Consider the following 72,089-nt stretch of genomic DNA (forward strand, 5'->3'; position numbering starts at 1 on the left):
AATATTCCACATTTTCCTGAATATGTCTCAGTAATCCATAAAAGTTTTCATCTGATACAATTTATTTTTCTTTGGGGTTCTTAATGTAGCTGTTGGGCAATAATAGCTTATGTTATCATTCCTTGGCACCTGGTAGTTTGGTTATTAATATCTTCTTTGTATTTCTTCTGGCCACAGTTGTTGAATTATTATCTTCATCACTGCTTCTATAATTAAACTCAGCTCATTTTCAATGGAGCACCTGATTTCTATTGAGACTAGAAAATTAACTGTCCCTTTCTTTAAAATCAGTTGTCATGTCCTTAGACCAGAATTCTCTCCCCTTTTGTTGATTCTCCCTGATCTTTCCCTTCTTCTCTGCCTTTCCAAAATCCAGACTGTTTCCTTTCCTTTTTCTACCCTCTGCTCTGCCCTTCTTTCTCTTCCTTTCCTCCTGTCTCTCATCTCCCCCTTCCCTATTTTCAAAGCTAAGATTCTGACCTGGAAGGGACTTCTGAGGTTATATGACCCTACACCCTATTTTATAGAGGAGAAAAATAAGACACAAGAATGAGAAGTGCTTGACCCTTCTTTTCTTTTACTCCAAATCTTTCATATTCCTTTCTGCCTTACTTTAATCTTTGGATTTTATTACCAGCTTGGATGGATCTTTGGATTCATCAAGGTATGAGTATTCCCTCCCCACTGAGGCTCACAAACTCTCCATGCACAAGGCTTTTTTGTTTTACCTTTTTCTTTTATCATCATCATCAAGTCTTGGTGGTGGTGGTAGTGGTAGTGGTAGTAGTAGGAGGAGGAGGAGTAGTTAATAGTGGCAGGAGGAGGAGGAGGAGTACGATTGGTAGTACTATTTAGTATGAATATTTGTATATAATAGTAGAAGTACAGTTGTATAGTTGTAATACTAATAGTAGTGGCAGTAGGAGGAGTAGCAGCCGAATTGAGCGCTTACCAATTCCAAATTCAATGGATTGCTGCACAAATTTGATTATAAATAACCAGTTATAGGATTAGATACAAGCAGCAGAATCTGAACTTAATCCACACCCGATCTTTAAGATCAGTTCTAGCCCAGTCTCTTCTCCTTTGTCTTTAACCCCTCCAACAGGAATTTTATTACAAGGGCAGATGCCTTCCTTATACACACAGAGTCAGAAATAACCTGATTGGAAAGTCCAGAAAGGAAGTGTCCCCTTCCCTTGGATCAAGTTCCCTTAGATTTGTTTTGTTAGAATTATATATTAAAAAACAGCTTTCCGGACTTGCATTAGATCCTTCCTTCCATTTGGGCTTACTACCTGGTTTCTAAACCAGCCCAATTCATTGGGAATCATATTGGATTGAAAACTAGAAGGTATGGGTTTAAATTTTGGCTCAACTACCTGAGTAACCTTGGGTAAGTCAAATCATTTGACCTGCTACCTGGACATCAGTTTCCTCATCTGTATGTAATGACCAATGAGAGCCCAGTCCTTTGTTACAAATAGAATGGAAGTGTTGGACTAGATGAACTCTAATAATGTCTTTTCCAGTTATAAATTATGTTAAGACCTCTTTTCTAGATTAATTATGCTTTCAGTTTAGAAAACATTTTTCAAATATTAACTTTTTTTTAAAAATCTATGTTCCTAGGCTACATGTCTCTTGAACTGTATAAGGTCCTTTAACCTGTTGACCTTTTAGTTTTTAATTTATGTCAGTCTTCATAGTTGTCTAATGTTGTTGTTCATCCTTCATTCTCAAAGAGGTCTGATGAAATCAAAAAGGTGATGCCTTGACTTGCAAATTAAGTGAATTTAAGTGAGGCAGTATTGGGTGTGCAAAGTCATCAATCTCACTCTCTTCTATAGTCACTGAGTCTAGTGCCAAGACATAGGTCAGGAAGAGTGGTGATGGTCCCAGAAGTAATGGGACATCTTGGTCTTTTTAAAGTAAGATCTTTTCCAGGTCTCAGCATCCATTCAATAATGAAAGGTTATTTAAGAATTGAAGTTTGTCTTCCCAAGTGGATAGAGGGTTGGCCCTGGAGTCAGAAAGACCTGATCTGACACTTACATAATCCTGAGCAAGTATCCTCTCCGTGTTCTGTACATTCTTTTCTTTATTTATATAATCCAATATTCTTGAGATAGTTTCTCTTGACACCACCACTCCTTTTGTGCCACCTTGCAATTCTATTGCTCTTTGAAGGTCCTACTTAAATGTCATCATTCTCAGAATGTCTTTCTTGATGCTCCATTCAGGAACTACCCTTTTTCCACCACTAGATTTCCCAAAACTCTTGGTGCATACCCTTCCTTTGTATGTGTAATTTTGTATTACAGTTATCTGAATATATCAAATCCCTCAATTAGATTCTGACCTCTAAGGAGACAATTTTATTTCATTCTTGTATATCCTCCAGTTATTAATACCTAGTTTCTCACTGAATGCTCGTGAGATTCAAAAGCAAATCCGAATATCTCTAGACCTTTGATCATATCAAGGCATTAATGAGAACCATCAGTGAGGGCAGAAGACAACAATGTAAGTGAACAGAACATTGGCTAGTTAGTGTTCAGAGGATATGCTTTTTGCACATTTTTTTACCCATAGCTTTCCAAAAGCTTACCAAAAGATTAGCTTAATTCAATTATTCTCCCTCTTTAACAAAGTTTGATTCTGAGAAACCAGGGTTTCACAGTAATTTGGTAGAGAGTAGGAGATACTCAGTTTTGTGAAGTTATGTCAAACTATAGTAGAAATCTCTGCCTGCTGAATATTGACATAGAAAGCCACAAATATTGTGTTTTATATTTTTATATTTTTAATTGTAAATCTAAATGTAATCTCAATTACATTTTAATCTGGCACAGACTTCAATAGTTTTAACACCTCTATTATGGAGGGAAGGGAGCCTAAACTGCTGTTCTAATTCCCTCCCTGCTACTAACTAGCTGCTTGGATCATTGGGTTACATCATCTCTTTGGTTGATATTAGTGGTAACATTCATTTTCTAAAGAAAAGCAACTGTCATATTTAAATATGTTTTTCTTTCTTCCTCCCTTTCATCTTCACCTCTCCCAGATGTGTAGACTAAGAAGACAGTGTGTAACTTTTCTCCATATCCCCCTGGACTCGATCCCTGAGTGTCAGTTGACATGACCAAGACAAATGATGACATAGAAATGAAGAGATCTAAAGAGGTGATAATAATTGTCAACAGTGCTGATTATTTTAGCCCCAGTTCATTATAAAATCAGCAGGACTCTTTCTCATTCATAAACCTCATCCTCTATCTTTAGTGATCAAAAAGATATATATGTAAATACCATATTAAGGAGGTGGGTTCTAACGCCTTATGTTGCGAAAAATTGGGAATACCTCACTTTGGAGAAAAGATATCTTAGGAATAGGTATGATTCTAGGCTCAAATTTGGAAAGGGTTGTTATAGTATCAATACTTTAGAGATGGAAAAGACCTCAGTGATTATTTGTATTGATCCCTTAATTTTTACAACTGAGGAAACCAAGGCCCAGGGTGGTTCAGTGACTTGCTTAAAAGTCACATAGGTGTTAAGTGGTAGAGCCAGGATATGGACCCTCATCCTCTGACTCCAGGGCCATTTCCCCTTTCCCTCAGTATGAATCATGGCATTGGACTGCTCTCTTTAATTCCACTGGACTGGAATTCTTCAAAGGTGAGTCTTGGTGCTGACTAGTTGGGGATTTTGTGAGAGGGATAGACAAAATGTCTAAGCTGCTTCCAATTTGGAGGGTTCTGATGAGCCTCAAACCTATATTAATTGAAGTGTGATCATGAAGGCAGTGGTAGATACAGAAGGTAGCTTCTAAAGCACAGTATGCTTAGTAAAGGGGTTTCCTATCTACATTATTTGTATCCATAAATAAACATAAATACAAATTTGAAATGTGTACTGCTTTGCACCATTAATTTTCTACCAACTAGAATCCCTTAAGCAAGACTGGAAGTTTGAAGAGTAGGAGGATAGATGGAGTTATATTTTTGACTCTGTTTATATTACAGAAAGCAGTGAAGAAACAAGCCTTGGGACATGAGGCGGACTTTAGGCCCTAGAAGTGGGTGACTTTGTCAGCTACCAGATTGGTATAGCTTTTCTCCTCAGGATTATAACCAGGGAGATGGTCCTGTCTTTCTTTGAGTCCATTCTGCAGAGCAGATTCAGTTCCTTGTTTCCAGGCAGTATCATTTTCAAGGTCGTCCTGAGGAAAATGAAAAAAAATTGTCTCAAGACTGATCATGGTTTCTCTCCCAGAAAATCCAGTAATTAGCCCTCTGGCACATAAAGAACACACTAATAGGAATCCAAGAGAAAGAGTTTGTACCGAAGGCTCCATAAACCTTGAGGATCATAGGACCCCCCAAAACTACAAAGATGTCATGGTAGACATCATCAGGTAAGGAATGGGAAATTTTTCCCTTGAAAATTTAGGAGTTTGATGATATAACAGAACCAATTAATTCTTGTTAAGGGCTATGGAATACACAGATAAAAGGAAAGGTTGGGGCAATTTTGGCACAAATTTGAACTGAAATCAACAAATAAATGTTCTACATTATTTCTAGAGTTAATATATTCCAATTAATGTATTACTCTCTCAAACTAAAATCACATTCTTATATTCTAGTCCTTCATTCACTTCTCTACCAGTATGGGATGAATTTTAACCTTTGTTCAACTATTTGTTGAAAATACACTTGGATTAGTTTTGATTTTCTCCTTCTCCTGGATTTCTTCTGATTCCACCAACCAAAATGACATCCTCTAGGTAAGTGTTAGACTTTAGAGTAGTGAAAAGTCAACTCACGAGAATTGTCTCATTGTCGTGTTGAACTCCACACCAGCATAATTTCTTGTATTTCTTAGACCAAAAGCAAAACAAGTTCCCAACTGGTCGAATCAATTGTGGTTGAACATCTTTGCCTTTTTCTGGACCTGTAAAATATTTCCTATTAGTATTTGTGGCCTGGCAAAAAGGATAGGAGACAAAGGTGTTATTTTCTACTCAATCACAAATGTAGTGGGTGACCTTGGACAAACGACTTCTTGTCTCTGGTACTCCTATTTCCTTCCTCTGAAAAAGAAATAGATAGATGCATCCAAAGGGTTTTTTCAGTTTGAGCATTATGATCCCAAACCAGGTATGCTTGAGAGGATCTTTGGTATAGGGAACAAAACAACAATCGACTATTTAAGACATAGGCCTTCTCCAAGCATGTTAGATATCAATCTGGATAAATCTGAATCAATAATTGATCAGACCCTAAATAGCCCCCATCAGTAAAAAATTAGCCAAATAGAAGTAACTTTGCCCAGAACCCTTAGTATGCTAAAAAGGGGCATGCTTCACAGAATCTCTCTCCTTTCAGCTTTTTTACTTTTTCTTTATCATGGTCTCTTTTGGTCCTCTGGTGAAGTCTGTGGACCCCTTTTTCTGAATATTGTTTTAGGTGTATAAAACATATAAGATTATAAATATATAAGATTATAAAGGAAATAAATTAAAAAGTTAAACAAAAATTAACAATATACTGAAAAAACAAGGCAAATAACCCCTGGTTTAAGAGATCCTTATTTTTCCAACTTCTCTCTCTCTCTTTTTTTTTTTTAGGGTTTTTTTTTTTTTTGCAAGGCAATGGGGTTAAGTGGCCACACAGCTAGGTAATTATTAAGTGTCTGAGTCTGGATTTGAACTCAGGTACTCCAGACTCCAGGGATGGTGCTCTATCCAATGGTGCCACCTAGTTGCCCCCCAACTTCTTATATCCTGAATGTTGGCATTACAGTCAGCTTTCAGGGTCAGATATTAGCAGAATGATAAATGTTGATGGTCTGGGTCACTTCCTCTGTTCTCTTTTCTCTGTATCTTCATGTTTTTCCTTTTCTGTATATATCAATCATCCCCAGTCATCCTGAATTTTGTCTTGCTACTACACTTACATGATTCTAGAAGAGAGAATGAGGCTAACAGCCTTGTACAAAGTGTCTTGCTTTAAATCTAATTTACTCAAAAATCAAGATATCACAATACGATGTCATTAGTTCTCTTTGAAATGAAGAACATATATCAATATATTAATCTAAGACTTTTCCCCTCCCTCTTTTTTTATGTTCAGTACTTTTGACCCTCATTCTGTATAGTCAAATCTACTTCTCATTCCTTTGGAATATGCAAGGCGATAATCACTAATTAAATCAAATGCAGTTGCTAATGGTTGATAAAACTACCATGGTGCAGTGGGGACAAGCCAGAGTCAAATACTAGCTCCTCTCCTGTACTACTACTCTGCTATCTTGGGCATGTCCCTTAACCTTTCCAGGCCTTAGTTTCTTCTTTTGTTAGGTTGGATAGGGTGACCTCTAAATTTCCCATCCAACTCTAAATCTATGGCCTTACCCAGATTATAATAGCTAACATTTATATTATGTTTCAAGACTGGTAATGGGCTTTACATGCATTAGCTTATTTGATTCTTGACCTCAGAGAAGGTGCTATTGCTATCCTCATTTGATAGATGAAGAAACTGAGTCTAATTTTAGGTGACTTGCCCATATATTAATTGGCAAGTACCTGAGTCATTTGAACCCAAATTTTTCTGTTTCCATGTCCAATATATTAAACCACCTAGGAAGGGACTTCAGTGCTATAACCCAAAGAGGGTAGGGTAGAATTTTCAGAGCTCACTAGAAAAGGGATATTTTGGACCATAGGGGATAACTGCTTGGCACCTTTTGATCCCTATTAAATTTCCACAAGGTCGGCTGTGCCGGAGAACTAGAATTAATTTTGACTGAGGCCTCAAACATTGAATTGACAGTACCAACCTGTCATATAGCTAATAAGGAGACCAGCAAGGAGACATCCCAGGCATCCCACAGCACTATAGTAAAGGTAGGAGATCGAGTACCAATTCTCAGCCAGGGCTGATCTGTAAAAATACAAATAGAAAGAAGTAATTGTTAATAATGCCTCAGCTTCTGTGCAGGTCATTGTAAGAAGAGCAGAGTCACTCAGATAAACTGAAACTTTAAGAACCCGGGCTCCAAGGAGTCTGCTGCTGGGTCCCAGGATATCTTAGTAACCAGGAAAGTTAAACATGGGGACCTCTGAATGGCATGCAATTGGGCAAATTATAAACTATGTGATGTCTTATATCATCTCCTGGCTAATTTGAGTGTGTCAATCTTAGTGCTCATTACTCTCTCATTTATGTACTTCTTACCACAAGCCCAAGAGTTAGATAGAACAGCTACTGTTACTCTCCCCATTTTACAGATAAGGAAACAATAACCCAGAAAGTATTACTAATAATAGGTGATTTGATATAATATTTCACAAACATGATCTCATGATGTCTAATAGTAATAGCTACAATTTATAATATTTTTTGAGCTTGCACTTTACATTTGATCATCACAATAACCCCTTGAAGTAGGTGATATTATTTTCATTTCATAGCTAAGTAAATGGAGATAAAGATTGAGTGCTTAGAATTATACAGCTAATAAGTATCTGAGAGGAGATGAATTTCCTGTTTCCTAGGGAATAAAATAAGTAGTCAAATAACTAAAATATTAAAATATGTAGGGAGGAAAAGTTTTCCCAAGGAGCAATACCTAATGAGTTGAGATTTGAAATTAGCCAGGAGGGAATGCATTTCAGATAGTGAAGAAAGTTTATTCTAAGGTACAAGACAGAATACTAAAGTTGGGGGATGAGGAGAGGAGAGAAAGGACAGTAATGCCATCTCTTACAGTGAATCTGAAAGTTTGATGAAGCTAAAATTCTAGAAAGTAGAATACCTCCCATGATGTGCTACTAAGAAAGAAACAGCTTAAATTAGGATAAGCCAGAATCTTCCTTTAAAAAAGGAGACAGAATGGCTTAAAATTGAGAGCAGGAGCTCAAGGATTATCTATATTCTTGGCCAAGTTATCAGACCCTCTTTGGATCACAATGATCTAATGATTCTATAATGTTTTATATGTTATACTTTGGGCTAAATTTTGGAAGGTCATCATTATCATATCTGTCTTTGTCATACCCTCATCTTTTTCTTGGGACCTAGATTGAGTTACTTCACATAAAGGGCAGAACTGAATTCACTTCCTGCAAAGAAAATGGCAGAATAGCAAAAACAAACTGATTATTCAGGCTTTTGTTTCTGTCAAGGCTTTGACCATGACACCATCTTTCCACGCACCCAAGTTTGCAGTTCCAGAATTATCCTCATCTTTACTCACCCTTTCTCTACATTCGTAATGGGTTTCCAAATATTTCCAGTTCCACCTTCAATGGCTTCTCATTCTTCCCCTTATTGCCATTTATATCTTCTACAGTCAACACAGAATTCAAGCCTTCATCATCTCTTTTTTGATCTATTCAGATTTCCTCTTTGGGCTCTCCCCACTCTTTCCAATTTACCATCTTTAAAGCTACAAGTCATCTACTTTCTATTTTTAAACTAAAGGTCTAACCATGTAATTCCTGCTCAAAAGCTAACCACTTCTTGCCTACATGATAAAATACCAACTTCTTTATCATTCAAAACCCTTCACAATATGGCTCCAGGCTTATCATACATTCTTCATATTCATATAATTTGTCTTCTGGTCACACTGGCTAGAATGTACAATTCCTTGAATATACCCAGCATCCATTTTCAGAGCTTTGGAACAGCCCATCCCTCAAACTTGAAATTTAGACCACCTATTACTTGGACACTGAGCATTCTAATATTGAGACTTCAGAAAAAAAATGCATCCTTCTGACCTCTCCCCTCTCCCTCAAGTGCCTAAACCTCTTTACAAGAGTATTCTCTATGTAGTCACTTAAAAATGTACCCATCATTTCCCTGACTGTTCATTATAGATGAGTTGCAAATCTGCTTGACTCCCAGCTGTTTTATTTTTAACCTTTGTCTGTTTTTAGAGAAGGCTAAGGGGGCCTTTTAAGAAAGGTATTGTCAGTGACTTTTGAGCTGAAAGGGACAGATGAGGTTAAGTGATGTGCCCAACTTTGCATAGGTCTCTTAATTCCAAATCCAATGCTTTCTTTCCCTCTGCATTCCTTCTCTGCAAATAGGTTGGGTTTTTGTACAGAATAAATATTGCCTAACTCACCGAGATTATTCATACCAAGAAAAACAGGGCACCACAAAGTTAGGAAGGAAAGAAAGACTTCAGGAGAGGGACACCACAAGAATTTGATCCCGGGTGTAATGTCTATCACCAGGGGTCTTCTTTCTTCTCCTTTGAGGATCAAAATGCCTCTTTCCTCCTTCATTTGCACTTTTGATGAACTTGTTAGTGACTCACAATGACCCATGCAAAATGTAGAACTCGACCCAATGTAGTTATAGATTTCTTCTCATACTTCACTGAGAAAAGAAAGTCTCTAATGGGTCAAATTTAGCACTGACAAATATATTTTGCTTTAATAAACTTCTTCATTTTATGTTGTAAATGTACCTGTCAACAAACTCAGGAGGAGCTGCTGAAGGTAATACTTCTGTCATATTCAACAGGACACAATGCTCTGTTGATAAATCCAAAGGACGAGTCTTGACATTCGGGGCAGGGAACACAAAGCCCCCGATAGCTACCCAGAACGACAAGATGATTCCGGTCAAAAGGCCACCTATTGCACCCTTCAGAAAGGAAAAAGTCATTAGACATTGTAAAGTCATTTCAGAGAATGAATGAAAATTAATTTTATGGTTTGAAAGCTATTGAATCTGGGAGTTGTCTCCTGAAAACAGTGTATCCCCCATTTCATTTCTTCTGATACCCACACTCTGCGGCCTCACTTAAAAACACATTTGTTCTTTCTTCAAAGCACCATGTTCATAGGTTATAGTCTGTCCTTTCTTGACTTAACCATCTTAAATTGTAAAAGAGGAATGTCAACTTCTTAGAATGGCTGTATCTTTTTATCTTTTCCTGAGAAAGAAGAGAAATTTCTTGTAGAGTGTAGAGATATATATGCCAGATCTCAAATAGATTACCTTCACACAGATAAATTCAAAGCATATGCAAAGTAACTTCATGAGGAAAAGCTAACAAACAAATTGAGAGGATGGGAATCACCTGCCTAAGATTTACTGATTATGTACTAAGGCTGGGAATACAAAAAGAGGCAAGAAGTTTGAAATCTGTCCTCCAGGAACTTAAATTCTAGGAATTTTTTAACATTCACTTTTTTCAAGGCAATGGGATTAAGTGACTTGCCCAAGGTCACAGAGCTAGGTAATTATTAAGTGTCTGAATTCAGATTTGAACTCAGGTCTTCCTGACTCCAGGGCTTTGGGGCTGGTGTTCTATCTTCTGGGCCACCTAGGTGCCTCCTAGGGGTTTTCAAAATTGCAAGTGAGGGAGAATATTCCAGACATGGAACCATCCCTCAAGGTCAACTTTTAGAAATTTAAAAACCAAAGATTTTACAGAGTACCCCAAGATGTCACTGGATTAATTAGTCATTCCCCTTTGACCCTTGGCTCCTATTGGCTACTTAACCAGAACAGCTATTCTACTCTCAGTGCCTATGGAACTGTCTGCTCTATCTGTTCAACTAAAGTGAATCATTTATTAGCCTTTGTAGCAATCAAACTGAAGTACTTTGAGATGGGTAAGGGGAGAGAGAATTTATTCCTTAGAGATTAAATTTACCTCTCCTATCACAATTACCTTGATCTCCCCATTTTCTCCTTACTCTATCTCTTCTGCTTATCTTCTCTCTCCTCTTCCCTTTTTCTGTTCTCTCCTTTTTTTCTCTGGAACACTCAGAAGATGCTTATATGTCCTCAATACATTTAAGACAGCAGATAAATAATTGTTGGATGGATTTGCGACAAAGTTTTGGAATTTCCACACTTTCTTTATACAGAATTTTAGGCTTTAACCTAAACAGTTTTGATGAAGGAAGAGGGAAGGAAGAGATTCTTACATTTGCCTGTCTAAGGGAAATGGTCTCTCAATCCTATGGAGATATCTTTCAGCAATGAGGAAAATGCTTGAGGAAAAGGGAAATAAGGAGAGACAGCCAAGGGAGAGTTTTTTCAAAAGTGCTAATCAGCTCTTACCTTCCAGTTGACAAAAGGAAACACAATTCCTAAAGTGAAGAGGCCGAGCATGGGTCCCCCACACATGCCATGGATGCTCAGGGCAGCCTGGAGGAAAAGGGCACAAAATGTAAGGTTTTGTAATTATGTCCCATCTGGACTTGGTCCTTGCAGGATCCTTGATAATCTGTTATATTTATCCCCAAGGAAAGGGGAATGATTCTAGTTGATTTGTTTATTCTGTAACCCTATGTCACACCCTATTCTCATGTATTTTTTTTACCTTTTCCCCCATCCTCAGAAACTCACTTTCTAATTTTCTCATGCCATTTTTCATATCTAGAATATTCTCCCTATTCTTATCTGTCTGTTGAAATCCAATTTAACTTTCAAGCCCATCTCTTTCATAAAACTTCCCATGATTACTTTACTGTCTCATTTCCTCTAACAAAAAGTAACCTAACTTCATAGATTTCTCTTAGCACTTTGAAAGATCACAGAATTTAGCATTAGAAGAAATCTTAGAGATCCTTTGGTCCCATTCCCCAACCCCATTTTATAGATGTTCTAGTATGATGATCAAGGAATTGGGATACTTAGCTAAGAGGAAGCTTAGAGAACCATTCACTTTATTGAGATATTTGAAGGGTTATAATAGGGAAGCAAAAATTAATTTAAATTTCTTAGACACCTAGGGAAGGTCTAGGAACAACTCATTAGAAATTGTATAGAGACAGATGAGATAAAAAAAAAAAACCCTTCATTCTTAGAGGTATCCAAAGTGGAATGGGTCACTTCCAGATGTCATGGATTCTCCCAAACATGCAGAAGCTGGTTATAGAGTTTGGAGGGGGGAGCTTGGTTCTGATTCTATATATTAGACAAGATAGCATCCCATCTCTGAGATCCCTTGACTACAAATGGAAAAATCAAAGGTCCCATCCAGCAAGATGTACTATGAAATCCAAACTATCAGGGTTCATTTTAAAAAAATAAGCAACTCAGGTAATAAGTTTAAGGGGGAGGCTAGCAGTCTTTCTCCACAATTGACACTTAATAAAACAACCCTTGCATTTTTTCTTCCTGATTGATAGTATTAATTCAAAATTGCTTTTGTTTTTGTATAGCAGGGGAACCTAATTTGCTAGCTTTAAATTAACTGTACTTGGGAGTATCCAGGAAGTTGATGAGGCAGTTTTCTATACCTGGTAGAAAAAAAGACTAACTCCAATAATGCAAGTGAAGCATCAATTGATCTTCCAGAGAAAGTGTCCATTCAGTGGTAAATGGGAGAGGCCAGTGTTCCAGGTTTAAAATATTCATGCAAGACTTAAAGTCCATTGTTATTTGTGGTTTATCCATTACAGAAACAGCTATAAGATTACTTTTAAATCTTAGAATAATGTAATGGCACCCAAACTTATGAGATACAGCCAAAGCAGTCTTTAGAGGAAATTTTATATCTCTAAATATTTTCATGAATAAAATAGAGAAAGAGGAGATCAATGAATTGAGCATGCAATTAAAAAAGTTAGGAAAAAGAACAAATTAAAATCCCAAATTAACTAATAAATTAGAAATTCTGAAAATCAAAGAAGAGTTTAATAAAAATAAAAGTAAGACGGGGGCTAGGTGGCACAGTGGATAGAGCACTGGCCTTGGAGTCAGGAGTACCTGAGTTCAAATTTGGCCTCAGACACTTAATAATTACCTAGCCATGTGGCCTTGGGCAAGCCACTTAACCCCATTGCCTTGAAAAAAAAATTCTAAAAAAATAAAAATAAAAGTAAGAAAATGATTGTATTGATAAATAAAACTAAAAATTGGTGTCATGAATAAAACAGCATGATAAATAAACCTTTGATTAATTTTAGTTAAAAAAAAAGAAACCAAAATTATCAACATCAAAAATGAAAAGGGTGAATTCTCCACCAGTGAGGAAGAAATTAAAGCAATAACTTGGAGCTATTTTGCCCAAACTGTATGCCAATAAATTTGACAATCTAAATGATGTGAATGAACATCTACAAATGCACAGGAAATAAAGAGGAAATAAAATACATAAATAACTCCATTTCAGAAAACAAAAATTGAACAACCATCAATGAAGTCCTAAGAAAAAATCTCCAAGGTTAGATGAATTCACAAGTGAATTATATCAAATATTTAAAGAACATTTAATTCCAATTTTATATAAACTATTTCCTTAAAAAGGAGTTCTATCAAATTCCTTCTGAGACTATTATGATGCTGATTCCTAAACCAGGGAGAGTCAAAAAGCAGACAAAGAAAATCATAGATGAACTTCCCTAATGAACATTGATGCAAAAATGTTTTAAAAAATTTTGACTACATTAAATTAAAAAGGGTTTGTTTAAATAAAACCAATGCAACCAAGATTAGAAGGAATGCAGAAAGCTGGGAAACAGTTTTCATAACTAGTATTTCTGATAAAGGACTCATTTCTAAAACATACAGAGGACTGAGCCAAAAGTTTAAGAATACAAATCATTTGACAATTGTTAACAAAGAGAGAACAATAAGTTATTACTAAGATAATACACTTTGATCACTTGGGAGTTAGACCAGGAAAATAATAAACACAATTTATCATATCAATAACAAAACCCACAGAAAACAGGATTATCTCAATAGATGCTTGAAAAGTTTTTGAATAAATGAAGTTTTCCTTAAAAAGATAAGTAGTGTCTAACTAAAACCATGAGCAAACATTACATGTAATGAGGATAAGGTGGAAGCATTCCCAGTAAGATCAGGGGTGAAACAAGGATGTCTATTATCACCACTATTATTCAATATTGTATTAGAAAGGTTAACTTTATCAATAAGAAAAAAGAAATTGATGGAATTAGAATAGAAAATGAGGAAACTCTCACTCTTTGTAGATGATAATTAAAGAATCCTAGAAAACCCACCAAAAAAACTACTTGAAACAATTAACAACTTTGTTGCAGAATATAAAATAAATCCACGTAAATCTATACATTACAAACAAGACTCAGCAGCAAGAGATAGGAAGAGAAATTCCATTTAAAGTAACTGGAAACAACATAAAAATACTTGAGAGTCTACCTGCAAAGACAAACCCAGAAACTATGTGAACACAATTACAAAACACTTTTCGTGCAAATAAAGTCAGATCTAAACAATTGGTGAAATATCAATTACTCATTGAGAGGTCCAGCTAATATACTACAAATGACAATTCTATCAAATTAAATAATTTATTCAGTACTATACCAAACTTCCAAAAATTATTTTATTGAGCTAGAAAAAATAGTAACAAAAGTCATTTGGGGTAACAAAGGGTCAAGATATCAAAGGAAGCAATAGGAAAAAATGCAAAGGAAGGGGACCTAGCCATACCAGATCTAAAACTAAACTATAAAGTGACTGTCATCAAAACTTTTTGGCACTGGCTAAGGAATACAGCAGTGGATCAGTGGAATAGATTAGGTACCCCCAAAAAAGCAGTAAGTGACTACAATAATCTACTGCTTGGTAAATCCAAAGATTCCAGCTTCTGGGATAAGAACTCACTATTTGACAAAAATTACATGGAAAACTGGAAAATAGTATAGCAGAAACCTAAGCATAGATCAACATCTCACACCCTATACCAAGATAAGATCAAAATAGACATAGGATTTAGACATAAAGGATGATACCATCAAGCCAAAAAAAAAGGAGAACAAGGAATAGTTTATTTGTCAGAGCTATGGAGAGGGGAGGAGTTAATGACCAAAGAAGAGATAGAGAATATCATAAATTGCAAAATGGATAATTTTGACCGAATTAAATTAAATTTAAATTAAATTAAATTAAAAATTAAATAAAACCAATGCAACAAAGATTAAAAGGAATGCAGAAAACTGAGAAAGTTTTTACTACTAGTATTTCTTCTGATAAAGGACTCATTTCTAAAACATGTAGAGAACTGAGTCAAAATTTTAAGACTACAAGTCATTTACCGATTGATAAATGGACAAAGGATACATACAAACAGGCAATTTTCAGATGAAGAAATTAAAGTTATTTAAAAGTCATAAGAAAAATACTCCAAATCGTTATTGATTAGAGAAAGAAAAATTAAAATAACTCTGAGGTATTACCTCAGACCTATCAGATCACTTTCCTTTTTTAAATCATTTTAGTCAATGTTGGAGGGGTATGGGAAAACTGGGAAAATAAGGTGTTGTTGGTGGAGTTGTGAACTGATAAAAACCATTCTGGTTTGGACCTATGCTCAAAGGACATGCATATCCTTTGATCCAGCACCACCACTTCCATATCCCAAAGAAATCATTTTTTAAAAATGGAAAATATTTCTCCAAACATATTTTAACAAGGGCAACTAGATTGTGCAGCAATTGGAGCACCAACCCTGGAGTCAGGAGGACCTGAGTTCAAGTCTGATCTAAGACATTAAATCATTATCTGTGTGATCTTGGATAAATCACATAATTTCATTGCCTTGCAAAACATAATAGATATATTTAATAGCTCTTTTTCATAATGGCAAATAATTGGAAATTGTGGAATGACTGAACAAATTATAGTATATGAATATTGATGGGGTACTATTGAGAAATAATGAGAAGGAAGACTTCAGAAAAACCTGAAAAGATTTGCATGAACTGATGTTGAGTGAAGTGAGCAGGACATTGTGGACATTAACAGCAACATGGTGTGATAATCAACTATAATGGACCTAGTTCCTCTCAACAGGACAATCCTAAAAGACTTGTGTTGGAAAATGCCATCCACATGCAGAAAAAAAACTATAGAAGTTTTTAAAACTTATTTTATGTATTTTTTCATGTTTTTTCTTCCCTTTAATTCTGATTCTTCTTTGACAACATGACTAATATGGAAATATGTTAAGGATGATTCAGATTACTAACATAGTCATGGGGAGGAGATGAAGGGAAGGTGGTAGAAAAATATGGAACTCAAAAGCTTACAAAAATATAAATATTGAAACTATCTTTATATGTAATTGGAAAAATAAAATAACATTCAAGAAATTAAAAAAAGAAAATTCAGGCAAAGAAAGAATGCCATAATAGCTAACATTTAAAGAGAACTTCAAGGTTTGCAAAGACCTTTACATAATATATTCATCACTGCATTCTTCTAAGAACCCTGAAAGATAACTGCTATTATTATCTCTGCTTTACAGAGTCACACAAATCAAAAGGCTCTTAGGATTTGAAATGAGGTCTTCCGGACTCCAAGTTCAATACTCTAGCCATTGTGTCACCTAGATGCCTCAATGAGAAAAAGCCTTGAAAATTGTTTAGGTTACTCATTATCCATGATGGAGAATCATGTTTTCTACTTGAACAACTCAGGATTGACTACACTTGAGTCAGCCAGTTCCCCTTTTTGATAACCCATTCATCATTGTTTTTATACTGATCTTGAGTCTGAGAAATAAATAAGGTTAGAGAGAGGGCACTCTAGTACCTTTGCCAAGGAAATCCTATAGAGAATATGATCCACAGTGGCATGCAGAGTTGGACATAATTGAACAACACCTAAGAGAGAAGCCTGAGGATGCTCTAACTTCTGTAAGAAAGTCAGCCTTGAGAGGTAACAAAGAGCAAAAAGAAAAGTACTGAGTTTCTGATTCTTGCATTCAATACCTCTGGGGCTAGGTATCATTCCTTATGGATGAGGTGTATAGAAACACTTTGTATGTCTCAGTAGACTGAGACAGGGACTGGGAGGGTTTTTCTTTACTTAAAAGGGGCAATTTCAATGCATTCAGGAGGGTGAAACAAGGGGCATTTTTGAGGCGAAACCAAACATCCAAACTAGAGTCTTTGATGATTCTTTAAGGACTAGACATATTTGAATATGATATCAAGGTGCCCAATGTGTCCCATTACCAGATTTGAAAGATAACCAATCATCACCATCATAAGGAAGATTAAAATTGCTGTTTTAATTTTTTTCTATTTCATTTAAACCAGCAATTTATAATTCCAGATTCTTTGGTATTTTACCCTGGCATGCTCAAGTGGATGTATCATGAATGCAGAACAATAGAGTGGGTGCAGAAAAAAGGAACTGGTCTCATATTCAGGAAGACCTGGGGTGGAATCTTGTCCCAGTTTCATACTGGTTATACAACCTTGGGGAAATCACTTCAATTTTCAGTGCTCCTTGAACTACTCAATATTTGCCAATCTGAAGTAATAGAGGATATGCATAAATTGGGATTTCCAACCAATCTATCCCTACCTTTTACCCCCTGCAAAATAAAAAATATTAACTAAATAAATATATGAATACAAAAAAAGAGCATAACGATTCTTTAGTTGGGAAAATGGTGTGTGGTTGGGGGGTGGGGAGAGATTAACAGGAAAGGGGAGAATGATTCCAATTATTTCAGTTCTTTCCATCAGTCAAGTTGTAGTCACCAACTGCCTATGACTTGGCAGCTATATCCTATGACCTAGAGAGAGATCAAATGAGTTACTTTTGTTTACATAGCTAATGTCGCAGAAAATGGCCTTTGCAAGAACTGAACTCCTTGATTCTAAGCCCAGCACTCTATCTGCTAAGTAATCCTGTCTCTAAAATTGCTTAGGAACTGGCATATATATATCCAGAATATACTCTGCCAAACACACTTGTAGGAAGAAATCATATTAATGAGAAAGCTTCCCTAGATGTTCTCAATAAATTCAAACACCCAAAGACAATACCTGTACAACACCTCCCATGAGGGATGCAGCAACTGCCATGGAAGTACAGAGAGCTCCAAATAATAAGCCTGAAAGACAGAAGGGTCATTTGAATCAGTTCTGTAGGCCTTGTCTCCTTGTGGAATCCTGATATGAAGTGGACTCCCTTTAATACTCAGCTTCAAAAAAGATTTCACTGAGACCTGTGCTAAACCACCACAAAGCTAAAAATGCTTGAGAAGGGTCTTGCCTGGAGTGAACATCTTTCCCTGTGTTAGACAGAGTGAATTTCTGAAAATTAAACTTATGGACATTCTTTCTCTGACCAAACACTAGAAGAATGAATAAGTTAGACACAGATCCTTTTAGTTTCCATAGGAAGCCACCATTTGGAAGTTTGATGGAGTTTAAAAAAATATATCAGTCACTCTCAAAGCCATACGACCTTGGGAAAATTATCTTTCTCTTGGTCTCAGTTGCTTTATCTTCACAATAGGGATAATATATAATCTGACCCCCCCAAATGCTAGAACCTTCCTTCTTATAAAACTTTCCAATTAACTACTTTATGTGTATATATGTATTTATTAACTAAATTTAGGCTATGTATACATATTGTGTATGGATGTTCATATTGCCTCCTCCATTAGAATATAATCTCACCGATAATAGGGATTTTTTTGTCCTTTGTATCTACATCTCCAAATCTTAACATAGAGTAGCAGGTCATAGTCACTTAATAAATACATTTTGATTATTTAATATCATTCCTACTTGATGGTGCTGTTTTGAGGAACAGATTAGATAATGTGGAACTGAATAGAATATGCTCTTAGTGACACTGATTAATATATATGTGTATATTTATATAAATATAGGTGTCAGTCTATACATACAGACAAATAGCTATTTGAATGTAGCAACCTAGCACAATGCCTTGGTCAAAAGAGACTCTAAATAAAAACTTGTTGCACTGATGGAATTTATGGGATCCTTGATACACACCAATGCCTATTTTGGTGATTGTAGGACAAAGGTACATTTTCTAAAATCACATGATTTATAGCTGAAAGGGACCTTAGTTTTATTAAACTTTTGATCAAAAAAAAATCCCCATGGAAATATAAAATCCCTATTTTTAACACAGTTTTAGGGAAAATAGTGAGGAAGTAAGTTTCTCTTTAACCATCCTGTTTCTACCTAAAAATCCATCTCTACTACCAATTTCTATTGATAATGTGCTAGAGGGGACCTTAGAAGCCATGCAATCAACCCCGCCCCATATTTTACATAATGAGAAACTGATGCCCAGAGAAGTGAACTAACTTTGTCAGCAAAATAGAAAAGCTTGAATTGATACTCCTGACTCCAATGGCTCTTTTCTCCCCACATGTATTTTTATAGCTATATACATTTATATATGTATCTGTGCCTTTGTCTGGAATCCTACATTCTAAGCCCCATCATAGAGATGGGAAGACTTCAAAATGAAGCCAGAGCCAAATTAAGAAAACTGTTTAGAACAAGAGTGTACTCACATAAACCTTTACTGATCCAAGTGCTTAACCTGTCGGAGAGGCTGGGAAAGCAGCTCTTGACGAAATCCTCAAAAGTCACTGTTGCTAAGGCATTGATGCTAGCAGCCACTGTGCTGGAGGGAAAAAAAAAAAACATATAAGCTCATGAGCACCATGGCACACAAGCCCCCCCTTGTTGCCATGGAGCTTCTGGGAAGATCAGTGAGAGTATATCAATTCCAATGGACTTAATTAGGATATTGTTTGTTTGGGGTTCTAGTGATCTGGAGTCAGAAAACCCTGAGTTCAAATCTGGCTTCACACACTTAGCTGTGTGACCCTGGGCAAGTCACTTAATCTCATTTGCCTCAGTTTCCTCATCTTTAAATTGAGCTGGAGAAGGAAATGACAAACCACCCAGTATCGTTGCCAAGAAAATTGCAAATTGGGTCATGAAGGATTAGACGTGACTGAAAGAATTGAACAACAGGATTCTACTCCTTGCTCTTTTTCAAGGCTTTTTTTGAGTCTAGAATAACCTTAACTAGGTACTAATAGCCTGGATGAGATTGTTTTAATACCTGCAAATTTTCCTTTTTAGAAAAAAGAAGATGTTCAGGATCATTTGAAGACAGTAGCAGTTGCAGCAGCTGTTACAACCACAATTTGAGGCAGAATTCCTTGCATTAAGGAATATAAATTAAGATAAATGGTTTAAATGGAACTCAATTCTTCCAGGAATTAAGACCCAGCATGTGATCCTAGTCAATAGACTTTGGATATTTAGTTTGACAGGACAAATAGGAGAAAGTTGAAATGCAAAATATGTTTCCAGTATATATTTCTCTTGTCCCCATTCTCTAGAGATTTGAAACATCAGAGTGCTGTCTTCCATAGTATCCTGAGGTTTTCAGTCTTTCTTGTGTTATGGACCCATTTGTCAATTGGGTGATTTCTCTCAGACCTTTCTCAGAATAATCTTTCTTAAATCCATAAAAATAAAATGCATAAAACTACAAAGGAAGCCAAAAGCTAATGAAAATTGGTAATTTTCCCATTCAAGTTCACAATCCTTTTAAAATCTAATCATTTCACCCAGATTAAGAACCTCTGACCTAGTACAAGGTGGACAAAGACTCAAGCTTTGTTAGAATATTCTGAAGTCTGTAAAAAGGGCCAAATAGGTTTTGTTCTAAGGTTCAGAGATGTGGCAAGGAATTAAATATATATTATAATGTAAAGGAGTTTTCCTTGTAATTTCTTATAATGAAACTACACTAGGGAAAACTTACTAATTACCATTTCTAAGCTTTCATAGTGGGTACTTTTTCTTTTGCCAGGGACATTTCATCCTACAGAAATTCACTCCAACCCAGGCACTTTGTAACAGGGAGAGAAAGAGAATTCCTATATAGGAATCCTTGATGGTCACCTGCCCCACAATCATTGTAGCATACATATATATATATATATATATATATATATATATATATATATATATATATATATATATGTGTGTGTGTGTGTGTGTGTGTGTGTGTCTATATATGTGTGTATATATGTATACATATATATATGCATATATATATATATATATATATATATATATATATAATGTATGTACAGACAAACTCTGCCAAGTCTAAATTTAGGAAGATGGACAAACAGTCATAACCAATTATAATGACTACTATGTGACAGAGACTGACCTAAACTCTTTATAAATATTATCCCACTTGAACCTCATGACAACCTTGAGAAGTAGGTGCTATTTTATAGTTGAAAAATTAAGTTAGCAAGACAAAAGTAAGTTAAATGACCTGCTCAAGGTCACAAAGCTAGGAAGTATCAGAGATTTCATTTGAACTCATTTTCCTGTTTCTGGATCCAGAGCTCTAGCCTTAGTGGATTTTAGTTGCATATCTATAATCCCAGCCTCATTGTAGATTAGTCATATCAAGAATGTGCTAGTAAATGTTTAATTTTAAGCTTCCCCCCCCCAAAAGTGTGGTTGATGGATACTTTTAAAGTTGATCTGTGGTATTAACATTTTATCTATCACTTTCTTAAATCAAGTCTAAGATTCGAGTTTAATCTGCATTATTAACATTTTGTCTATCACTTTCTTAAATTTTAAATCTGAGATTCTTTTATGTTTAATCGACATCAGCAACATTTTATCTATAACTTTTTCTATGTAATTAAGAAAATAATAAAACAATCCCTAAATTTCAGGACTTCACAGATTTTTAAAAGGCTCACATTGAATATTTAACACTCGTATCTCCCAAACTAGTTCAAGCTGGCCCAAAAGTATCAGTTTTATCATTATTTATCCAGTCTACTGATTTTACACACCATCAGGCAAATGGGACCTTTAGCAAGAAGTCTATTCTTGAGGGCATCCAGGGTATCACCCTGACCAAGTAATTTAACCCCAACTATTAAAAGAAGGAGGGGGGAGAAAAAGGAAGAAGGAGTCTACTGGGAAGGACATCAGTCCATTAGAAGGACATCAGTCTATTAGAAAGGAAGAAGTCAATAGTGTAGAAGATATTTAATGCAAATTATCTATACTTATTATATTTTATGGAGCAGAAATTAACCTATCTCCCCAAGAAATGAGCTAAGACTCCAAGTATTTCAGAACCAGAACTTACCAATAAACTATTGGTTATTATTTCTGAAGCCTATGTCCCTTGAGGTCATGAGCTGATTTGTACTTCTTACCCAGTTCTTAGAATAGTGTGTGCTACATAGAAGACAGATGTTTGTTGAATTAAATGCTAGCCTTTCATATCAAGTTCAAAGCTTCCTACTCACTGGACAATTACATAGTATTTATGCTGATTATGTAGCACTAAATGAGACAGATCAGCCCTTGGTATCTATTTGCTGGGCAGCACAGGGGATGAAGTGTTAGTCTCTGAGATTCAGGAGAGGCTAAGTCTGAACTGTGCCTCGGACATTTTCTGCCTGTGTGAACAGAAGACATTGAATCTCCCTCAGCCTCAGTTTCTTCTTCTATAAAAGGTCCTAACTCAATGGTCTGCTATAAGAATGAAATGACAAGGGACAGCTAGGTGGAGGAGTGGATAGAGCACTGGCCCTGGAGTCAGGAGGACCTGAGTTCAAATCCAGTCTCAGACACTTAATAATTACCTAGCTGTGTGGCCTTGGGCAAACTACTTAACCCCATTTGCCTTGCAAAAAAAATCAAATGACATAATACACTATATAAAGCACTATATAAATAAAGGCCAGCTATTCTTCTTATAGTTGCCATTATGTCAGCATCAGAACTGTAAACAGGGATGGAGGATGCTCTGGCTACTTCTAGGAGGGCTGGAAATTACAATGCTAAGCTTTGTTATTTTTTATTGCTTATAATAATTATCTATTTATTCTCTCTTAAAATGTAAAGTCTTTGGAGATAGATTGTAATACATTCTCTTACACAAAAACACATAGACAAAAGCTGACGCATTTGCAAATGGGGTTGGGTATTTGCAAAGGCTAGAGAGAAGACCTGCCCAAGTGAGACAAGGACTAAATAACAATAAAGTTAAAGCAAAAATAAATAAAAAATACTTTGGACATATTTCAAAGCAATTACTTATAAAACAATTAAATAAATGAAACTATCTTCCCCTCACATTTTTTAACTTGGTAGGACTGGTTGGTGTTTCATTATTATTATTATTATTATTATTGTTGTTGTTGTTATGGTTATTATTAATTTATCAAGCCAAAATGGTTTTAACAAGTGATCCACTTTCAATTTGCTGTTTTCAAATTATATGTATATATATATATATATATATAATTCCATTTTTCTCTTAGTTCTGAGATAAGCTTTATTCTGTGCTTGAGCAAATCATATCTGCTGGGTCAGCCCATTTAAAAAAAAAAGATCGTGTCTGCCAAGACTCTTAATAGAAATCTCTCGTAAAACCCTGAGATAGATGTAAAGATTCATGTGCCAGCACGGGCTAATATTGCAACTTAATTGTTCATCTATTCTATGCCCTATTCAGAAATGCTTTGGGGGGGAGATTGGCACTCCTTGGGAATAGCTCCAAGCAAACTTCTGAGAAAGGCAAAAATCTGACTTGGAAGACATTTAACTCATTTCTCATTATCTACCTTTTCCTGCTAAGCGCTAGACTTCCTTTACCTACCCCACCCCCAGCTTCACAATAACACTACGTAGACATCCCCAGAGAATGTATAATGCTACAGAAGCAAATTTAAGATCATAAGAAATAGAGCTGGAAGAATCCCTAAAACCAAAATTTTACAGAAAAGGAACCTGAGGCTAGAAAAGTCAAGTGAAAATAACTAATATGGAAATATGTTAAACACTATTGTATACCTCCAACCTACATCAGATTACTCATTGCCATGAGGAGGGGGGTGGAAAGGAGGGTGGTAGAAAACTATGGAGTTAAACGTTTATAAAAAATGAATATTGAAACCTATCTTTGTTTATAATAAAATTAAATTTAAAAAATTAAAATGTATCTAGTTTTTTTAAAAACAAAAATGAGGAGAAACAATATTTTAAAGATCTAGAAATAAAAGAAAAGTCAAATGTTTTGTCATTCTACTAGCAAAAATCTAGATTTTCTAACTTCAAGTTTCTTTCCACAAAACCTCCCCCCATCAAAACTTTTCTGACTTATGTCCCATTTTCTCTAAGGTCATTGTTCTGTTTTTCCAGAAAATCAGTTTATATGTGCTATGGTGTTAATTGAATTGAATTTTTAAAAAAAATTATGAAGTTCCTAACCCAGTATTATTGAGTAATGATTGTCCTTCATTTTCAAAGAAGACCATGACATCAGGGAGGTGCTGCCATGACAAGCACATGAATTAGATTAGTTTTTAGTGAGGGGGCTGGACTAATTCACCAGCCTCACCTCCTCCTCCAGAGTCATCTGAGTTCAGTGGTCAGATATGGGTCCGGCCACCTGGAGACAACACTGGATTTAGTGGTAGACCTTGGCCTAAGTTCTTTTTTCTAATATATATTTTTTTTATTTTAAGGCAATGGGGTTAAGTGACTTGCCCAAGGTCACACAGCTAGGTAATGCACCATCTCACTACCCCTAAACTAAGTTCTTTTTTTTTTTTAGATTTTTTCAAGGCAAATGGGGTTAAGTAGCTTGCCCAAGGCCACACAGCTAGGTAATTATTAAGTATCTGAGGTCAGATTTGAACTCAGGTCTTCCTGACTCCAGGGCCCATGCTCTATCCACTGCACCACCTCGCTGCCCCTAAACTAAGTTCTTGATCAGAGCTGTTAACAAGGACAGAAGTTACTCAACAATCCAGTGATATAGGGACTATTATTAATTTCATTTTACAGAAGGAAACAGAAGCTGAGTGGCATTGATATTTTGCCAAAGAGAAGGAAACTGAAGAAAAATTATATTTTCCCTAGGTCCTCTCAGATCGAAACTACCCAAGGCAGAATTCAAACCTAGCACTACTTCTACATAGCATTTTCATCTGCCTATCTTTTGTCCAACCACTGGCTTCCCAAATTTGTCCTTCCCTAATAAGAAACTCCCAGCAGTCAGTATCAATGGTGCTATGAGCTGTGGCCCTCCTTTGAGTTATGGCAGTAAGAGTGTCCTTGGCACAGATGCCAAGTTCTTAAATTTAGATTCCTGGCTGGCTCAGTAAAGTCAATTTCTTATCTAGGCAGACAGAGAGACCTGTTCACACAGGAGAATTGGTAGCTCTCCCAGTTTCCTGCTCCTTTGTTTAAAGAAAGCAGTCTCCTTGCCCAGAGTGCTTTGCGGATGGGAACGTTTTTATTGTCAATAACCATATCACTTTAGACCGCTATAAAAAGATCGATCATAGCATTGAACATTAGCCCCATTGAAGAAAAGAAAATTGATTTTCATACTTATCTTTGATCAAAGTAGTCAGTGACCAGGTAATTTTGTTTTAAACAAAGGTGACATTTGGACCCCTGACCCACACACAGTCTTTTTCTTTCTTTTTTCCTTTTTTCCTTAAACCTAATCATGACTTCTTCAGAATAGGGAACTCCAAGTTTGGAAACTCATTTGACTGACTGGAGTAATTGGAATTAGAATCATAAAGATTTCAGTTTAAATCTGGCCTCAGATACTAATTTGGGGAACCTGGACAAGTCAATTAATCTCTCCTTGCCTCAGTTTCTTCAACTATAAGATGGGGGATAATAATAATAATAGAACCTAACCCCAGACTTATTGTGAGGATAGAAATGAGATAATTTTTTTGCAAAATAGTAGGTACCATAAAATGCATAATATAATATAATATAATATAATATAATTAATATAATATAATATAATATAATATAATATAATATAATATATACACACACATACAAACAAGTACAAATACATATATATATATATATATATATACAGATAGTTTCCTATCTACAGCTCCTCTGTAAGTTCTAATCTTAGTTGTCTAAAATCACAGGGAAGTTAAAGGATGCATCCAAGGTCATACAACCAACATGTATCAGATTTTCCTGACTCCAAGTAGCCCCTCTTCTCATTATATTGCATTATCTTTCATTATAGCAAATAGTTTTCAGGCAGCTTACCTCAGTGTTCCACTGAAGGCACATGCAACAAATAGTCCTGGGAGACCTGGCATTGAGGCAAAAATATCCATGACAAAATATGGCATCAGCTAGAGAGAGGTTGGGGACAAAAGGAGAGATGTGATTACCAGTCATCCAAGGAATATCAGAAGCACCATAAATGTAGATCTTGCCTTTTGGGAAGGGATGTGTGTGTCTCATTTTGCTCTGGGAGTCCACCACCTCTCAGGAGATGGGTAGCATGGTTCATGCTCATTCCCCTGGATCACGGCTAGTCATCGCATCACTCTTCCATCTTTATGATGTTGTCATTATGTACAAATTGTTCTCTTGGCTATGCTTTCTTTGCCCCATATCAGTATGTAGAAGTCCCAGGTTTCTCTGAACCTGTCTCTTCCATTGTTTCTTCTAGCATAATGGTATGCCAGTCTCCAATTGATGGGTACTATAGGGGTAATACTTCACTGGTATAGATTTCAGCTCTTTCATAAATATAATATGAACATAAAGTATATTTTATGAATGTAATATGAAAATAAATATAAATAATAAGATATAAGGCAATTTTAGCAAGGGGACATTAATGACTGGAGGTAAGCAGAGAGGAATCAAAAAAGAACCACATAGAAAAGGGGGTATTTGAACTGAGCTTTAATGGTACTTTGTTATCCTAAGAGGAAGAGGGAAAAGATTGCATCTGGGGGTTAGTCTAGGAAAGGCATAAAGATGGGAGAGGTAGAGGTTTATGTGACACCAGTTTGACTAAACCATAGCATATTAGAATGACAGTCATGTGTAACACAGAAGGCCGCTAAGCAGTTCAATAGATAAAGCACTAAAGGGGGCAGTTAGATGGCACAGTGGATAGCATATTGGCACTGGAGTCAGGAGGACCTGAGTTCAAATCTGACCTCAGACACTCAATAATTACCTAGCTGGGTGACCTTGGGCAAGTCACTTAACTCCACTATTTAAATAGATAAATTTTGTTTTAAAAATAGAGCACTAGACCTGGAGTTAGAAAGATCTGAGTTCAAATCTACAATTTTCATCTAAGACATATGTACTAGAGTTTGGCTACTCATGAAATGAGGCAGAGGCTAAGTAAGAGATAGCTGTCAGGTGACACTAGTATTTATTCAATGTCAAGAGATGGAAAGGTAAAGGGGAAGTGTGGCATAATGGATACAGAACTGACCTTGAAAACACAAAAGACCTGGCTTTAATTCTGATATAATATCAGCCATGTGGATCTGAGTAGTTCACTTAATCTTTCAATATCCTAGGCAACTTTACTTTTTTTGGGATTTGGAGGGATTTTGCTTTTGATGCATTTGAGGTTAACTAACTTGCCCAGAAGCACACAGCTAATTAAGTATCTGTAGTCAAATTTGAACTCAGATCCTCCTGATTCCAGGGCTAATTTCTATCCACTGCTATCTAATTTCCACTATAGGCAATTTTCTAAGACTCTACACTGAATGGCCTTTATAGTGTCACCTCCATTCCATGATGAAGATCAGAGAAAGACTATAGTGGAGAAATCTCAGTATTAAGTTTCAAAAATTTGATAATTGAATTTCAATATAATTGTTTTCCACCGCAATCTATATGTTTTATGTACTTCAAGTAGGTGGTACAGTCAATAGAGTAATGGACCTATAGTCAGGAAGGTCTGATTTCAATTTCATCTTCAGGCATTTACTAGCAATGTGACTCTGAGCAAGTCACCTAGTCTCTGGTTACCTCACTTTTCTCACTTGTAAAATAGTGAAAAAACATAGTATAGTACCCACCCCCTAGAGTTATCATGGGGATAAAATGAAATCATAACAGGAAAGTGCTTGGCAGACTTTAAAGTGCTATAGAAAACATTATTCAGAGAAGAGCTACAATGGTTTCATCAGACTGCCAAGGGAGTCCATGACTGAATAAAAGATTAAGAACTCCTGTTTTAAAATGTTCCAAACTAAAGTCTTTCGGAAACTGAGGAAGAGGACAATAAGCAGAAATAGGAAAATAATATATATAACATCAACACTTTAAAATGGAGAATTAAAAAAAATCCACAAGGTTGAATGGTTGTAAATGAACCAAGCCTTATGCAGAGAAGAGATTGACGATGACGATGATGACAGTGATGATGATGATGATTTACTAGGCACTATGCTAAGCACTTAACAAATATTATCTCATTTGATCTTCCTAACAACTGTGGGAGGTAGTTACATTCATTATCCTCATTTTATAGATGAGGAAACTGAAGGAGAGGTTAAGTGACTTGCCTAGGGTCACACAATTAGTATCTGAGGTTAGATTTTAATTCAGCACTTCTGGGTGGCAGATGGAAGCATTCTATTTGCATTGTCCCAGTCACAGATAAAAGAAAAAGCAGATCCTTCCTTCCTACTTTGCAGAGTTGGGAGATACAAGATGTGAAACACTGTATTTTCTAGAAACATTTCTGTGTTGGCTAGTTTTGTTGTCCTGCTTTTTCCCCTTTTTTCTTCCCTCTGTCCTTCCCTCCCTTCCCTTTCTTCCTTCCTTTTATTCTTTCTTCTTTCCTTCCTTCTAGACTTTATTTTTTTATTTCTTCTTGCTACAAGGTATAGTTTTAAAGCTAGGCAGAGAGGATTTGGAAATGAAGTTGATGTTAAATAAAAGATATTAATAAAATTTTTAAAAAGAATCAAGTGTTTACATTTCACCAGACTACTTCTCCCCAATAAAAAGCATAAACAACTGAAAATTAATAAATCATAGTATTTTAGAGCCATGTGTCATCTTAAAGTCAGTCTAGTCTGATTCCTTCATTTTACATATGAAGAAAATGTGACCCATAGAGGATTAGTGATTTGCCAAAAGTCACAGGAGAAGTCAATGGCAGAGTTTATACTAGAGCCTTTATCTCTAGTTTCTTAGGATAACGATCTTTCTATTAGACCATGCTGCCCTTTATGTGGTTTTCTTGTCTTTTGTGGATCATCTAGAAATGAGCTGCAAGTTCATCCCATCTGGTCCCTCCTGGCACCCCACCTTGTTGGCATTCATACCTGATCTGGTGCTGAGATGATCCCAGCAGTCCAGGGGTCACAATCCTTGAAGTGAGAATACATGATCAAGCCAGAAAAGACTGCACAGATCAAAATTGTCCAGAGACCAACTAAGTTAAGATAAAGTGCCCTAGAAGAGAGAAGATGAGAGGTCTATAATTATCCCTTGTAATAGAGTCCGTTCTCAAGGGGCTGATGTGTGGATCAAATGAGATAATATACATTTTAAAAGACTTGTAAAGGGCAATTCACATGAGAAGCTTTGGACAAATTACACACGCAGAAGTATATCTGGTTCTGGGCACCATCTTTCAGGAGAAACATTGGTAAGGTCAATTGTATCCCAAGGTGAATCCCCAGGAAGGCAAGAAGCTCCAAATAAATGTCATATAATGCAGGGAAGGTTTCTGGGCTTTTTTTTTTAACCTGGAGAAAAGAACATTTAGGAAAGACAATAGCTATGATCAACTATTTGATAATCTTCATGTATTTATTATTATTATTATTATTATTATTTAGATTTACATCTGGCAAATTAAATCAGAATCAGAACCAGAAATTATATAGAAATGGAATTCAGCTAAATATAAGGACAACCTTTCTAATAATTTTAAATTAAATTAAAACTGTTCAAAAGTGGAATAGGTGCCTGATTGGCTTCACTGGAGGTCATACAATCTCAATCAGACGGGAACTCAGAGGTGCTATAGCCCAATCTCCAACTTAAAACAGGAGCACATATTTAACACTTGTTGGGGCAGTTAGGTGGCACAGTGGATAAAACACTGGCCTTGGAGTCAGGAGGATGGGAGTTCGAATCCAATCTCAGACCCTTGCCACTTAGTAGCTGTGTGGCCTTGAGTAAGTCAATCCAGGGCATCTTCAGTCATCCTGATCCATATCTGGCCACTGGATCCAGATGGCTCTGGAGGAGAAAGTGAGGCTGGTGGCTTAGCACAGCACCCCCCTCACTTAAAACCAATTCATGTGCTTGTCATGGCATCACATCCCTGATTTCATAGTCCTCTTTGAGAAAAAAGGACAATCAACATAGCATTTGTTACTTAAAGAAAATAAGAGATTTTCCCCTCCAGGTGAGCACTTCATTTAAGACTTTAAAACCAGATTAATTTTATTTTATGGATTAAATGTTATTTTAAAAGCAACCTCTTTGGTATTATTAAAACCCATTTATGGACTTTTGCTGCTAAGGTAATGCTTCAGAGAAGTGAGCTACTGAAGAATGAAGCTTGGAAATTTTTGTTTTAAAATTAGGAGAAAGAAGGTGGGGGGAGTAGCAATAGGATAAGAAGGGTAAAAGGAATAATAGGAGGAGGGGAAGCTCATCCTAACCATAATATTAGACAAAACTTAAGTATGAAAAATTCAGATGCCAGACAGCTTAACTGAGGGATTTTTTTTTGCTAAAATTTCTTCACTAATCATACGATTTCAACTCAGTTATTTTTTAAATAGAAAGTCTGATTAATGCATCTAAGATGTAATTTGATATAAACAAAAATATATTTGAAGCACAACTTCTCAGGAACACAGCTGTTACATAAAACAAATCTTTAAAGAGATTTTTCTTAGAAAGGTGGCAGCAATCGTGATATTTCAGGTGTTAACAGTATCAAATCCCAGTATAATTTAACCACCTTTAGTGTATATTTAAAATAATATAGAAAGAAAACTTGTTAGCTGTGTCTCTACACTTGTAGTGTATATCATGAAATTGTTAAATGAACTTGAAAAAATCAAGGTGCTCCTCTTACTACCTATGTGACATTGAGCAGGACCTTTCTGGTCCTCAATTTCTTTATCTGATGAGGAAATGAAGGAATTTGGGGGTCAAGTGGTTTATAAGATCCCTAAATTTATTATTCTATTATCCTCTGACCTGAAATTGAATTTCAGTTATGCTACCTATTACCCTTGTGACTTGAGGAAAATATGTTAACTTCTCTGGGCCTTAGTTTCCTTACCCGAAAATAAAAGGATTGAACCAGTTACTGAAATCCCTTCCATGGATAGAGCTTTGATTGTGTGATCCTCTTTGATCAGTGCTTCTGATGAGATCATTAATTAATAATTTGCTAAAAATCACTCCATAAGTATGCTATTCAAATCAAAAGTTAATCAACAATTTCCTGCTATAACTCAAAGACCCTTAATTCTTTTCAAAATACTCATTGTCCTCTGCTCATTCATGACATATCCATTTCTGCCAAGATTCTTTGTTGCCTTTTTTTGAGGAGGGGGAAAAGGAGGGTCTACTCCCCCCAAATCATCTAAATCCTGCCCTTAGAAAACATATTGAGGTTCACTCCCTTTGATAAACTTTTACTATGTGCCCTAACCAATCCTTCCTTCAGTTTCCTGTCACTTGAAAATATTTCTGTAAGTCTAACAATGGTTGGATTATAATAGTTCATCACTACAAAGAACAATGGAACCAGAAGAGTATCTTCTCCTACTCTCTCATTTCCCAGAGGAAGAAACTGAGAAGTCAAGTTATACAATTAGTAACCGACAGTTAGTGCTAAAACATCAGTCCTGATTTCACTTCCATAATCATTTAATAAGTGATTACTATAGTCTATAGTACTATCCCAGGTATTAGTGATATACATACAAAACCAAAACAGTCCCTGCCCTAAAGGAGTTCATAATTTATGGCTGTTTCTATCACACTATATAGCTATTATATGATCTATCTCTTCAAACTCATTGGAAGAAGCTCTTAGATCTTACAGAGAATGTCTTATGCTGAGAGTTTTAGCTTTATCAAGAAGGTGCTTAATTTGTTCATATGCTCAGGTAAATAGTAGGCATTCAATAAGTCATTATGTTGATGATGATGATGAAGACAAACTTACACCTTAGCATGCTTTTCTGTTTTGCAAGAGATGCATCTCTGTATTGTGGACTGATTAACACCATAGATGCCTAACCATGTAAAGGTTCCACCAACAGCGATTGTCCAAAAGGTATGCCTTCTCAAAGGATCTACATCAAAACTATAAGAGAGACAAGCAGAGATCAGGTCATGTTGCTTGATTCCAAGATGCTATTATTAAAAAATAAGGAAAGGTCATCCAAAGCAGAATAAAATCACATTAGACATACTCTAGTATTTCAAGTCGAGACCCATTTCGTGATTGGTCTATTACGTTCTGAAATCCACCAGCACGTGCTGTCCCTTGTATGAGAACCGTCAAGAACCCGACAACCATGACAACCATTTGAAATGCATCTGTCCACACAACAGCTTTTAATCCTCCCTGGAATACAAAGAATAATGTGAATTCTTCAAATCAAAACTGGCAAGAGTCTTTGGTTTATTCCCTGATCTCCCTATTCCAAAATTCAAGAAGGCTTTTCTTTGTGCAGTACAGGATTGTGGATACAAACCTGAAAGAGATCTTTAGAGGAAATCTCATACAACTTTTGCTTTTTACAAATGACAGAAGAAGTCCAGAAAGGGCTTAATGACAGAAGTAGTATTTGAAACCAGATATTTTGAGACTCCATATCCAGCATCCTATCCATCCTACCATACTCTTACACTTGAATCCCTATATTATCTTTCCAAGATCTTCTTTCTATCATTGTCTCCTGTACTTTGCCTGTTAAGATGGATAACTCAGATAAAACTCAAACCAAAGTCTTAAACTGAAACTCATAGATTATTAGAGCTGAAAGGGAATTTAATTTCCCATATATACAATGAGGTGATTGTATTAAATGATTTCAGATCCCCAAGAGGGCTTTGGTTTCCTTTCAAAACACGACTATCTGTATAGTGGTAAAATATCTGACCCATTCAATTAGGTATGGTAAAGACTCAGTCACCCAGATATTTTGTCTATATCATTCCAGACATCTAATCTAACCAACAATCTTGATGAGGTTTATACTAGTATTCATTGAGTCTGAGTTATCATATTGAAATGATGAATATTTGTCTTCCTTTGTGATAAGAAAAGAAAGGATTCAAATTGCAATGAGACAGATTTGCATTAGTCAGAAAATAAATGTTTGGTGAGTTTAATCAATTTGGATTTAATTCCATGGAGGAATACAACCTTTTAAATTGCCATTGACTTAGTAGAAGGATATAATCCATTGTTTCAAATTAGAACTCTTAAATTCAAATAAATTCAGCAGAAAGTACATTGAGTATTTTATGAAAAAGGATCCAAGGAAGCAGTAGGACATTTTTTCCTTATCTCTCAGATAGATGACTGATTGAATTGGGACAGTGGTAAAAGATATCCTGAATGAAAAAAAGGGAGGATGGTTTTGGGGGGGGGGGATGAGTGAGGAGAAGGAGGGAGAAAGGCCAGAAAACAAAATCAGGGTCCAGATCAAGAAAACTTCTTAACTGAATTTCTGAAAAGAAGATTAAACTCCTTCAGTATATAATGGTTTCCCCCTTCTGGAAATCTTTAAACAAAGATCGGGCTAATAACTTGTGTAGAATATTGTAGGTGGTCCAGGGGATCAAGCACTAGGTCTAAAATCTGTAAAACCTGAGCTCAAATTCAATCTCACATATTCTCTAGTTGTGCCCCAGTTTCATCAACTATAAAATGAGAAAAATAATAGAATCTACCTTCCCGAATCGGCAACTAGGTGGAACAGGAAGACTCATCTTCATGCTTTCAAATATGACCTCAAACACTAGTGGTGTAACTCAAGGAAAGTTACATAACCCTGTTTGCCTCAGTTTCCTCATTGTAAAATGAATTGGAAAAGAAAATGGCAAACCACTCCAATATCATTGCTAAGAAAACCCTCCAAATAGGATCACAAAGGATCTGAAATGAATAATTAACAACAACATTGAACTCCCAGTGTTGTGAAAAAGCTCAAATGAGATATTAACACAAAATAGGTACTTAAAAATGTTAGTTAGCTCCTCTCCCTATCTCATTTGATCATGATAACAGCCTTATAAAATAGGTGTTATTATCACCTCCATTTTTGTAAGTAAGTATTCTGTGGCAGCAAAAATTAAGTGACTTGTCTAGATTCATAATGTAGGAAGTATCAGGCGTAGGATTTGAACTTGGGTCTTCCTAACTCCATATCCAGCCTGCTATGTACTATGTCATCTAGTAGCCTTAAGGAAGTGGCCCCCAAGTTGAGTTTTGAAGGAAAATATAGGATCTTAATCTGAAACTAGGGGAATGAGAAGAGTAAAATCAGCTAGAGAGCCATACTGTCAAGCTGAAAAGTCAAATTCAGTGTTGCATTGTGTAAATAAAGTGCCACTTTGGCCATCCAAAGGGTTATCCAGAGTTTAAAGATTATCAGTAAGACTCTGGGGAAGGGAAAACCAGCATGAACAAAAAATATAGAGCCTGGAAAATGGGTATCATATTCTGGCATTCAGTGAAGAAACAGCCTTTAAGGGAGCAGAGAGTTTGTCCTGGTGAATAGGAAGACATGATGAGATTAATTGGGTTGGGAAAAATAATGGTTAGTCTCAAATTTCAGACTAAAGAATTTGAATTTCATTATATATATACAATCAGAAATCACTGGAAAGTTTGGGTTTTTTAAGTCAAAGAAAGACATAATGATATAGATTACTTAGAAAGTTTTATCTAGCTTTAGTGTTTAATGGATTGAGTTGAATGACAGCAAAAGCAATGGAGCCTTGTTGGAAAGCCATTTTAGTAGTCCTAGTGTGAGGTGATGGGGATCTTGGCAAGAGTGATGACAGTGGGGATGAAAGGAAAAGAAATGGATATGAAAGACATTTCAAAACAATTGTGAATGCTGAAAAGGACATCTAAGATAATTTGCTGCTATCTAAAATGTATACTATATGCTATACCTAGTAACCGTATCATCTATTGGCTATCTGTTGAGTGATAATAGATAAAAATATTCTTCATCCAGAGACAGTTGTCTGTGTACCCACATTCTAAACTAGTTACTCATATTTCTTACCCACGTCCAATTGCTCTCCTAGAAGAAGGATATCACAGTTAATTGTTATCGTCTATTTAAACATATTGCTGACATCTCTCAGGGTTTGAGACTAAAGAATTGAGTGAGTGCAGATCAAAATGCAGGAAATAGTTCCAGGTTTACTAAAAACTAGTCAATAGCGACATCCAAGTCCTGGAATTGATGACATTTAAAATTGACTGAATATAACCATCTTGCTCACATGTACAATCACCCCCTCTGTCTTAACAAGTAGACAATTGGGAGAGATCATTTTTCTTAGGCAATGTAAGGGTTGCCTATGGGTGAAGGTGGCTAATGATTGAAAAAAAGTCCCTTTCTCACCAGTTCTCCCAAAAAACAAATACCAAAATGATATGTAGCCGTAGCCTGAGGTAATTTTTCCACTGGTAAATCTGAGTATTTGTTATCACATTCTACCATCAGCTCACGTTATACTTTGCTTACCTTAGAGGCTAGCAATAAAAATGCATTTGAAGAAAAATATTCATATTTTAGAAAAATAGGTGTAGTCAAATCAGTCTTTTTTTCCCCATCATATAACTTTGAAATATAATCATCCACTCTGGAATTAGAGTCCTGCCAGTTGTGATTTGGCCTTATTACATCTTAGGCTGGCAAAACTTTCTCTGAGCAATACATACATACCAGAGTACAGTAGAACGTGCAGACAATTCCTGTAGCAAACACAGATCCCCAGAGATTAAAGCCCGTCACTGTGAAAGGAAAGGAAAGTTATAAGAAGTTTCTCCAAAGTCAATAAACAGAAGTTTTCAGAAACTGAGGCATAAGAGAGTTCACCTGATGTGAAGGGGCAAGTCTAGTTACAGACTCCCTTAGGAAACTGACTTCCATCAAGCATGGAGCATCATCTTATAAGTTACCACAGCTGAGTCCCGAAGTCCCAGAGGACTTAAAAATAAAAGATTTTTCCCAGATTACAGATCTTTCTGTCTTTGGTCTCATCATGCCCCCCTAATTAGTAGAGCTATATCAGAATTTTTGTAGTTCAGTCATTTCAGCTCTGTCCACTTCTTTACGACTCCATTTGGGGTTTTCTTGGCAAAGATACTAGAATGCCTTACCATTTCCTTTTCCAGTTCATTTTAATAATTAATAATAATAAGAAGAAGAAGAATGTTTTCCTTCATTTTTCTTTTTTTTTCTTTTTTGTTTTTTTTTAAGTTTCTGCAAGGGCAGTGGGGTTAAGTGGCTTGCTCAAGGTCACACAGCTAGGTAATTATTAAGTGTCTGAGGTCAGATTTGAACTCAGGTACTCCTTACTCCTGGGCCAGTGCTCTGCACCACCTAGCTGCCCCTTGTCCTTCATTTATGAAGAAGACCACAACATCAGGGAGGTGATGCCATGACAAGTATGTGAATTGGATTTGAGTGAGGGGGTGCTGTGCTAAGTCACCAGTTTCACTTTCTCCTCTGGAGTCATCTGGGTCCAGTGGTCAGATAGGAATCAGGACCCCTGGGTGAGGGGCAATCAGGGTTAAGTGACTTGTCCAAGATCACACAGCTAGTAAGTGGCAAGTGTTTGAGTCCAGATTTGAACTCCTGTCCTCCTGACTCCAAGGCCAGTTCTCTAACCACTGCACCACCTAGTTGCCAGATAAGGCAACTGAGGCAAAAAAGGGCTAAGTGATTTACCCAATATCACACAGCTAATAAATATTTGAGGTTGAACTCAGGAAGATGAGTCTTCCTGACTTCCAGGCATGGCACTGTGTCACCATCTGCCCTTTTACCATAATTTTAAAATCATTCAAATCTTTGGTAAGAAACGCTGCCATTTTGTTGTTGAGTTGGTTTTTTTTAGGTTTTTGCAAGGTAAATGGGGTTAGGTGGCTTGCCCAAGGCCACACAGCTAGGTAATTATTAAGTGTCTGAGACCGGATTTGAACCTGGGTACGCCTGACTCCAGGGCTGGTGCTTTATCCACTGCGCCACCTAGCCAACCCTAAACGCTGCCATTTTGAATGGATTTTAACAATTAAATAAAACAATAGGACTTATCAATAACACTTAGACTTTTCCCGCAGCTTCTGACTAATTATTACACCAGTGTAGGCACTACCTTCATTAATATCCATAACAATCTCTTTATCATTGGTGGCTGTCAGGTGTTTCTGGGGTGGGGGGGGTGGGAATTCAGCACATGGTGATCAGCCTTCTAATGATGAGCCCACTGTGCTAAGCTAACTTGGACTTTGGATATTAGATAAATAAGTCATTGCAGGCCTGGCCAAAAGACTTTCTAACTAGGTACTGTCTCTTCCTTTTAAATAGGTATTGATTGAATAACCATTTCTACATAGATCAGTCCCCTTATCCATTGGAATTTTGGAGAATAATAAGTCCAAACAGATTATAATAAATATTTTGTTCCTTTGCTCATTAAAATTGTAAATATATATATATATATGTATATATATATATATATATATATATATATTATGTTCTCCTCACTCTGAAGCTTTGTTCAGCCTTTCAATCATGTCCATATGATACCAGACAGTCTAAGGGCTTTTCTTCGCAAAGTTACTGGAGGGGGTTGCCATTTCTACTCCAGTGTGTTCCCCTTTTACATGACCCCATTTGGGACTTTCTTGGCAAAGATACTGGAGTTCTTTGCTATTTCCTACCCCAATTCATTTTACAACTGAGACAAATGGGGTAAAGTAACTTGCCCAGGGTCACAGAACTGTTTAGTGACTAAAACTTTAAACTAATTTAAACTAATATCTTTCTAACTCCAGGCCAGGCATTCTATTCACTGCATCACCTAGCTGGCCCAAAGCTGTGTGTATATAATTCCAACATTTTAGGTCAATTTTCATTCTGACTTGCCACAATGCAGTCCTAAAATCCCATTAGACTTAAAAACTAAGAAATAATAATAATAATAATAATTTTATAGATAAAACAACTAGTAATGCACTTAAATTAAATGCCACTGTGGATAGCCTTCATCTATGAAAGCCCTTAGCTTTAAGAAAAACCTTTCAATGCTTTATGCGTTTTGCAGAAATCAAGACGAGCACCAGTTGAGATATTATTTCCCTTACAACTCACCTTGGTTGAGTGCCAAGGCAGGAGCATAAATCACCACTCCAGTATAGAGGATCTGAAAGAGAAGGAGGTGAGGAAGAATTGTTTGGCAAAGAGGCTGTTGACCAGTTGGTTGAAAGCCCACAAGCATCAAATGTGGTCACCTCAGCAGTCTACTTTCTTGAGGGTGGCAACATCCTTACCATAGACTTAATTGTTCAAAGCCATTGGTTTTAAGGGGACATAACACAATACATATGGTGGCTATAGACCATATATATTTTTCTTCCTCCACTTGCCACTTCACAGGGAGGAGGTGGAAAACATAAGGAATGCATAATAAGGAAGGGAACAGTAATTAGCCCCTGTAAGAACTCAGTGAATGTGGGTATATCTTGGTCCTTCTATGCCTTTATTTGAAGGAGATTCTCTTTCTTCTCCACCTTCTTCATCTCCTGACTAAACAAGACTAGAAAACTTATTTATCATTATACTTCTAGAATACTTCTGTAAATGATTTAAAGGATAATAGGGGCCAATCTAGAAGCTGGTAAGAGAAAGAGAGGAATATTAATTTGGAGACATATTATGGAATGATCTCAGAGATGGGACCTAGAAGGAACCTGGGTTTTTTTTCCTCCACAGGGTGACAAACTAGAAGGAATGCTTTTCTCCCTACATCTCCATTACCAATATCAATCCATCAACCAGCTACCTCCCTCTGCTAACCAATGAAGTCACACATCCCTGAGTCATCTTCCCACTGGATCATAGTGACCTGCATTTTCTCTTCCACACCTTTTCTTATACTAGCTAAACCACCTGGCCTGGATACCTGGAATCAATAGAGCATCTGCTAGGATTTCGGTATTGGGGAAATCAACCCTACAGGAAGCTTGCTTTAAATGACAGTTTACTCCCATTTCCCTCACCTTCTCCTTTGTATCCAAAGTCCTAATCTTATTCACCTCCATCTTTCTTTTATTATAGCTTTCCCCTTTGTTATTCAGTCATTTCAATCATGTCCAATTCTTGGTTACCCTATTAAGGATTTTCTTGGCAAAGATACTGGAGTGGTTTGCCATTTTCTTCTCCAGATTATTTTACAAGTGAGGAAGTTGAGACAAATAGGGTTGAGTGACTTGCCCAGAATCACCCAGCTAGTAAGTGTCTAAGACAAAATTTGAACTCATGAAGATGAGTCTTCCTGACTCCAGTCCCAGAGCTCTATGCACTATGGTGTTATTGAGTCTCCTTCCTTTACAGAGACAGCACCCTCACCATAGACTTGGATGTTACCCATGCTATCCTTTTTCCCTATATGCTTTGAAAACTCTCCTCTGCTGTGGCACAGAGAGAAAAAAATGGTTAATTTAGAATTAAAGGACCTGAACTCAAAATTAGGCCTTCCACTTACCCACCTGTGTTACCTGAGGCAAACAACTTCCTTTCTATGCCTTAGTTTCCTCCTCTGAAAAATAAGGGAGTTGAAGAAGATGCCCTTCAAGGTCTCTTATTGCTCTAACTCTAGGACCCCAAAACTGATGCTAAACCTCTTCCTTTCAATTTTCTTTCATCATCTGAGCTCACTTGAAAACTAGCTCTTTTCTGAAGATACCCTATCTTTTGACCCTCCATAGGTTATATCTACCTTTTGCCATACTGCTGGGGCATAAATGACCAGGAGGAAGAATATTTTATCCAGGTCCTCCCCACCCCCACCACTGTCACTTTCAACAATTGCTCAAAATTCATCTCTCCTTCTAATAGCCAGGGAGCTCACAAGTCAGAGAGGAAGGAAGTCAAGTATCGCAGGAATGGGGGACAGCCAAAGAGAATTGCCAAAACTAAGAAATAGAGTATGTTATTAGTGGAACAGCCAGGAGGCCATTGTCTCTGAATTGAAGAATAGGTATAAGATGACTAGAAATGTGGGAAGGGGCTATGGTAGTTTGTATTTGATCCTGGAAGCTACTGGAGTTTATCGAAAGGGGTGGGGTTGGGGAAGCAACATGAGACACCCCAAGCTTTAGGAAAATTATACAAGTGGATGAATGGAGAATAGACATTTCAAAATCCAGATAATTGGCATTCTTTATGCACCTTATAAACCATTACATTTATCTCTTCTGTGTGACCATAGGTTTCATTAAAGAGTCATCCCCAATTTGTTATATATATATATATAATATATATGTATGTATATACTTATGATAAATTATTCTTAAAAATAGGCAACTTATTTGTAGTCATTGTAAAGAAATTATAAGCCATGAATGAAGGTCCATGAACACGCTGTGAGGACAGTCAAAGAGAACAAATTATCTACATATCCTTGAAAACTGTCCCACGCCCACTCCCAAAGAAAGCCTAAACCCAACTCTGCTCTTTCTAGATTATTGTTGTTGCTCACTAACAACTCTGAGCAGATAGGGTTTTGGGGGGTTTTATTTTAGGTTTTTGCAAGGCAATGGGGTTAAGTGGTTTGCCCAAGGCCACACAGCTAGGTCATTATTAAGTGTCTGAGACCGGATTTGAACCCAGGCACTCCTGACTCCAGGGCCAGTGCTCTATCCACTGTGCCACCTAGCCACCCCTGAGCATATAGTTTTAACATACATGGCTCGAATCCTTCATGTATCATATATTTGCTTGTTACCTCCATTTGCTATTTCACCAATGCAGAGATCTCCTTGGTGAAGAAACTCCTTCTGCCATTGTAGATTGGCCACATACTACAACTTAATATTAGAACATTATCTGGGAGTATTGAGGCCTGAATCCAAGGCCAACTCACCATTCACTTTAACACATGGACTCTGTGTCTCCATTTGTCACAGAGAATGGGATGTTTTGAAAATGAAAATATGTACTTTAAGTTGGTTTTTTTTTTGTTTTTTTGTTTTTGTTTTTTTTACAAGGCGAATAGGGCTAAGTGGCTTGCCCAAGGCCACACAGCTAGGCAATTATTAAGTGTCTGAGGCCAGACCTGAATTCAGGTACTCCTGACTCCAGGGCCGGTGCTCCATCCACTGTGCCACCTAGCTGCCCCTGAAAATATGTACTTTAAAATAAATGTCATATTCAATCCAATCACCTTTCCTACCCTTAGCCTTAGATCTGTAGACATGGATCTCAGTAACTGCTACCCATGTACCAAGTTGCTTGTTTTATTTGCCAGCATAACTGCAGCAACTCACCTCTCACTACACACCATGGGCTAGAAAAAATGTATTCCCATGAACATTCTCTCTTCACCTCCCTTCAGGACTCAAACCCAAATTTGAAATGATTCTTACCGTCTGCACTATGTAGATAAGTGTAGCAGCATACCGGACCACCTTGTTAAATCTTAACTGTAAATACTAAAGGAAACAAACAAAAAAAAGAAAATATACAAAAAAAAATCAATCAGTGCTTTTGCCACCCCCTAATCTAGAAGGAACCATGGTATAATCAAGAAATCACTGCATTGAGATTTAAGAAGACTTTGCTTCAAATCCTACCTTGAGATATTTATTGATTGTATGATCCTGGCTGACTCAACCTCCATATTTCTAGCATTCCCTCTATATAGATTCAAATGCCTCAGTTTCCTATGTGTTCAATGAGGGAATTGGACTTTCATTAACCATTAAGTTCTCTTCCAACTTTACATTTATGATCTCATGAACCTAAGAATCACAGATGTAAGTAAGTATGTAAAAGTAAGAAGAGGTCTCAAAAGTCTCCTGGTTCAACCCCTATTTGGACAGGAACATCTTTACCAAGAAGCCAGATAGCTTCAGCCTTGAATACCTCCAGCAGTGGTTGACTCACTACCATACAAGGCAGTTCATTGCATTTCTTTCTTTTTTTGAACTCTGTTAACAAGTTTTTTTTTCCTTTATAGTGAGCTAAAATATGTTTCTCCTGCAACATCTCTCATTTAAACGTACAGTCAAACTGACCTGTTCCCTGATTTTTAGACAAACCTTTCTATCTCCTATCTCTGAATATTTGCCCAGGTTGTCCCTACTGTCACCAAGGCTTTCCAATTTCACTTCTATCTTTTGAATTATTAACTTTCATCCAGTAGCTACCTAATACAACCAATGATTTTCCTAATTATGTCACCCAATCATCTACCTACTGACCTTTTAAATCTTCTGTTCCTAAAGTCATCTTCATGTCTATATATGTAGCATCCTTGGAAGCAAGGAATTTTTCATGTTTGTCATTGCATCAGCAGTCTAGTAGTGTTTTAAACTTAGTAAATACATTTTTATCAGTTTGTATTAAATGGAACTGAATCCTCTAGGAACTCATGAGATCATAGACATAAAGGTAGAAAGACGCTTAATGGTTAATAAGAGCCCAATTGAACTACACTGAAGAGATTTCCATGCATCTCAGCCTTTAAGTCAACCGGTCTTTCTTCCATTCCAACATAGATTACACTCACAGGAGTTCAGGGACTTTAGGAATCATTAATCCAACCCCTTCACACAGAGACAATGAACCCAGAGAAAGGAAATTTTTTGCCTAAGTTTAAAACCAACCAGCTATGCTAATCTATTTATATCAACATCCACCTTGAATTCTCTCCTTAGGTTATTTTCTTTTAAGGACATTTAGTACTCTAGGCTCTCCTCTGAAGTCCTTACTTCTTAGATTCACACTGATTATATGTAGGATCATAAGACATGAAGCCAATCATAAAGAAAGAAGTAATTGGCACTGGGCTCACATTTCCAGGGATGAGTAGTGTTCTCATTCAGGAAGTGGTATTTCAATTAAGAGTGGAAAAGATAATTAGGAATTCAACTGAAGAAGTGGGGTAAGACTGGTTTTCCAGACTTCAGACTAATATCAGAAAAGGCAGAGAAAGTCTGGGAGCCAGAGAGTGGCCAGTTTGGCTAGAAAGCAAATAATACCAAAGAAAAATATAAGCTAAAACTAGAAAGGCGATAGCATATAGAAAGTCTTGAAAGCCAGATGAAGTAAATAATGGAGACTCAATATGTTTAACCAAAAGTCTGAAATGAGCATATTTATATATAGGAAAGGTTATTTTGGTAGCAAATAAATTGTAGAAAGGAGAGAGGTGGGGAATTAAGAAAGATCTAGAGAGGACACATGTATCAGGATCTTGTAAAGGAAAAATAAAAAGTCCCAGTAACCTATTAGGTATAATGTATAAGGGAGAAGGAAGAAGCAAAGCTAATTCAAAGGTAGCAAAAGCAGAGACTAAATGGTAAATGGTAACATCACTCAAAAATATAAATCAAAAGGAAGAACAAATTCAAGAGGAAAGATAATATTTAAGGGTCTATTACTTTTTTTCCTTCTTTTTAATTCCATGCATATCACAATGACTTCATATTATCTTCAGTTTAGAACTAGAATGAGTTCCAAAGACCATCCAAATTCTACAGTAACTTTCTCCTCATTTTACAGGGGAGGAAACTGAAATCTAGGGAGGCAGAATGTGAAACCTGGTCATCTGAATCCAAGACTATGTTCTTTTCATTTTACTGCAATGCCTAAATACTCTAATTCAACAAATATTTATTAACCCCCTAATATGAACAAAATGCTATGCTCAGCCCTAGAGACAAAAATGCTATTATCTCTACCCTTTCATAGAGTTCATGTTCTGCATATGTGAGGGAACAGGGTTAGGGGGTGGAAATACATATATACATACATACATACATACATATATATATATATATATACACATTCATATGTGAAAAGACAAAGTAATTTTAAGAGAAAGAGAGCATTAATGACTAGATATAGGTGGGGGGGATTGGGAAGAGTTTTCTGCACGTCTATGCTCAGCTTCAGAGGCAATTGGAGATTCAACCCGATAATGAGATGGGAGGTCATTTCACACATGGGGGAAGTTCTGAGCAAAATTGGCAATCCATTCTACCAGTGTAATTTCATTTGATCTTCACAGCAGATGTAGTTTGGGGCTCTGTCAAAACACTTATTGTTGAGCCCATTTATAATTGAGCAACAAGAGGTTCCAGACAAAGTCCCCACTAAAGTGGTCATTGCCTGAATCCTAATCTACTAAGAGTGAATGCAAAAGGAAATTGTTTCTGTTTTGTTCAAAAAACTCTGTGAGTCTTTCCCCCCCCTACCCCCACTGATTATTTTTGACTAAGTTAAAGAGGTTGTTCTCTACTTCATTTCTTTCATATCTAGTCTTCATCACTCAATAGATGTTGCCTTAGTCATACTGAGAACTATTAAAGACCTTAACTTAGAAAGGCCAAGGCTTCCCATAGCTCCAATCTTCTCCATCCATATCTGGCCACTGGATCCAAATGACTCTGGAGGAGAAAGTGAGGCTGGTGTACAGTCCTCCCTCACTTAAATCCAATTCACTTGGCATGTTATGGCATCGCATTCTTTTGTGTGTGTGTGTGTGTGTGTGAGGCAATGGGGTTAAGTGGTTTGCCCAAGGCCACACAGCTAGGTAATTATTAAGTGTCTGAGGTCGAATTTGAACTCAAGTCCTCCTGGCTGCAGGGTGGGTGCTCCATCCACTGAGCCACCTAGCCACCCCCATGGCATCACATTCTTGATACCCTGGTCCTCTTCGTGAACAACAATCTAAATGCACAATCAGCAGTTTAGATAAGTTTTAGTAAATACAATTCACTCTATTAAAAAGTCTAATATCTTGGACTGAATTGAGTGATCTGGATGGTCAATTCATTCATAGGATTGATGAAGTGGGGCGAACAGCCTTCAGTCCCTCCCAGGATCCTGGAGGACAGTAAGTTGAGCACCCCAGATTTAGAACTAGAAGGGTTCCTTAAAGATCATCTAGTCTAACCCCCTTTATTTTACCCAAAAGGAAACTGAGACTCAGAGAAACTAAAAGGAACTTGTCAAAGATTACACATTAAATGACAGAATCAGGTTTTGAACCTTTGTCTCTGACTCCAAATCCTGCACTCTGCCCCACCACTCTTCCTTTCCTAAGAATGTAGACATCTGATTACACCTCCCACCTTTTCCACCTTATCAAATTAAAGATATACATTTTTTTAATGAATATTCAAAATGGAATGAAGATTATTATTATCACAACTGTAGTGATGATGTTCCAAAATTCAATTCTTGAGTCTCATGCTATAGCTGTTATTTCTATTTGAACTACTAGAAAATTAATGGGAGAGAGTGTCCCTTTTGTTCCAAATAACATGGGGAATTTTCCTAAAAACACTTACTTTGTTTAAAATAATCCACAGAGTGTGTATATATCTATATTTATATGTATATGTGTGTGCATGTGCATGTATTTACATGCATATTTGCTGGAAGAAAAAGAAGCTTTGAAGGCTTAATAATAAATCTGGGTTTTAAAGAAAATTCTATATGTACAAAAAAAAAAAAAAACTTAGTAGCAGAATTCTCCCAAACTGAAATGAGCTGCTGTTGCCATTGGAAATTTCTAAGCACAGGCTACCAAGAGAATTCAATTTCAGGTATAGGTTGACCTCACTGGCTTCTAAGTTTCCTTCCATTTTCATGATTCTATATGAAATGTTCAGAGCTTCATCATAATCCAGTCAAAAAGGATCCTAGTCTGGGGAGCAAGAAGTCTTCATTACTCTATGGGTTTACTCCATAATTACTTATGTGACTTTAGAAAAGTGGCTTAGTTGTATCTCAGTTTCCCTACATGTAAAATGGAAATAAAGATCATTCTTATTCTGCCTATCTCTTTGGGACCAAATGATGTCTTCTTAAAACTGAATGGTCTTGTTAAACATATCCTGTGGTTTCTTGTGATTATGACAAATTCGGAGTTGTACAAATTGGGCCAGAACCAAGGATGTTCTGGAGCCTGCTCAAACAGGCTTAGGCTCAAGCTGATTGTTAAATTCTTACTACAAACAATCACACCTTGGAAGATGACAAATACTACAAATTAAGGGCTTGATTTATTGTTTTGCTGATTATCTAGATTTAACAAAATCATGAGATAAATGTTAAAAAGGCAGATTAAATTTTCCAAATAGTGTTAAATATTTGCCAGTATGCACCTGAGCAGTACCCACTCCTAAGCACCAAATCCAGACTGTTGACCCACAGAGATGAAATGAGAGAAGTGATGTGAGTATGCCTTGAGAAGTTTATAGCACTGTACAAATTATTAGTACAAAGCATCCATTCATTCATTAAGCACCAACCACATACAGGCACAGATTATAGGAATTATAGACCCATGGAACTTGACTGGTAGGCACCTTAGCAATTAAATCTAGACATCCGACAATGATTACTTCCCTTACCTCATAAGTACTGGTAATTCCAGACCTGTAGAAAACTGGCAGAAAGAGCTCAGAGGTAAAGATGATGACAAACGCATATGCTATGAAGAAAAGCAGGAAGGATGCCCCAAAACGATAGACTTCAGCTGGAGCCCCAAGTACAGTGACTGCTGACATGAAACTAGCAGTCAAGGACAAAGCTACTGGACCGCAGCTCATTTGTTTGCCCCCAACTAAAAACTCCCTAGAAGTCACCTTCTTCCTCTCTTTGATGGCAAAGAATACTCCGATTCCTGAGGAAATAATAAAAAGAGCTGCAAAAACAACATAATCCCAAGCTTCAAAGTTCTTAACTTGGGGACCTGCCTGCCCTGCTGACATGGTGCCAGGTGAATGCTCTCTTTGTTTCCAGTCCTTACAAAGGAATATAGGTTCAGGGATGAGGCCCACAAAATGACCAGGATCTTGTCCAGAAGAAAGAGCTCTCGGACCTTAATGGCCACCAAGATCAAGAAGTGCTGAATGAAGATATCCTAGAAATACCGTGGATCAGGAAGCATTTCAGAAATGGAACCCAAAGCAGATTTCGATCATTGTCACAGTCCAGGACAAGAACTTGAAACCTGACCCTAGCCTGAGGCTTTCGGTGCACTCACTGAAATACATTCTTCCACAAAGAAGAATTCAGATGTTCAGAAATTAATAACCAACGGGGGTGGAATTAGTTTCTACAGATAACACACTTTTATCTCCCGGGTTTTTACTGGAAGTTAAACATTACTGGGGAACATGGAAATGAGACCGTGTTAAGCAGTTTAGCATTCTAAATGATTGTGGTGACATCTGTAAATAACAAAAGATATCACTTAGATAAATCTTCTCTCTTAAGAAGAAACAACTGAAGAAGAGTCCAGAAAACAACAAGGGCCTCAGGATACTGAATAGGAGCCATTTAACCCAAAAGCAACATTTTTAAAAGTATAAATCTCTCAGACTTCTGAGAAATCATATAATCCAGAAGTCCTTAGCTAAGGAACCTGCGAACTTCATTTTTGGGTTTTTTTTTTATTTTTGGTAACAATGTCAATATAATTGGTTTCCTTTACATTCCTATGTATTTTAAGTCTTTAAAAAACATTTTTCTGAGAAAGGGTCCAAAGGCTTAGTTAGTGAAGTTTTTTGTGTTAGAGACTCATTTAGCTAAGAATCTGAGGAAACAGTTTCAGAGGTCAGTTACCTACTCAAGGTAATATAGAACCAATATTTGAACTCAGATCATCTAACTCTAATTTCAGTGTGCACTTGATACAACAGTCTTCTAAATGAGTTATTTTGTTGATTACTCGGAGCTAGGACTACTCATCTTCCAATTGCTTCGATACTTCTCTATCAATCTTAACATATATGTCTTTGACATACCTCTTAGTTCTCTAGACCATTTACAGATTTAGAATCAGTACTCACAGAAAGTTAGAACTGAGCAAATTTCTTTTGGAAATAATTTAGTCTGTGTCAATGTCTGTTTTTATTCATTTCCCTTTTTTCAGCTTTGACATCTTGATTAAATATATCAACTTAAAGTTGCTGCAACAAAATGCCATATCTTCTCATTTTGATTCTTTGTAATAATTTGATACAAATCTTGATCTTTGTTTTCCCCAATTCAATGACTGAATTATCCTGAGACAACTAATTCAGTTATAGCTCCCACATCAGGATGAGTTCCTATCAGAATATAATCAGTTTAATTGTTGTGAATTGGGGAGAGTGAGAGGCTCAGCCTCTTTAAAATAAAATAAAACTATTTATTTCTTTTTAAAACTTTGAATTTCAAATTTTTTCTTCCTCCCTACCTTCCTTACCCGTTAAGAAGGCAAGCAATATGATACCAATTATACATGTAGAGTCATATAAAATACATTTCCATATTAACCTTGTTACAAAACATAATGGCAAGATTTATAAAGTGGAAAAAGTGTACCTCAAATCTCCAGTCAAGTTTTTGTTGTTTGGTTTTGTTTTTTTTTTTAGGTTTTTGCAAGGCAAATGGGGTTAAGTGGCTTGCCCAAGGCCACACAGCCAGGTAATTATTAAGTGTGTGAGACTGGATTTGAACCCAGGTACTCCTGACTCCAAGGTCAGTGCTTTATCCACTGCCATCTAGCCACCCCTCCAGTCAAGTTTTGTTAGTTTTATGTTTCTAGAATACATAGCAAGTTTTCATCATGGGTCCTTTGGAACTGTCTTGATCAATCACTAGGTCTTTCTCAGTTAATCATTGTTATGATATTGCTGTTAAATTATAATTATTATTGATATCATTATAGTATTCTACTTACTTCACTTTGTATCAGTTCATAAAAGTCCTCCCAGATTTTTGTGAAACCATTCCCTTATTTCTTACTCTCTTCCTGTTGATATACATACATAATTTTTTAAATTATCCATAAGGTGCATTTCTTATTTCTGAACTGTATTTCAGTACCATTTTCACTGAACTTCCTTATGCTTACTTTTGCATTGAAATCACCAAGTATTAAAGTATGATTTACTTTAGAGGTTCTTAGCTTGTCCTTATAACCTTTCTTTGTCTCCTCCTTCTGTACAAAAGATATAAGAATCTGTGCAACAGATATAAGATGTAAGAAATAATCCATAATTACACCCATTTCTCTTTGCATGCAATTTTTATCTGAACTGCAAAGCTATATAACCACGAACTTTAATGACATGAAGTTTTTTTTTGTTGAATTGAGATGTACAATAAAGTCCACTATTTTATTTGCCTCTTCAAAAAGAATCTGCAAGCCATTCTTTCATTTAGCTCCATAATTTTTTCTCTTCTAGTTTGTTTAATAATAAAGATGCTTATATAATTCAATGGACTAAGACCTCATATTTATAGCACCAAAAATTAAATTGTTTGTGGGAAAAATCTAAAGTTTAGCATCCTCTGCTACTTCTTTCCTGTAATTCTTTAACCACCATTATAGAAAGAAATGGCAACCCTACAGAACTAAGAGCCCATTTGTATTTTCCTTTAGACAGACATGGACAAAGAATTCATTTATCAAGGGACTAACTTATTGGTGATGAGTCTTACATACTTAACTGAACTGAGCTTGCTGAGACTGTATTCAAAGCCTTTTCAATAGGGTAAACCTTACTTGCATTTTGCTCCATTGGTATGACCTTTGAAAATCCAGGGTATCTAATACATGAATGAATAATAATAAGGTATATCTACATAGATCTTTAGAATTACAAAGAACTTCCTGTGCCTTTCATATTTGATTCTTCTAACATATCCTTAAAGTATATAATTAAAATATTTGCATTTTACAGATAAGGAAAATGAAATTGTGACAGAATCTCAGAGTTAGATCTCAGAAACCATCTTGTTTAACCCATACCCCATACCTGCCCAAGAATTGTCTCAACAACATTCTCAAGTGAAAGGAAGACATAGGATCATAGATCAAAAGTGGGAACAGACCTCCACAACTTTCTTAGTCCAACCTCATATTAAATGAAACCTGAAGAGATTAAATGATTTACCCTAAGTCATATACATGGTAAACATCAGAGGTAGGAAAAGAATCAGGTTTTCAGCCTCCAGAACCTGGGATTTTCCCACTGGTCTACATTGTCTTCAATGGCAGCCCATTGTGCTAACAGATCCATGTGTTCCCTGTGTTCAATCTAAATAGGTCTCTGAGCCTCTGCTCAGAGAAAAATATAATCCTTCTTCCATGTGACAAGTCCTCAAATACTAGAAGTCAGCTATCGAGACCACACAGATTCTCATCTTTTCTGGGTATGAGGTGTGACCTTCACTATAGCTATGTTTCTCTGGGTGTTCTCTTTCTTCCCAAGTTCATATTATACCCCTTTAGCCTTAACTCATACACTCATATTCTTTTCAGGTAGCTTAAGAAAATAGTTTCTGATCTGGTGAGGGTCAGTTTTTAAATACCCAGGCTGAGTTTTGATTCTTGTCTTCTCCTCATGCCAAAAAAGCAACCAGACCAAATTATTTGATGTTTCAAATCCTCCCTATTTTGGTAATTTAATGTGTTGCCAGGAAGGGATATTTAGATATTTTCCAATCTAACCCCTTTGTGAATGAATAAATAAAATCTGCTATGTTCCATGAACCCCCAAGGTCTGGATGGAATACATTTTGCTCAGTTACTATCAAGTGTTCAAAGGGGGTAATGATAGACATTTGATGTGTGAGGGAGTCTGAGAATGAAGCAGACAGATTGGCAAACAGAAAGAGACTTTGAGAATGGCAATGACCAGTCAAGACATGAAATGCATTGACAAAGTCAATACTAATGTAGTGTGGTGGAATGAGGATATTCAGAACGGACCCACACCTATGGGAAGAAGGCTTGCTGAGGCCTCTTCAGAGCTACTCATCCACATTTAGGGTCCAACCAGTTACCTGTCACCTGTGGCTCCAAAAAGTTGTAGCATGTGCAGTGCTCACACATTGATAAAAACCTTCTCAGCAGATGGGCTAAATTAAAATGAGTATAACTGACAGACCTCAGATCTATTAGTGACTTAAGAGGGATATTGAGCTCAATCATGTGAAGACTTCTCCCAGCAGAATGGGCAGATGAGAACAATTAGTTCCAAAGGCAAGAAGTTGGTTAAAGCAGGCACTGGGGAGTTCTTAGAGCTTGATGAGGTGTTGAAGATGTCATCCTGACTTTGTCTTGCCACTGGACTTCAATAATTCTGAAAGAGAGAAAGAAGCTAATGAATTTTCACAATTCGGCTTAACTTAAATCCAATTCAACACAAGTCAAAACATCATCCTGGATGTCACTGATGCTCTTCAAAAGTACCAGACAAATAACAACCATCTTGGTGGCACCATCAGCTCTCCAGAATTCTCATCTCTTACCTCTATATTTTTTATTATTCTGGATTTAAATAAATTTCCATATACAAGGGAGAACAGAAAGAAAGGATTGTACAGAAACCTGAAGATCTCTATTATATATAGATGACTTCTCTGAAGTATATAATAAATTCAATGTGTGGTTTTCTAAGCTATCTTACTAGTCTATGGTCCTTCTAGCTATCCATCTATTCATTTCTGTATATTTCTTAAAAATGCTTTAATAATTCTGCTTTTCCACCCCCCTTTTTTGACCATTTTATTGCTTCCCTTCCATCCCACCCTTTTCCTCCTTCCCCCTTTCCTTTACACTTTATAATGATAGATGTCAAGGTATTAAAGGTTCAGATAGAAAAGCAACAATAAAAAGGTTTCATTCTTTTCCCTTAAGTTACCAGGAATCCAAAATGTATTCATTGATTTCTTAGTGAGTTTTAGTTATTATTTCTTAAATAACAAAGAAATAAAGTAATTTTTTACTTTTATTATCCCCCAAAATTGAATAAAAATGATTCATTTAACCTTTTTGTAGGGGGTTGGGGTTATGTTACCTGATCATGTCAACTCCACTCATCAAAAATTTCTAGTGACTCCTTGTTGCCTCTATCATAAAATACAATCTCTCTGTTTTGCAGAGAATGACTTCTGTAATCTGGTTCCAACCTACCTTTCCCATCTTGATTTCTCTTTGTTAACTTCAAATGCTCATGTTTCTGGCCAACTGACTTCACATCCCTTTGCACAGTGAAACCCTTAAATTTGGAATATCCTTCCTCCTTGCCTCTTCTTTTAAAAATATTTACTTCCTTTCAAAGCTCAGCTCAAACACCAAATCCTCCTTGCTGCATTTCTTAAATATGACACAGCAGATAGACATGAGTTCAATCCTCCCTCAAACATTTACTTAATCTCCTCATCTGCAAAATGGGGCAATTCCATGAGAAATAGTGCTTTGTTATTTTTTTCTGATTCCTCAATTGCTCATACCTTCTTTCTCTAAAATTCCAATAATCTTATATTTCTTCCCTATATATTTTTGCATCTACTTATATGTGTACATGCTGTCTCACCCAGAAAATATGAATGCCTTGAGGACAGAGGACTGTTTCATTGTTGTCTTCTGCACTTCTGTGATCTGAGTTGCTGTGAGTATAAAGTAATGAAACAGAAAGCATATGCATATACATGGACCCTACTGTTCATGGGGTTTTCTTGACAAAGATACTGGAGTGGTTTGCCATTTTTTTCTCTGGTAGATTAAGACAAGTAGAGATCAAATGATTTATTCAGGGAAAAATAGCTAGTTAAATGTCTGAGGTTTGACTTGATCTTAGGTTATCTTTGCTCCAATCCTATTGCACTATCCACGGAGCCACCAGTGTATAGTAGTAACTAGCTTTGTTAGTGTGGGTTAATTTTTTACACATCTGGAAAAAGTCAAAGATATTTCTAAAATGCCAAAAATAACTAATAGAATTGAAATCATGTCTTAGGGTTTACAAAGCACTTTATGTACAAATGTCTCATTTGAGTCTCTTAATGGCAAAGATAGGAATAATAGGCTCCATTATTCTCATTTTACCTTTGAGGTAACTGAGGTTGAGAGTAGTTTAGTGATCTGCCCAAGGCTCCATAGCTAGTTTATGTTGGAGGAAGGATATGAAATACCTACAGAGACAATTTCAATTATTAGTAAGCATTACTAATATCAGCCAGGTGCTACTGCATACCCACTGAGATTTCTCTCCCTGGCTATTGTGTGGATTTGATGGGGGTTAATGAAAAACAAAGCTGCTTAATAATTTTCTTTGGGTAATGATTAATATCTATCCTAAATTTAGAAATTTTTTTCATCAAGGCCCTTGAATGTTATGATCAACATAGCTTACTGGCTACTTCGGTCTCTTGGATCGGACATCTTTTCAATTTAATATTAACACTACCTAAACTTTAATTTTCAACTCACAGGGCATGTACCAGTCATGTGAATACTGGTAAAATGGCATGTAATTACTCCAGCAAGGTCTTGGGGTTAAGTAGAGAAGTTAGAGATGAAAGAAACTTTTGAATCACTGAGTATATAACCAGTTCACTTTAGATGAGGATATTGAGAAGTTTGACTTGAGAGATTAAATGATTTGTTCAGGGACATATAATTAGAAAGTGTCTACTGTAGGATTTGAACTCCTGGGCCAGCACATTTCCATTGTTCCCCAATGTCTCCTCTAGCAAAAACTTCCAACTGTGTAGGGTTTTCTGCTCATTATTTTATATTCTTAACACCGCAAAGATAAAGTATAAAACATTATCCCTATTTTTTTTTTCATATTTGAGACTCCGAAAGGACTGGTCATTCATAATTGGTAAGTGGTTAAGCCAGAACCTGAAACCTAGGATTCTCTCTCTATCCACTACACTCCAGTTGCCTCTGGAACAAGAAGTCATTTAGAAATCCTGGAAATATTTCATTTTCCTCAAAGGAGACCTCTTCTGTCCATCTTGAAAAATAGTATACCTTCTAAACATGGTTAGATAGCTGTTTATCTGGGGGAAAAGTCTGAGAAATTTAGTGGGTTGCATGCTCAACAGGTACAAGAGTCAATAAGAGGCAACCAAAACATAAACTAATGAAATCTTCCATAGTATTAGGAATGATATAACACCCCAAAATAAAAAAATAATTAATCTGCTCTGTTCAGACTACATGTCATAATCCCCAAATTCAGTTTTGGAAGGGAACTATGCATCCATCTCCTCCAACCCCTATCTGTAATATTTGTGAAAAGTAGCCCCAGAACTGAAAGGAATCTCAGAGATCAAATAGTGAGGTCCCTCATTTGCAAATGAAGAAACTGAAACCTAGAGATGTCAAATGAAGTCATTCATTTAGCCCAGGGTCACATAGGTATCAAACATCACCTAATCTCTTCTTAAAAAATTCTATTGTGGGGAAAGCTGCTAGTACTATCCTGTAGCTTAATTCACTTTTATACAACTCTAATTAAATCATTTGGTTGTTTTAATTTTTCTTTTTTCTGAAATCCAGCCTAAATTTGTATTTTTGCAATTACTGATAAGCCTTCTAAGATCAAAGAGAATATGACTTACTTCCCTTTCATATGATAATCCTTTAGTATTGAAGACAGAGTTCCTGGGTTTTATGAATCTTCTCTTCTCCAGACTAAACCTACCCAGTTCCTTCAATCAATTATCATATAATCATCCTGGCTGCCATCTTCTGGATCCTAATGTCTTTTTAAAACCACAAAACCTAAAATTAAGGACAACACTCCAGAAGAATTTTTACTGAAGCAGAGTACAGAGAAACTATCAACTCATCATTCCTGCAAGCTATGTCTCCTTTAATCACACCCAAGATTACATTACTTTTTTCCTTTCTGGCTGAGCTTGGAATCTACAAAAAACCCCTCCCTAGACCTTTTCCAGAAAGATTTCTGTCTAAAACCATCCTCACCTATATTTTTTTGATTCACTATTAAGATTCTACAATTGTCTTTATTTTTTTCAATTCAGCCCAATATTGACTCCTTCTGTCAAATAACATATTCAATTTGTGGATCCTCCATTTAGGAAGGACTTTGCTGCCCTAGAAGATAGTCAGACAAGGGCTACCAGAGTGATGAAGAGCCTCTGGTTCATGCCATCTAAGAACTAATTGAATGAACTAAGGATGCGTTACCCCTTAAGAAGGGGGGAAATGATAGTTGTGTTCAAGCCTTTGAAAGGATGTTGTTGTTGCTTTGTTCTTAATCATGGTGACTCTTTGTGACCCTATTTGAGGTTTTCTTGGCAGAGACACTGGAGTGGTTTGCCATTCCTTTCTCTAGCTCATTTTATAGATGAGGAAACTGAAGCCAACACAATTGACTTGCCCAGAATCATGCAGTGTCTGCATCAAAGATGCCAAGGACATCCATCGCATTCAGGGCTTTAGTCATCCTGACTTTTGTTCCTCTTACTGAGCTGTGATGACTCTGGAACTTTGCCCAACTCGGCCTCAATTAAATACAATTCAGGTGCAGGTCAAGACATCACTCTGTGATATCACTGGTCTTATTCAAAAATGAAGGGCAATTATGAAGGGGTGTTGCCTGGAATAGTAATTAGATTTGGTCTTTTCTTTCCCCAAAATAGAATTTGGAATAGAGGTGGAGGCTTCAAAGGGACACTTTCAGACTCAATATTAAGACAAACCTTCTAAAATCTGTAAAAGTATCCTTTTCAAGAGAAAATGAATTCATTCTCATTAAATAGCTTTCAAAAGAAAATTATTTGAAGGGCATGCAAGGGACTAGATTATTATGGAAATCCTGTGCAATTCAAATAATATGATTCAAGGTGAAATATCCATATAACAGGCCTATTAGAGTAGGAGATTCTTAAGAAAAAGACCATTTTCAAGAATTTTTGTCTCTACGTCCATCACACCTGCACATAGTAGGTGCTTAATGGATGAATGCTGAATTGAAATAACTAGAGTGAGATTTGGAATCAGAGTTTTGAATCCTAAATTTGATACCTAGCTGCTTCTTAATGTTTGTATGACTGTGGGTAGCATCCTTTTTCTTTCTGGTCTTCAGATTCCTCATCCATAAAATAATGGGGTTTTGGCAATCCCTTCTAGCCCTAAATTCCTTGCCTCAATGAAAGCACAACGGATAAAGCAAGAAGGGAGGGATGGGGAGAGAGAGAGAATATGAATGTAGTTTGGGATCAAACTACAAGATACCTCGGAGTACATATAATCCAGCCTTTCTTAAACTTCTTTGTGTCATGGACTCCTTTGTGATCTCTAGACCTATTGATCCCTTCTTAGAATAACATATTTAAGTGCAGAAAATAAAATACAAAATCAATTCTATTGATTTGTTATTAGGTTTAAAAATAATGAGCTCATTATTATTAAAGATATGTCCCAAGATAACAGCCCCTGATGCTAATCCCAACCATTTCATTTTATAGATAGTGAAAACAATAGTAGGGCAATAGTAGGTTGCAGTACTGGGATCTGAACCCATCTCATGTGATTTCAAACCCAGTACTCTTTCTACTATACTAATTATTGATTAGAGGGGAGGGGAGGGGAAGAAGGAGAAGAGAAGATGCAAGAAGAGGAGGAGGAAGGGAAAGAAAAAGAGGGGGAGGGAAGGAAGAGGGGAGAAAAGGAGGAGGAGAAAAGGAAGGAGGAGAAAGAAGGAAAAGATGGGGGTAGGAAAGGAGGAGGAGGAAAGGAAGCACACTGGAACATTAAAAGAGATGGTATGTCAAGATTTTGAAGAGGCCAGTTTCAGAGTCCTTCTGGGAAGAGTTCCAACCCCGGAGCCCACTGCTGTTTAACCTTTAAAAAAAAAAGAATACTGAGCCAAGCAGAAGTGGGATGTAACCAAACAAGTGGAACATTTCATGGCAGGGATTCAAATCAAAAGTGCAGTTGAGCATAGGGATCAGGGTCCTATACTAAGCATCTTCTAGTTTTGCTCACACTGGCCTCGCATTCTGGGTAAAGTCAAGGGCAATAAAGACCAAATCCACAGTTATGTATTTTGGTTTTCAGATCAATACAAGTAAAGTAGAAAGAACACTTGGTTGACCTCAACAGCCCTGGCTTCTAGTTTTGTTCGGACCACTAACTATGGGGATCACAGTATCATTTAGAAGTAGAAAAGGGAGATTTTGAAGCCAGGTTTTGTAGGCTCCTTCCCACTGCCCCAGAAGGAAAGTCAATCAGTTAACTTTTCTAAACTTCCAATTCATCATATGTAAAATGTATCTAAATGCTTACACAGGGTTGATATAAGGAATGATTGAGATTGTTGTTGTCTCCTTTCAGTCATGTCCAACTTTCTATGATCCCCTTTGGAGTTTTCTTGGTAAAGATATTGAAGTGGTTTGTGATTTCCTTCTCTAGTTCATTTTACAGATAAGGAAACTGAGGCAAACACAGTTAAGTAGGGTCACACAGTAAGTGTCTGAGGTCAGTTTTGAACTTAGGAAGATGTATCTTCCTGACTCTAATCCTAGTACTCTATCCACTGCACCACTTAACTGTCCTTCAAATGGGATAATGGTCATAAAATACTTTGTATCTGAATCCTGCCATATAAATATCAGTTATTTTCTTATCACTGCAGATGGGAATAAATGACTTCATGCTCTGACCATCTTCAGACCACATTCAGTTTATCTGAATAATGAGTATAAAAACATGCTTTGACACAAAAATCACATTAAACTCATTAATATTTTCAGTTTATAGAGAAACATATCAAGAGTAACAGTGCAGTAAATGTTAGCTTATCCAGTACTCAATCATCCTAATTCTGATTAGTCAACAATTTCCTCCCATCTATGGTTAATGTCTAAGACAATGACCCTGAAGAGATCCCCAAAAGATTCAGTTACATTTCATCTAATCTGAGTCTCAAATGCATTTGCCCACTTTCTAATTCCTTAATACTATTTAATCATAGATTTAGAGCTGAAAGAGGCTTTAGAGATCCACAGGTTCAATCTTCCCATTTTACAGATAAGAAAACTGAGGTCTAGGGATGTTCCTACATCTTATAAATGACAGAAATGAGATTTTAATCCAGGACCTCTTAATCTGAATCCAACCAAGACATTGTTTTTCTCTCTCCATCTCTCCCTGGAAAAGGATTCCGTATTGAAGTGTGACAATAAGCCAGGACATTTAGAAAAATTTGCACAGAAGACCCTTCACAGGAAGAAGCTTAGACTAATTTATCTAGAAATGCTGTAAAAATGATATGAATTAGTGGATGATGCATGTTACCTTGTGAGTTTTGGGATGAGTCCATTTTCTACACATATTTATTTAGTGCTCACTGCTTTCCAGTTGTTATATTCTGAAGGAAAACAATGAGGTCAATATTTCCCTCAAAAAACTTCCAACCTGGGGACAGCTAGATGGAGCAGTGGATAAAGCACCACCCTGGAGTTAAGAGGACCTGAATTCAAATCTAACCTAAGACACCTAATAATTACCTAGCTGTGTGACCTTGGGCAAGTCACTTAACTCCATTGCCTTACAAAAACAAAAAAGCTCCAAACTAGAAGAGATTAAATGTAGATTAAAATAAACATTATTGGAATGTAGAGACTGCATAAAAGAGGTACGTCTTTTTGAAAATCATGAAAAAAAAGAAACAGAAATGTGATAGTGCCCTTCTCCTAGCTCTGTGGTTTTTAGTGGAAACAGACCTGACCCTAAACCCAAGAGGACATGAGTTCAAGTCCTCTTTCTGACATATACTGACTTTGTGATCCTGGGGAAATTATTTAGCCTCTCAGTTCTCTAGGAAACCCTCTAGGACTGGAAATTGCAGAGGAAAGTGCTATCTGCATTGGCAAAGGGTATTTCCTCCTCCAGTTGTTCTCTAACCTAAGGAAATGGCAGGTCCAACCTCTGACCCTAGTTTATCTGAACTTATGTAGAGAGTAGGGAGAAAGGAGACAAATGGAAACATCAAGGTTTTGAATATCCTTGCCCTTAACTATGTTCTAAACTGATTGTAAATCTAATCTCAAGATTACATAAATCCACCCATCCTATATGAGTAGATATGTCCCTGTGCATATAACAAAAGACTGGTCAAGCAGAATACTTGTCAGGGAGCCCCATAGTTATCTCACTTTGGTGGCGCTCCACTCACTTCCGATCATATATCTCTTGAGCTGGTCTTTGTCATTTCCGTAAACAAACAGTGGATAAGAGACATCTATTTTCCTAAGCTATCAAGTCTCCTCAGAGCCAGTATGATTTCAACCTGTCTATAAAGATCTGTTGTTAAATGTCCAGACAATATGGCAAAAGGAGAACAAATAGGGATGACAATCTGAAAGTCATCCTTCTGCCCATTATGCCCTAAAATTCTAAAGTCAGTTAGATATATGGCAAGCTTGACATATCAAAAATATAACAAGAAAGTTAAATTCTATGGATTCCATAAATACATATATATATAAACATTGTATATTATTATATCATTGAATCACTGAAAACTATGTTCTTTAAAGATTTAAAATAAGGATTGTACAGAGACAATGGAGAAACTTAGGGAAATGTGAATAGGATCTAAAAGACTTTGGGGAAGCACCACAGTGAAGGATGTAAGGGAAATGTGTCATTGAAAAAGATGAATGAGAGATAAGCACAGAATAGTCAGGGCATCCCACTGGTATCATCTCAATTCCAGAGCAAAGTGAGGGAAAATGGCTCCTAGTTTTTAGATGGACCTGTGGTGCATCCATGCAAGGAAGCAAGGAAGTAGACTATAATCACAAAAGATAGACTGAGATTGCTACAGGCCATGGGAGATGATGTCAACATTAATGAAATGAATCATTTTTGGCTTGTATGGATTATAGATATAAGTAAAGTCCCTTCTGAAAGAAACTAATTCAACTCTACCATTTGACATAAAACCTAGGGGTAGTGAGTTGCCCAAATTCATACAGGTAGTAATAGATCTTCTGTGGCAGTACCTGGATCTCACTTTGTTCCCCCCCCCCCCAACTCTTGCCTTCCTGTCCTCAAAATCAGGAAAATGCATTAGACTCAATATGAAAACAATCTCCATTGGAAGATACTAATCATGAGATAGTTTGAGCTTAAATATATGCAATTTGACATGTTATAAAAATCAACATCAGAGCATCTTGAAAATGGAATTTTGTGAAATAAAATATGGTCATTTAAACATTGTAAAAAAGTCTCTTTGGAATAAGAAAACCTTCTTTGCTTATTCCTATGTTTGCTATCATGTGTTTGACACCCACAATAGTCAAGAGTCTTTTACAACAATGTGCACAAGTGACCATTGATCCGTGGATCTTGTACATAAAGAAATCCAAATCATTTGGCTTTCAGATAGTTCAGTATTACCTTAATAGATTGAAGCACTGTAGGTATACATGTGAAAAACTATGAAAAAAGTAGAGAATTTTATCCCAATAGGAATTTCATAACATGTTCTTCCCCTATGATCCCATCCCTTCCACCCCTTACCCCCAACACATACTTTTCATATTCTTGCCTTTCATCCTGACTCTGTACTCTAAATACCAAACAATGTACTAGGGACTTGTGATTTCAACTCTGGAGCCCTTTTTTTTTTTCTGAGCAATGAGTGCATCGTTTAACTCACTCCATCTAGCCCACACCCCACTTTCTAGTTAGGAAGTCTTAATCCTGCAATTCCTATCAAAATATTCCCCTAAATCTTTACTTAGCATCCCTATATATTCCCAAACCAAGACATCCTTCTATGTCCTTTACTCCCCTATCTCTAACATAGTGTGATGCATTTTGGTCTTCTTTGATAATGAAGGACAAAAAGCAACCAAACTACCAACCAATTCCCCTATATGGATTGGCTCCTCATAATCAATCAATCAATCAATCAATCAACATTTTGTTATATTTCTAGGGTATGTTAGGCACTGTGCTAAGCAAAAGAGATATAAAAAGAAGCAAAAGACATCCCTATTACCATAAAGTTAAAAAATATATGAGTACAGGAACTATACCGACTGTTGGCTTTTCTATTTGTAGTTCAAATGTCTAAAACAATGCTAGATTCATAGTACATGCATATTATTCTTTTCAGTCATTCCTCTGACTTAGTAAGGAAGTCCTAGAGAGATGCCCAAAGTACCTCAAACTTAAGGACTTTCCTAGGGTCACATAGATAGCTATTGCCAGAGGGTGGTTTTCTTGATTCCAAGACCAGCAATCTATCCACTGAGTCAAGTTACCTATACATAGCTATATAGAGCAAGGGAAATAGTTATTCCATCTACAGGCAATTATTGCTGTTGCTCCTCACTTTTGAAGACTTATGACTTCATAGTTTTAACCTGACATAATTTGGATTTAAGTGAAGCAGAATTGCAAAGTCAACAGCTTCACTCTCTCTTTTTCAAAATCAAAGAAGACTAGTAGGACAAAAGCCAGTACAAGAGCAATGGCCCAGGATGCAGTACTTCAATGTCTAATCAACTTCCAAGTTCTTCATAAAACTTGCTTCAGCCACCTTTATGGCCATTGGAACAAATTGTTCTCATTTACCCATTTCACCAAGAAAAGTTTTTACATGCTTGAGGGTATACAGCCTCTTAACTCAGACAGATCTGAAGCCTGTGAGTTATTCTTAATCTATTCCATATTATCTCCATGAATTTAGATAAGAAATTCTTATCTGGACCTCAGTTTCCCCACCTGAAAAATAAGGGAATTGGACCAGATCACTTCTGAGGACTCTTGAAATTTTAATTTTTTAATTTATTGCCTTTTTGATGAGAATAATAAGAAAAATTAACTAAAGTTTCATCTTCTGCAAGAAGCTTTTCCCCTGTAAGATTAGTCCCAATTAATTCTGTCTATAGTTTATCTGTACATAGTTGTTTGTAGATTGTCCCCCATTAAACTAGAAGCTCCTTGAGGGCAAGGATTTATTTTTATATACCCACTGCAGTTCAGTGCCTGGGATATAGCTACCATTGTTCAGTAGATACAATCATGTCTGACACTCTATAAACATATTTGGGATTTTCTTGGCAAAGATACTAGACTGGTTTGCCATTTCTTTCCCTGGTTCATTTTTCAGATGAAAAAAAAAAAACTGAGACAAATAAGGGGAAAAATCTGTCCAGGTTCATACAGCTAATAAGTGCCTGAGAGTAGATTTGAATTCATGAAGATGAGTCTTCCTAACTCCATGCCCAGCAGTCTATTCATTGTATCACTTTAACTGATGACTTAACATGATGATAATCTAAATTTTTCTAGTGTATTGCAATTTACAAAGTACTCTTCTCATGAAACCAGGATATTTCTAATTTTATAAATAAGGAAACTGTGACATAAAGTGGCAAAGTAACTTAACTAGGTAACTGGTGTTGGAAGGTTTTCATTATTAATCATCTCCACAATTAGGGATTAATTCCTTAAAAGAGGTATTATCATCTCTTGATGTTAACATTTAAAATGTGAGATAAGTAATGGCCTGAACTACTCCTTAAAAAAAGTCTCAACACTTCACCCCATCATTCAATCAGGAGGGATTTTTATCTAATTCAAAGAACACTGGTAAACCATTTTTACAAATGAAGATATTACCATTGAAAGGAGTGACTGGTGTTATCAAGTTTGGTTAGATTAGTTGTATTGAATGAGATTATGATACAGCAGGAGGGAAGCAGGGCCTCCTCCTATCCTTTCAGGATAGGTTCTTGGTCTGCCTGAAGGTAAATTAGACCCTAGTGATAAGAGACTCAAAGACAAATTCTGGGTGCCTCATAATCTTGCCTTAAGTCAAAACTGGTAACAAGATCCTTGTTCCTTATTATAAAAGGACCCAGAAATTATAATGCCAAAAGGGAATAAAATTGGGTGTACCCTTTGATCCAACAATACCACAACTGGGTCTGTATCCTGAAGAGATCATGGAAAAGGGTAAAAATCTCACATGTACATAAATATTCATAGCAGCTCTTTTTGTAGTGGCAAGGAATTGGAAATAGAGGGGATGCCCATTAATTGGGGAATGGTGAACAAATTTTGGTGTGTGTGTGTGTGTGTGTGTGTGTGTGTGTGTGTGTGTGTGTGTATGTGTGTGTACCATATTTCCTCCATGTATAAGATACACCTTAATTTTGGTTGGGTTCCTGAAATTTGAAAAAAATGTATTATATGAAGTTATTGATATCAAGTTTTATTCATCATGAAATTCAAGGACCTTCTGGCTCATAGCTTTCAGGCTAGAGTCTGGTACATGGACTCCTGCTTAGTCCATTCTCTTTCATGAACCTGAAGCAATTGGGTCCTCCTTGGAAATTGGCTATTTCTCTTTCATTCTTCTTGCCTCCTGCTGAACCATCTTTGTGGACACAGGAATTCCAATTGCCCTTTGCTCTTCAATCCATCTCTTCAATTCCCCAGTCTACATTAGGATATTTGGCTGACCTGCCTTTCATGGTCTTCTTCTGCTCGGGAGCATTTTCAGATGGGTTTCTTCTTCCTAGAGCCAGTCTCTCTCTGGTTGTTTTCTAGTTGGAGAACCATAATGATGTTCAGCAGCAGGATTTCCATTCACTCTGGCAAACTGGATCACTTTGAACTTGAATTCAGCACTGGATAAAAATTTTTTCTGAGTCATTTCTGGGCAGAACATGACAAAATGTCACCTAATACATCAGTAACAAATGTGAAACAATGAGTGCAAAGACGGCAAGCAAGAAGAAACAGGAAATGCAAGCAAAAAAATTTTACAACCACTGTATAAGATGCTCCCAGTTTTTAGACTCCAATATTTTTTGCAAAAAGGTGCATCTTATACATGGAAAATATGGGGGGGGTGTTGTATGTGTGTAATGGAATATTATTGTTCTATAAGAAATCATGAAGGACAGTCAGAAAAGCCTGGAAAGATTTGCATGAATTGATGTGAAATGAAACGAGTAGAACCAGAAGAACATTATGTACACTAACAACATGGGGTGATGATCAACTATGATGAACTTTTTTTTTCAGCAGGACAATAATCAAAGACAATTTTAAGGAAATTGTGATGGAAAGTACCATCCATATTCATAAATGGAACTATGGAGTTTAAATAAAGATCAAGGTTTATTGTCTTCAATTCTTAAAAGTTGTCTTTTGTATTGTGTCATTTTTTTCTGTTTTCTTTCTTCTATTACGATTTGATGCTTCTTTCACAACAAGATCAATATGGATCTATGAATAGAATGTCTATAAATATAGAGCCTATATCAGATTGCTTTCTGTTAAGGAGGGGGGGAGGGAGGAGAGAGAGAGTGGGGGAAGGGAAGAGAGGTAGGGAGAAAAATGTAAAACTGAAAACCTTGCAAAAAAAAGATTGGTAAAAACTACTGTTGCATGTAGTTGGAAAAACAAATGAATAAAATATTTTTTAAAAGGTCCCAGAATATTCTGGTTCTAGCTAATTCTCACCAGGCTCTGCAAATGTACCTGAGAAAAAGCCCAGGGAGAGGGATTATAACTTAAAAAACCGTGAATGTTGTGCTAACACAGAAGAAAGACGTGTTCATAACACATTGCTGCTTTGAAGCTTGGATTTTTATCTAATGAAGCCATACTTCCTGATATGTTCAAGACCTTCCATCACTAACAGCACTCTGTGTTACAAGGAGGTCAAAATGAGAGTGATTGAAAATATAATTAATGGGCAAAGGCTAGTTTTAATCAAATTTGTGGGTTTTTTAACTCTCAGGATATCATTAATAAATGACAGTTTATATTTATAAAATGCTTTAATATTTGCAAAGCACTTTACATACAGTAATTATCTCATGCCATCCTAACAATCCATGATCTAGTTCAATTATTCTTCCTACTTTGCAGATGAAGAAACTGAGTTTCAAAGAAGTTAAAGGGCTTGTCCATGGTCCCAAATTTAGGAAAGGTAAAAAAAGACTTTCCATGAAGTCTCTACTCCGTCTTGGAAGAGAGATTAGCAAATTGGGGAAATTGAGTTTGATTTGCATTTTTGTTGTCATGACTAATGAATTCTTTCTTCATTTCTTTATAGGTATCATAAAATATAGAGAAAACCTAAGCAGCATACCTGTATGAAGTGAAACTATGGAAAATTCATAATTACTTATGAAAATAAGGTAGTCTATTGTTAGTTTTTAGTTTTCAAAACAATTAGTTATGAAAGGATGTCTAAGGGAAAGAGATTTTGCCAGAAGTTAATCGCTGATACCCAATACTGACGTTATCCTACATTTGTCTTTACAACTCTTTAAAAATATAATAATAAATAAATAACCATTTAGTAAGTACCTACAATGTGTTTAATAATTAGGTGGCTCAGTGAATAAAGTGATGGCTCTGAAGTCAGGAAAATTCATCTTCCTCAGTTCAAATCTGACCTCAAATACTTCTGTGTGACCCTGGGCAAATCACTTGACCTTGTTTCCTCAGTTTCTTTATCTGTAAAATGAGCTGGAGTAGGAAATAACAACTATAGTACCTTTACCAAAAAAATCCCAAATGGGGTTGTGAAGAGTCAGACACAACTGGCACAACTAAATCATAATAATCAGCAGGATATGCAGATACTTCAGATAGGTTTATATGGCCATAGATCTCAAGTTGACTATCAAGACAAAAATGAGAACAGTTCATGCCCTCAAGGTGCTTCCCTTCATCTAAATATTTAACTTCATATAAATATGTATATATAATAAACAGTGCTACAGTGCTAATGTATATATTACATTATTAAATACTCGAATATCTTCAATTATTTACACATGAATATGTATATTTAGATACATAGCAGCCCCATATGTATGTGTATGTAATAGGAAGAAATAATGTATAATGTACATGAATATAATAGGAAGGAAAATACTACTAGCATTTCTCCATAATGTCTAGAGAATCTGCACTGAAGTCAGATTCTGCCTCCCATTCTGCCTTTGATATATCCTGGCTTTGTGACCTTGGCTAAGACACCTCTCCTTTAAATTATAAGTTCTTCCAGGACAGGGACTATCTTTTGCCTTTCTTTGTATCCCATGTTCTTCTCACAGCATCTGGTACACAGTAGGGGTTTAATAAATACATATCAACTGACCCGCAATGCTCCAAGCAACTCTCTAAGACAGTAAGTTAAAGAGAAACTGCCTACTTACACTAGTAGAGGGAATTTTCTTACCTGGGCCCCTGAATTAATGAAATCACAGATTCCATCCTTGCCTATAGGATAGGAAAACCATCCTTAGTATAAATATACATCTAAATCTTGGTAAGCACTTTTTTTTCCTTTGTATAAGACCACTTACAGAATAATTTGTTTACTGTTACAAGCATTTGTTTTGGGGGTTTTTTCCCCCTGAGGTTAAAGATTTCTTTGTGGACTTTGGCTTCAGTTAATGATTCTCTAATCTAGATGTTGATGTCAATCTTTCATACAAAGTTCATAAGACTGAGGTGGAAATTTAGGTACATGCTCTAAGAGTTACAAATAATAAAACTCATACTAAAGTCACTAGCCCAAGCATAGCCTGTTTAATTTTGTTGCCAATATTTCAGCTCTTCCTTTAAAACTTAACCTTGTTATCAATGGAAAGGCCATTGATTCTAGAAAGAGAAGACCTGGATTCAAATCCTATCTCTGCATCATTCTGTATGACCCTGGACAAATCAGCTCCCCAATCTCAGTTTCTCATCTGTAAAATGTGGACATTGGATTAGATGACACCTGAGATCACCAGAAATGTGATTTTTAAAAAAAAAAGTCTTAGATCAGAAATAAGATGATGATATTTATCCTTCATTCTCAAAGAAGACCATGGCATCAGGGAGGTGATGCCATGACAAATATGTGTGAGGGGGGGAGCTGTGCTAAGTCACCAGTCTCACTTTCTCTTCCAGTCATCTGAGTCCAGTGGCCAGATATGAATCAGAACAACCAGAGATGGCCCTAGAGATGAGGTAATCAGCATTAAGTGACTTGCCCAAGGTCACACAGCTCAAGTGTCTGAGGCAGAATTTGAACTCAAGCCCACCTGACTCCAGGGCTGATGCTTTATCCATTGCACTACCTAGCTGCCCCAATTAGAAAGGTCGAGTTAGAAAGGACTGAAGAGATTGTCTTTTTTAAATTACATTTTTATTTTGTCAATCATCTTTCTCTACCCCTCCTTGAGAAAGAAAGAAAACTTTAAGTGTAGAGTCAAACATAAATTTCCAAGTTGGCTACATCCAATCTGCACACTGAATCCTTCATTTCCAGAGATTATCTTTTCCAATTGTATAATTTTACGATGAAGAAAACTGAGATCCAGAGAAAGCACATGACTTAATCAAAGCCACACAATAAGAAGTAGTAGAACCAGAATTTGAACCCAGGTCCTTTGAGTTCAAACTTAATATTCCTTCCACTATACTTCTCCAGTCTCTTCACATATTAGTGTTTTCTCCATCTTGAAATAAACTTATGCTTAGGTATCTGACTATATATTATTAAATCCTAATCGAATATAAGCTCCTTGAAGGCAGAGACCAAATTCAATCTACCATTCTGACTACTTGCTGTTCATCCCAACAATCTTTCATTTTCTATCCAAATCCTTTCTTATTGTCTGTCCCCCTTCCTAGAATGTCCACCCTCATGTGCCTCATTTGGTTATTTTATTTAAATGTGAATTTGTTGTTTACCAGTTGGACTATAAACTCTTCAAGGACAGAAATTATTTCACTTTCTTTATGTTTCCTTATTCCTAATGCTTAATATTATACTTTGGCACAAAGTAAGTCTTTAAAAAAAGATTTATTAATTGCTACTAGAGAGACTACCACTGGGGTTGGGTGCATGTCCTAGGAAGAGCTCATATAGTATGTAGCCAGCTGCCTTGGAAGAAGATATAGCTTCTCATTTTAATGTTCTTGCTAATTAGAAATAGAGAATAAGTGGGGTTTTTTGTTACTCTTTAAATTGACACCCTGGGACCAAATCCCAGGAAACTCCATCCTAGTTAATGTTTGCCTCAGTTTCCTCATCTGTAAGTTGGAGAAGAAAATAGCATATTACTCCAGTAACTTTGCTGAGAAACCCCATACAGGATCATCAAGAGTCAACAATAGAATATGTCTAAAAGGGGCATCTAGGTGGCATAGTAGATAAAGAACCGGCCTTGGAGTCAGGAGTACCTGGGTTCAAATCTGGTCTCAGACACTTAATAATGACCTAGCTGTGTGTCCTTCAGCAAGCCACTTAACCCCGTTTGCCTTGCAAAAACCTAAAAAAAAAGAATATGTCTAAAAGAGAATTGACTTAACTCTATGCTGATAAATGAGTGAAACTAGAATTTTCACTGTTTTCCTTGTGAGAATGTCCATCCTTGAGACCAATTCACTTGAGGATTTGCAATAGGGGAATATGCCAGATGTGCAATTTACTTGTTTTTTTTTTAAAGAATCACATGTGCAGAATGAATGTCATTTAACTCTCTCAGTGTTGAATATTTTGTGCCAAAATACAAATTTCACAAGGGATCAATTACAATTGAAGATTATGTTAGTTTCTTCCTAACAACCCCATAAATAAACCTAAAGCAACTAAATAACAAATAAAACTTGCACAAAACATGTATTTTTTCAACTAAAAGAGATAAAAGAAATAAAAATTTTACTTTTGAAATCTTGAGTTATATTAGTGAAATAATACACAAATTAGAGAGACTTTCAAGAGTTAAGAGGATTATGGACAGTTAGGTGATAGAGTGGATAGAACACTGATCCTGAAGTCAGGAGGACCTGAGTTCAGATCCAGTCTCAGACATGACACTTACTATGTGACCTTAGGCAAGTCACTTAACCCCATTGCCCTACCAAAAAAGAAAGGAGTTGAGAATATTCACCAAAAAGATGGTGATTGTTTTCTGAAATCCACAATTTAAAAAGGATTACCTCTACAATATACCTTACAAGTGGCTATTCAGCCTTTGCTTAAAGATTTATACAGGGAAAATACATTAGCTTCTATTCCACTTTTGGAGAACTTTAATTCTTAGGAAGCTCGAGATAGACATAGGTAGCATTAATTAGTGTTTCTATTAGTCCCGGTGGCTACTTGGGCAAATATGTCACTATCTAGCATATTAGCCTGGACATTAATTGACAAAACCTGTGGAGCAATTTGTACACTATCCCTCTATGAGTTTTATGGTCTCAATACAAAAAGAAGGATAAGGTGGGAGAGGGGAAGCCTCCACTGGCAAAAAAGCAGGCAAAATAAAAACATCAAGGTCTGGGTTAAGGCAACAATAATTTTCTTTTTTATTAACCTCTGTTTGTTTGACCCTATTTACTAAGGACCAATGACTCATAACACTTACAAGACATTCAGAAATCAAGTTAATGGAATCTATATTCCTGATCTTTCTTCTTCCCTTATCATATCAGACACTATAGTAAATGATTACTTTAATCAAGTATTTATGTTTTTTGTCCCATTAAAGATTTTATTTGGGGGCGGCTAGGTAGTGTAGTGGATAAAGCACCAGCCTTGGAGTCAGGAGTACCTGGGTTCAAATCCGGTCTCAGACACTTAATAATTAGCTAGCTGTGTGGCCTTAGGCAAGCCACTTAACCCCATTTGCCTTACAAAAAAACCTAAAAAAAAAAAAGATTTTATTTATTTTAAGTTTTACCATTTTTCCCCTAATCTTACTTCCCTCCCTCACCCCCCCCACAGAAGGTAATTTGTCAGTCTTTACATTGTTTCCATGGTGTACATTGATCCAAATTGAGTATGATGAGAGAGAGAAATCATATCCTTAAGGAAGAAACATAAAATATAAGAGATAGCAAGATCAGACAATAAGATATCAGGTTTTTTCCTAAATTAAAGGAAATAGTTCTTGGACTTTGTTCAAACTACACAACTCTTTTTCTGGATACAGATGGTATTCTCCATTGCAGGCAGCCCAATATTGTCCCTGACTGTTGCACTGATGAAATGAGTGAGTCCATCAAGGTTGATCATCACCCCCATGTTGCTATTAGGGTGTACAGTGTTTTTCTGGTTCTTCTCATCTCACTCAGCATCATTTCATGCAAATCCCTCCAGACTTCCCTGAATTCCCATCCCTCCTGATTTCTAATAGAGCAAGTGTTCCATGACATACATATACCACAGTTTGCTAAGCCATTCCCCAATTGAAGGACATTTACTGGATTTCCAATTCTTTGCCACCACAAACAGGGCTGCTATGAATATTTTTGTACAAGTGATGTTTTTACCCTTTTTCATCATCTCTTCAGGGTATTAGACCCAGTAGTGGTATTGCTGGATCAAAGGGTATGCACATTTTTGTTGCCCTTTGGGCATAGTTCCAAATTTCTCTCCAGAAAGGTTGGATGAGTTCACAGTTCCACCAACATTGTAATAGTGTCCCAGATTTCCCACAACCCTTCCAACAATGATCATTATCCTTTCTGGTCATATTGGCCAGTCTGAGAGGTGAGAGGTGGTACCTCAGAGAAGCTTTAGTTTGCATTTCTCTAATAAGTAATGATTTAGAACAATTTTTCATATGACTATGGATTGTTTTGATCTCATATCTCATCTGTAAATTGCCTTTGCATATCCTTTGACCATTTGTCAATTGGGGAATGGCTTTTTTTTTTAAATTTGACTTTGTTCTCTGTATATTTTAGAAATGAATCCTTTGTCAGAATCATTAGTTGTAAAGATTGTTTCCCAGTTTACTACATTTCTTTTGATCTTGGTTACAGTGGTTTTATCTGTGCAAAAGCTTTTTAATTTAATGTAATTGAAATCCTCTAGTTTGTTTTTAGTGATGTTTTCCATCTCTTCCTTAGTCATAAACTGCTCCCCTTTTCATAGATCTGACAGGTAAACTAGTCCTTGATATTCTAATTTGCTTAGAGTATTGTTTTTTATGTCTAAATCCTGTATCCATTTGGACCTTATCTTGATATAGGGTGCGAGCTGTTGGTCTAATCTAAGTTTCTTCCATACTAACTTCCAATTTTCCCAGCAGTTTTTATCAAAGAGAGAGTTTTTATCCCAATAGCTGCATTCTTTGGGTTTATCAAACAGCAGATTACTATAATCATTTCCTGCTATTGCACCTAGTCTATTCCACTGATCCACCACTCTATTTCTAAGCCAATACCAGATGGTTTTGAAGACTGATGCTTTATAATATAATTTTAGATCAGGTCGAGCTAAGCCCCCTTCTTTTGCACATTTTTCATTGAATTCCTGGAAATTTCAAGTATTTATATTTACAAGAGAAAGGGACAAATTTTATCAAGTAATTAAAAAAGGACTGTTGATATTTATCTCCTTTCAAATTTCAAGTATGAGTTTTAAGTGAATTGAGACCAGTAGAAAATAGCCCAAGCAACTCTGCTCAGCTACCTCTCAGGTTTGTTGTTGAGGATCTGATGCTTAGCACAGTGCCATTAAATAGTAAAGGCTTTCTTCATTCTTCCTTCACATAGGTCATTATTCATGTCTTTCAGTGAAAGACTAGAGGCATACAAACTGAGCAGAAGAGCTGATGCCCCAATCTTTTAACAAAGGCAAAGGAAGAAAGTTAAAGATAAAGCAGAGCAATGGAGACTGCCTAATTTTCCCTACTGCCCACCATACCCTGGGGCAAGTTCCTCCTTTGATTTTTTCCCTTTGTTCTGCAAAGAACACAGTGTTCTCTTAGGAGAAATTTCAATTGGCATCAAGGTTGTTTCCAAATAGGGTGGAGGTAGAGGGGGATATAGTTGGCTAGAGAGAGAGAGAGACTTATGATTAAGAGCTGGAAAGGACCTGGGGGGGGGGGGTATTTAGTTCCATACTTTCATTTACAGATAAAAACTAAGGCCTAAAGAAGCTAAAAATCCTGTCCAAAGTCATATAAGTAAATAACAGAGCTGAGGTTTTTTTAATGTTAATGATGATGATGATAATAATAATAATAATACTAATAAAAAACTTACATTTATATATAATGTAGGCACTGGGTTGACAAGTATTATTTCATTTGATACTCATAACAACCATGGTGCTATAATTGCTCCCATTTTGCTGATGATGATGATGATGATGATGGTGTTTGTCCTTTGTTCTTGAAGAAGACCACGACATCAGGGAGGTGATGCCATGAGAAGCACATGAATTGGATTTGAGTGAGGTGGGGCTGTGCTAAGTCACCAACCTCTCTCTCTCCTCCTGAGCCATCTGAGTCCAGTGGCCAGAGATGAATCAGGACAACTGGAGATAGCCCTGAATGTGAGGCAA

The 72,089-nt window shown here is 36.5% G+C and overlaps 1 protein-coding gene across 2 annotated transcripts; it reads right to left on the reverse strand.

Moving 5' to 3' along the window:
- Window positions 1-760: 760 nt before the first annotated feature.
- Window positions 761-47,023, reverse strand: SLC5A12 (solute carrier family 5 member 12). 2 transcript variants are annotated; one of them, XM_074230396.1, is made up of 15 exons: window positions 46,332-47,022; window positions 41,331-41,396; window positions 38,056-38,107; window positions 35,623-35,690; window positions 32,119-32,273; window positions 31,869-32,009; window positions 28,990-29,119; window positions 25,937-26,025; window positions 19,339-19,451; window positions 17,822-17,889; window positions 11,106-11,192; window positions 9,496-9,674; window positions 6,850-6,953; window positions 4,832-4,959; window positions 768-4,225 (listed from the first exon to the last, which is right to left on the reverse strand). In XM_074230396.1, exons 1-15 carry the CDS (start codon window positions 46,689-46,691, stop codon window positions 4,076-4,078), a joined length of 1,890 nt encoding a protein of 629 aa, XP_074086497.1. In that variant the 5' UTR covers window positions 46,692-47,022; the 3' UTR covers window positions 768-4,075. The 2 variants fall into 2 exon arrangements, with proteins under 2 accessions (XP_074086498.1, XP_074086497.1); XM_074230397.1 differs by lacking the exon at window positions 41,331-41,396 and having other exon boundaries at window positions 761-4,225; window positions 46,332-47,023.
- Window positions 47,024-72,089: the final 25,066 nt, after the last annotated feature.

The sequence above is a fragment of the Macrotis lagotis genome, chromosome 3 (genome assembly GCF_037893015.1).
Source record: "Macrotis lagotis isolate mMagLag1 chromosome 3, bilby.v1.9.chrom.fasta, whole genome shotgun sequence".
NCBI lineage: Eukaryota > Metazoa > Chordata > Mammalia > Peramelemorphia > Peramelidae > Macrotis > Macrotis lagotis.

What these genes read in the sequence shown, in the direction of transcription:
- SLC5A12 (XM_074230396.1), bottom strand. Translation starts at nt 46,691, where the DNA reads ATGTCAGCAGGGCAGGCAGGTCCCCAAGTTAAGAACTTTGAAGCTTGG. An exon ending in GCACGTTCTACTGTACTCTG is followed by an intron (nt 32,274 to 35,622) that starts GTATGTATGTAT and finishes TTTGTATTCCAG; the next exon opens with GGAGGATTAAAAGCTGTTGT. An exon ending in CCTCCTGAGTTTGTTGACAG is followed by an intron (nt 6,954 to 9,495) that starts GTACATTTACAA and finishes GTATTTTTACAG; the next exon opens with ATCAGCCCTGGCTGAGAATT.